General features: G+C 33.4%; 6 protein-coding genes across 10 annotated transcripts; 5 read left to right on the top strand and 1 right to left on the bottom strand.

Annotated features, from left to right (window-relative positions):
- Positions 1 to 27297: 27297 nt before the first annotated feature.
- Positions 27298 to 31697, top strand: LOC140863403 (2-carboxy-1,4-naphthoquinone phytyltransferase, chloroplastic-like). The gene is made up of 10 exons (XM_073266804.1): positions 27298 to 27453; positions 27626 to 27902; positions 28063 to 28166; positions 28254 to 28325; positions 28426 to 28564; positions 28657 to 28763; positions 28857 to 28947; positions 29033 to 29182; positions 30210 to 30275; positions 31337 to 31697. The coding sequence occupies exons 1-10, from the start codon at positions 27362 to 27364 to the stop codon at positions 31463 to 31465; spliced, it is 1227 nt and encodes a 408-aa protein (XP_073122905.1). The 5' UTR covers positions 27298 to 27361; the 3' UTR covers positions 31466 to 31697.
- Positions 31698 to 34466: 2769 nt separating this feature from the next.
- Positions 34467 to 42145, top strand: LOC140864980 (uncharacterized). Of its 3 annotated transcripts, none has more exons than XM_073269442.1 (14): positions 34467 to 34718; positions 36277 to 36353; positions 36667 to 36825; positions 37443 to 37656; positions 37865 to 37951; positions 38050 to 38189; positions 38309 to 38389; positions 39152 to 39216; positions 39501 to 39676; positions 40042 to 40172; positions 40285 to 40372; positions 40436 to 40652; positions 40760 to 40866; positions 41316 to 42145. In XM_073269442.1, the coding sequence occupies exons 1-14, from the start codon at positions 34551 to 34553 to the stop codon at positions 41784 to 41786; spliced, it is 2181 nt and encodes a 726-aa protein (XP_073125543.1). In that variant the 5' UTR covers positions 34467 to 34550; the 3' UTR covers positions 41787 to 42145. The 3 variants fall into 3 exon arrangements, with proteins under 3 accessions (XP_073125543.1, XP_073125544.1, XP_073125545.1); XM_073269443.1 differs by having other exon boundaries at positions 34658 to 34718; positions 36689 to 36745; XM_073269444.1 differs by having other exon boundaries at positions 34658 to 34718; positions 36689 to 36825.
- Positions 42146 to 42981: 836 nt separating this feature from the next.
- On the top strand, positions 42982 to 49551 carry LOC140860045 (long chain base biosynthesis protein 1). Of its 3 annotated transcripts, none has more exons than XM_073262802.1 (13): positions 42982 to 43163; positions 43912 to 44162; positions 44247 to 44341; positions 44934 to 45025; positions 45336 to 45429; positions 45536 to 45608; positions 45722 to 45854; positions 46730 to 46904; positions 47513 to 47653; positions 47724 to 47819; positions 48742 to 48883; positions 49018 to 49145; positions 49225 to 49551. In XM_073262802.1, the coding sequence occupies exons 2-13, from the start codon at positions 44048 to 44050 to the stop codon at positions 49396 to 49398; spliced, it is 1458 nt and encodes a 485-aa protein (XP_073118903.1). In that variant the 5' UTR covers positions 42982 to 43163; positions 43912 to 44047; the 3' UTR covers positions 49399 to 49551. The 3 variants fall into 3 exon arrangements, 2 of the variants coding, with proteins under 2 accessions (XP_073118903.1, XP_073118904.1); XM_073262803.1 differs by having other exon boundaries at positions 43909 to 44162; XR_012143581.1 differs by lacking the exon at positions 48742 to 48883 and having other exon boundaries at positions 49225 to 49365.
- Positions 49552 to 52808: 3257 nt separating this feature from the next.
- Positions 52809 to 57317, top strand: LOC140862523 (bifunctional riboflavin biosynthesis protein RIBA 1, chloroplastic). Its single transcript, XM_073265552.1, has 7 exons — positions 52809 to 53058; positions 53944 to 54328; positions 54441 to 54662; positions 54966 to 55288; positions 55361 to 55490; positions 56191 to 56487; positions 56943 to 57317. The coding sequence occupies exons 1-7, from the start codon at positions 53009 to 53011 to the stop codon at positions 57165 to 57167; spliced, it is 1632 nt and encodes a 543-aa protein (XP_073121653.1). The 5' UTR covers positions 52809 to 53008; the 3' UTR covers positions 57168 to 57317.
- Positions 57318 to 57390: 73 nt separating this feature from the next.
- LOC140862524 (uncharacterized) lies at positions 57391 to 59210 on the bottom strand. Its single transcript, XM_073265553.1, has 5 exons — positions 58995 to 59210; positions 58773 to 58844; positions 58402 to 58484; positions 57745 to 57944; positions 57391 to 57528 (listed from the first exon to the last, which is right to left on the bottom strand). The coding sequence occupies exons 1-5, from the start codon at positions 59204 to 59206 to the stop codon at positions 57430 to 57432; spliced, it is 666 nt and encodes a 221-aa protein (XP_073121654.1). The 5' UTR covers positions 59207 to 59210; the 3' UTR covers positions 57391 to 57429.
- A 1113-nt stretch (positions 59211 to 60323) lies between these two features.
- On the top strand, positions 60324 to 61998 carry LOC140865701 (uncharacterized). Its single transcript, XM_073270420.1, has one exon. The coding sequence runs from the start codon at positions 60650 to 60652 to the stop codon at positions 61796 to 61798; it is 1149 nt and encodes a 382-aa protein (XP_073126521.1). The 5' UTR covers positions 60324 to 60649; the 3' UTR covers positions 61799 to 61998.
- The last annotated feature ends 10091 nt before the right edge of the window (positions 61999 to 72089 follow it).

Below are 72089 nucleotides of genomic sequence, written 5' to 3'. Positions count from 1 at the left end.
TTAGCGGATGAGCACATCGAGATCCGGTTGTACTCGTTCATATCTAAGGAACAATGAAGAATATTCATGGCTTTAGCATTTTGAGATATAAGTTTCATATCCTCCTTGGAAAAGTCGTCCATTCCCTTAGGAATTTTGACACCCTCAACGGCCTCTTTAGTAGGTATGTAGGGACCTTTCACAGTAACCTTCCAAAGGTCATAGTCTACGGATTGGATATATAGGGACATTCGGTTTTTCCAATACCCGTAGTTTATGCCATTGAAAATAGGAGGACGATTTGTTGATTGCCCTTGAGCATAGTCGCTCGCTAGATTTTCCATAGAGCCTTTTTGAAAATATTTTGTAAAAAGGTGGCTCTGATACCACTTGTTAGAACCTAATGGGGGGGGGGGGGGAGATTTAGGTTCTATTGGCAACTTTTAGCAATTTAAAGCGATTATGCAAGTATGCAAGCGGAAGACTTAAAGCAATCAAAAATAAATGCGGTAAATAAATGCGTAAAAGAAATAAAGCGATAAATGAGATAGGATATGTTTATGGAAGTTCGACGATAAATCGTCTACGTCTCCCCTTCTTGGTTAAGATTGATTAACCAAGGATCCACTAGCACTTCAACTCTTGACCTTGATGGCTCCAAGGATAGCCGTACAACTCAACACGATCACCGCGCCGATACAACTCGAACACTTTGCCTTAAGGGCTCCAAGGATAGCCTCAACACAAAACTTGGCTTCACACTCAAGTGCTTACAACGATAGCACAACACACTTGGCTTCACACTCAAGTGTTTACAACAATAGCACAACCAACTCACAAACTATTTTTACAAACACTCTCAAATATATCACACAAACACTTTGATAGTGAGAAATTGCTTGCAAAGGAGAGAAGAGATGAGTTGGGATGTCTCCAAATGAACTTGGATGACCTCTATTTATAGTTGGCAAAGATTTGAATCTGATTTGAGTGCGTGGAGCGTGTGCTAAGAATTCAATGAGAGACAAAAAGTGTTCGGCGCCGCTGCCATCTTTTTCCCAGCACTGAGCGGATTTTGTGAAAAAATCATATCTTCCAATCTAACCGTTGGATTGATCCGAAATTTGAAGTGAAGCTTTAAAACATCCAGAGCTTCATTCTGAATGGTGAAGATTTTATTTGAACGAGTCAAACATTTCCAGTAATTTTCGGAAGTCGCTTCATCATGTTTTCGAACCTGGTCTATGCAACAAATTTGAAAATTCATATCTCTTAATTCATCTGTTGGATTGACCTGAAATTTGGACAGAAGCTTTATAACATCATAATACTGAATCTGATTGGTGGAGACTTGATTTGAATTTCTCAAACATTCCCAGTTATTTTCTGAAGTTGAATCTTCATGGTTTCGTTCCTTGCAGAAGTGGGTATTGTGCAGCATATATGGAAAAATTCATATCTCTCATTCTAGCCGTTGGATTGCTCTCCATTTTGGACAGTACTTGTAACACTTCTTTATCTAGATTATGACCGGTGAAGATCCGATTTGGAGTTATAGAAAATTTCCAGTAATTTTCGGAAATTGCTGCTCCATACTTTGGCTTCTTCTTGTCTTTTTCTTCATATCTCTTAACAATGTTCCATCAATTCAATAAGCAATACAAGACTTTATAAATACATGTATAGCTTCAAAATAACTTCCAATAATTTATTTTTCAATAAATCTAATCTGCAAAATCTCACTTTAAATGGTTAGTAACAATTAACCGAGTTTTGTAATCATCAAAATATAATGTTATGAGACTTGTTAATGCATTAAAAACATTAATCTCATAACACGAGATTTGTATGCGTTTAAGGCATAACAAAGGTCCCTATACACATATGAAAATAGTTGATGGGATTGAAGTTCCTAAGGGAATGAATGACTTTTCCAAAGAGGACATGAGAATAATTTCACAAAATGCTAAGTCAATGAATATTTTGCATTGTTCCTTAGATATGAACGAGTACAATCGGATCTCGATGTACTCCTCCGCAAAAGAGATATGGAACAAATTGGAAATATGCCACGAGAGAACCAACCAAGTCAAAGAAACAAAAATCGATCTACTACAACTCAAATACAAAAAATTTGAAATGGATCCCAAAGAAGATGTGGATACAATGTTCCGGAGGCTTACCCAAATCATCAACGAGTTAGCTCAACTTGGAGAGCAATATCCACCCAAGCAAGTTAGGAGGAGAGCTCTTCCAGCCCTACCCAAGGAGTGAGACACAAAAAAAAATGGTCATCATTGAGTCCAACAAAGGCGACACCGCTTCCTACGATCTTGATCAACTAAATGGGATCTTAAAAACCCATGAGTTAGAATTATCTACAAGAAAGGAAATGAAGAAGGAGGATGAAAAGATCAAGGCAAAGGAGATTGTCTTATCAAGACAAGTCAAAGAAGAAGATGATGATGACATGGCGCTCTTCACAAGGAAATTCAAAAGATTTATGCAAGGAAACAAATTCAAAAAGGAGAATAAGCCGGAGAAAGAAGTTACGTGTTACAACTGTCAACAACAAGGGCACTATGCAAATGAATGTCCTCTCAAGAATAAGGTTGACAAAGGAAAGAAGAAAGCTCTCATAGCTACTTGGAGCGACAACGATGATGATGAGGAGGAAGCCAACATCTGCCTCATGGTATAGGATGATGACATCATCTTCGACGATGATGATTATGAGGTACCTTCTTACGATGAATTACTATCTGCCTATACAAATTTGTTTAATATGACTAAATTAAATCACTTAAAAAATAAAATAAAAATTTTAAAAATAAATTAGATTCTAAGGAGCATAAAAACTTAAAATTAAAAGATGACATAGCTCAATTAGAAAAATCATGATATATATCATATCATATTTCATGCATGTAAATGATATATTTATATGTATTATATGTACAACATATTATGATGTGTTGTGCATCACAATATGTCATAATATACATATGTAAGTTATGATATATGAATTTATGATATGTATGTTATGAATCTTATTATATATGTATTCAAGATATCATTTCAATTATATATCACAATCTAGGTTTTTTGTTCATCCATTATATTACCAAGTTATATATGTTATATTACTAAATAAGTTTGTTGTAATACTTTTATTTGAAATAAGAAATATTTTGTTCATCCATTATATTATCAAATTATATATATATATATATATATGCACAAATCATTTAGTTACTTTTTAAATATACCTATTTTAACTTTTATTTGAAATAAGGAATATTTTGTTCATCCATTATATTATCAAGTAACTTCAAGTGATTGATGTTTTATTATATAATATAGATAGAGAGTATTATGTTTAACAATTAATTGACTAAATATAATAGCCTATAGACTCAAAAATTAGCGACCATTTTGGATGTATAGAGACCATGTCACTTTACAAAAAAATCGTGCATTAAGAAACCATGTCACTTTACAGAAAACCATGGAGACAATGCTAAGAGATCATGTCACTTACAGAAGACCATTAAGAGACCATGCAAAGAGACTATTGCATAACGAACATTGCGGATGTCCGGAGACGTACCATGCAACCTTCGCAAAGACCATTAGAGACCTTCAAGAAGACCATTAGACATTCAACGCCTAAACATCTATTTACAATGCAAGCCACCATATGATTCACATCAATCTTCAATATCAAAACCAGATATCATTACTGTCATAAACTATCATCATTATAAGATCATTCATGTCCTGCAAAAACAACAAAATCAGTGTTAAGAATATTTCAATTTTTTTTTGTCAAAAAAATTATAGGCTAAGAGACCATCATATAACTACGAACAAGCTGAACAGTGATGGATGCACAAAAGCATATGGGAGATCTGGAATTGGAGGGCTGGTTCGAAATGATAAGGGAGACGTGGTAGTGGCTTTTCATGGAAATATCGGAACTGGGACAAACACTAGAGCTGAAGTCTTGGCGATGTTGAAAGGATTACAACTTTGTAGTCTTTATAATTGCTTCCCACTTTGGTTGGAAATGGATTCCTTAGTGGCTCTCAACATTTTTAATAAATACCACACATGCTGGGATCTCATCCATCCACTCACTCAAATACATCAAATTTTGAGTAATTATACAGTTCAGAAAACTCATATATATATTCAAAGAAGGAAACACGGCAGTAGACAAACTTGCAAATATGGGACTTCTGGGTGACGCAACTCTCCTTCCCCGTCAAATTCAAGGAAAACTTAAAGGCATTTGCAGGCTTGATAAATCCCTTATGTTAGAATTTCTTCTAAATTGTTGTAATCTAGAGTTGTAATTTTATTTGTCACTTTCTGCAAACGTATTTACAGGTCTTGGCCTAGTCCACCTCTTTTGTATCTCTTTTATTTTTATTCAATAATAGGGTAGGGACCCGTTAAACAAAAAACAACTACGAGAGACCATTATAAAACTACAGAGACCATTCACGACAAGGCTAGGAGACCATCATATAATTATGAGAGACCGTTATAAAACTCCCGAGACCATCCACGATAACCATGAAATAATCACACTGATCATAGTACGTAACTACGGAACCAGAGACGTGGCCGGAAATTTTTTCGACCCTGGGCTGACTGTCTTTTGACGGGCTGTTCGTCGTCATTGTTCTTCCATTAGAAAAATCAGCTTATTATGAAATAAATATACAATTAAATTTTTAGAAAACTAATTGGTTTTATACATCCAACATGTAACAATAAAGTCCTAAAAAGAACCACGAAAAAGAAAAAAAAATGAAAGATGAAAAAAAAATTATGGAAAACATTTTCTCGAACAATACAAGTGATGAGATAGAACCAATATACAAGCTATAAATCGATGACAACACAAATAAATGCAAAACACAAAAATAATCTCAATAATAGTCTAAAAATTCAACAAAATGTATCACCATAAATAAAATTGACTTATCCAAACAAATAAACTTAAGAATTAATAAATTTTCAGCAATAAATTTTGTCATTAAGGAGATATTTAAATTTGACTATCATAGCTATTAACTGATTTTGAGGTGAGGGATAAATAGAGACATTGATTAATGAGTCATGTTGTTGCGACCCTACCCGTATCCACTACTTAATCAGAGTTTAGAGTATAATTAAGCATGAAATTAAAATTGCGCTGCGAAAAACGTAAATAAATGCTGACCGACAGAATACAACCGATTAAATAAATTCGATATACAACCCAATCAAATAAGCTTAAAATAAAACCTACAGCTAATCATGCTGTCTTCACTGGTCGTTGGTCTCTCCAAGCTACTGGTGCACTACCTGCACATGTACCTGCCCCGTCAAATGGGGTATCCAGACATACAAAAAATACAGGATGTGAGTAACTACGCTCAATACGAATGTACGGATAAACATACAAACATGGTGCATGCAAATGAATATGACTAGGTATCCATATCTGGGATAACTGTATAAAAACTGCTCAGACAGGCGCCTAGAATATGAGTAGTGACACTTGAGGAATCAAACCCCTGGTTGCTTCCCTCATTCCTACCAGACGTGGACCGTGTCTCCCAGATGCCAGTGTCAGCTAACCTGTTGGTCGCGGGGCACTCGACATCAACCGTCGGAACAGGGATGAGCAGCCCTACATGGCTCATCTCAAAAGATGTACAAGCACAATTTGATATGCATATGCCGCATAATAATCCATGCAATCCCATGCAAACAAGGCACATAAATGCAACACATAAGCATGCATACCCGCTGACAATCTCAGTCAGTACTTACGTACCTTACTAAAGACAGTCCTAGCAGTTCCACTCTAGATTCCAGCCTATCATCAGCTCTACAATGCAAATTACTCATGCATCATTATTTAAGCTCTAAAAGTCTTAACTAAGCTATTGAATACTCCTAAATAATTTAAGGAGACCATATCTATACATGCGTCTGTCGTCAGTCCGCTGATGGTGACTGCCTCAAAACTTAAGCATAACTCCATTCACCCCATAGCGCTTAGCCACTTCCGGCTTGCCAATAAGACGCCTAGGAATCTCTAAAACTACATAAGAGGCAAGAAATGAGAGAGAGAAGAGGGAATGGTGCACTCCAAATGAGGCCTCGGCACCTCTACTTATAGACGGAGATCGGAGCATCCGATCCCACGTTTGGATCCTATGATCCAGTTCAGACCGTCCGATCCCTTCGTCCGAAGTCTCCTGGCCAAACACGTGTCTAGCTTCCAGAGGACGCCTGCTGACACCAGTTCGGAGCCTCCGATCCACCCTCAGAGACGTAACCAATGACGTAATATTTCGGTCAGTTGGCTGCTAGAGTTCAGAGCCTCCGAACTCCGATCAGATCGTTCGAACTCCTTCGGAGCTTCCGATCCCCGATCGTAGCTTCCAAACTCTCTCTTAGTACGAATCTTCCGATCCTCTACTTTGGATCGTCCGAACTTAGAAAAATTAATTATGATTAATTCATTAATCACCTTACTTGGATACGGGTTACTACACATGTATTCACATGAATTTTATTTTTAATGGGATAAAAAAATTCAATGTGTTAATTAAATTTAATGGGCTACGTAAATTCAATGGGCTAAAGACCCAAAAAAAAATTTAACTAGGGCTGAAAATAAAATAAAAAAACATCAAACCCAATAAAAAATTTAAAAAAACACATTTTCTAATAACTTTAAAAAAAATTAATCAGGGCTGGAGCCCACCCCAGCCTTTGGAATGGATCCGTACCTGTACGAAACCATTATCTATATACGAACAACCATTACATGCTATGGGAAAATCAATCAAGACTACCATGATACAAGTTTGAGCGACCAACAACACAAACAAAATGACCATAAGAGACCAACGTTATAAACAAGAAAACCATCACAAAATCTGCATGCAAACTTACAAAAATAAAAGTAGGGGAAAAATATGTATACCTAGCTTGTGAGTTGAGAAAATAAATCACCCAAGGTGAATGAAAATCAAAAGAGAAGAAAAGAAGACCATCACAAAATCTGCATACAAACTTACAAAATAAACATTAAAAAAAATATATGTATACCGAGTTTGAGAATAGAGCCCAGAAAAGAAATCACATTGAGTGAATGAAAATGAGAAGATAAGAAGAAATCAACGGGAGTGAAGATATATATCTTTGTTGTTTTGTTTTTTAACAATTTTAGTTTTTTTAGATTTGGCGTTGATGTGACAATATAACACTGATATAGCGTTGAGATGCACAATGTCACATTAGCAGTTCGATAAAAAATGATTAAAATTGACAAATTAAAAAAAAAAAGATACATAACTAATATTTGAAATTTGACAATAGAATCTCAATAATCAAATACGACCACAAATTTCATTTATATATTATATCTATGTCAAATTATTTACTGAGATATTTCTAATAATTTCTTTAATATACAATTTTATTATACATAAATTTGTGTTTATTTTGAAATTTAATGCATGTTTACGCATTCCAATTGTAATTCAAATTTTGATTCTACTTAATATTGTTTATTTGTGAAATTCACAGGATAAATCAAAGATTTTCATGTCAAAGTATCCGTGAGATTGCACATTGTATTTGGTGCAACATTGCTGGATTGGTGATTAATTAGTATAAATTCTTGCATCTGCTGCTGCTAAGCTTGTCCTCTAACTCTTACTCTCCAAATTTTGAGTTTTCTTAATAAACTTTGTGTTTTAATAAATGTTTTTCTATTAATCTAATTGCATACTTAAGACTGCAAGTTAGTAGGTGATCTAGATTGGGTCACTACATAAATTATTTTAATTTGAACAAAATACATCTTGCTCTACTGATATTAATATAATATAATAGTGATGCCTTAGGTGACCGAGAGTCCGAGATGGTGGAGTAACACTTGATCAATAGTTATGAGTTCAATGTCTCATCGGATGAGTCTGTCAAAAATAGATGTGAGAAAAAATATTTAATTTTTGGTATACCGAGGTTATCATTAAAAAAAATACCGAATTTATTAAATTTTTGTTATACCAAAGATTTCAGTACGATATGGTAATCAAATCTAATTTTTCGGTACGATAATAATATGAAATTTGAAAATTTTAGTCTATATCGAAATACCAAAGTATCTAAATAACATATAAAAATTTATAATATTTTTAAACAATAAATTTAAAATTTTAAAAATATATATAAGTTTTTTTCAGTATAAAATAATATATACCGATATCATACCAAAATCTAGATATACTGTCAAGTTTCGATATAATCGATATGCTAATTATATGTACTGAAATTTCAGATACCGAAAATCAGCATACCAAAAGTTTTGGTACGACATCGAAATAAAATTTTCTTATACCATACTTTTCGATACTGTAGTTTGTATGATACGGTATAAAACTCCTACTCAAACATATATAGTTTGTCAAATATGATTTACATGGTTAGTATTATTTTCATACTATAACATTATCCCGATAATTTACCCATTATACAATTAACGAAAAGTGTGCGACGCGAGGTTCTATAGTTCTAAAAAAAAAAATTCTGGTGCATGTAATGTTACTAATGAATATGAATTTTCTAAAAGTGTGCGACAAGAGATTCTTGTTATCAACTTTTCAACAGCATGCATGCAGCAACAGAGAAGATAGCGGGCCGAGAGTTTGACTCTCTATCTTTAAGACAAATTTGCCCGCCTAGGTGCTTACGGGTCGATCAAAATGTCTTCCAAGATAGAACGCTATCTATCAACTCCGATTAGTAGCACTACAAAATCGAAGTTCTTCGAACACTTCAAAATGTTTAAGAAACTCAGACTCAAAACTTAGAAGAATGAGTATGCAAGAGAAGGAAGAGAGAATCAGAAATGAGCGAGTTGAAATGAATGGGGAGAGGTCTATTTATAGACGTTGGAAGGCTGTCTCAGACAGTTGCACCACTTCGTTGTACACATGGCCGAGGAGACGCACCACTTCGGACCGAAGAGACGCACACGTTTAGCCAAAAGGACGCACTGGTTAGGACTCAAAAGTCGCACTGATCCAGGCTGAAGCGTTGCATTGATTCGGAAGCAAAAATAAAATATTTAATTGATTTTTGTCCAAAAAAGTTATATTATGTCAAAGCCCAGCCCACGCCCCGTGCCATGTCGTGTCGTGCCGTGCCGAGCCGGTCGGACGGACAGCGGCGGCGACGCGCGCGTGTGGCTAATGGTTCGAACCTAGTATATCAATGTGAGACAATGAGCATTTATCTCATTCACCACCAATTTTCCAACATTTGTCCAAACAAATTTTCCAACAATCCCCCACATAAATGTGATTTATGCGAATATGTATGCATATTCTAAAATAGAGTTTCTTGCGAAAAATTATTGCATGGAGAGAGGTAGCTTGCGGCTTTGAACCTTCCTTAGTGAAATACTATCGAATTTACTAGGCTGTCTAGTGAACGTGATGTCTTGAACTATTTAATCGTTGATGTAAACCTAGACAACAGTATTCACACAATAATTTTCCTCACACTTTATTTGTTCTCATGGTTTTGTCCTTTTTGCCCTGGACAACATCTTGGATTCTTAAGTGTTTCATTGAAGCGGCCCGTCTTCACACTTAAATAGGTGACCTCCTATGATTTGAGTATCCTGTCATACCCTATTTCTTAAAGAGATATAGGAATCATTAAAAGTTTGTTAAAACTTAACCTCACTACTTGCACAGGTTGCACTTTTATCTTAGGAATGAGAATAGAACGAAGTTCTAAGTGCACGCAAACATTCATAACTTGATTTTCCCATTGAACCAAGATCTTGGGATCTCCAATCTACAAGGTTGGATTTCCGCTATGAATATTCTTTAATTTTGTAGGTTTTAATCTCATTCCTTTTGATAAGCAGTTTACTTGATCTCTCCCTAAACCTTTTGTCAACGGCTCCGCTAAGTTATCTTTTGATTTTACATAATCAACTACGATAGCACCATTTGATATCAACTGTCTAATGGTATTATTTCTTCGACGTATGTGTCTTGACTTACCATTATACATACTAATTTGTGCTCTACCTATAGCCGACTAACTATCGCAATGTATTATTATTGCTGGCACTGGTTTCGTCCAACACGGAATATCTTCTAGGAAATTACGAAGCCATTCCGCTTCTTCTCCCGCTTTGTCTAAAGCTATGAATTCCGATTCCATAGTTGAACGAGCTATACACGTTTGTTTAGAGGATTTTCACGACACAGCTCCTCCACCGATGGTGAACACATATCCACTTATGGACTTCGAGTCTTTTGTGTCGGAAATCCAATTTGCATCACAATATTCTTCAAGTATAGAAGGATATGTCGCATAATGTAATTCATAGTCCATTGAATATCTTAAGTATTTAAATACTCTTTCTAATGCTTTCCAATGGTCATTACTAGGATTACTTGTGAATCTACTCAATTTATTTATCGAGTAAGCAATATCAGGACGAGTATAATTTGTAATATACATTAAACTTCCAATAATCCTTGCATATTGTTGTTGAGATACGGGTTCACCACGATTTTTAGATAAATGTAAATTTAAATCCACGGGTGATCTAACCGGCGTAACATCATATGCATTGAATTTCCTAAGTACTTTCTCGATATAATGAGATTGTGTTAGGGTAATTCCTTCAGACGTTTTTTCAATCTTAATTCCTAAGATAACGTCTGCTTTTCCCATATCTTTCATGTCAAAATGTTTTGTCAACATTTTTTTAGTATTTATGATGACATCATGACTACTTTCCATGATGAGCATGCCATCTACGTATAGACAAACAATTACATATGAGTTAGGTGTGCCTTTTATATAAACACATTTATCACACTCGTTAATCTTGAACCCATTTGACATCATTGTTTTGTCAAATTTCTCGTGACATTGTTTAGGAGCTTGTTTTAGCCTATACAATGATTAAACGAGTCTGCACACCTTCTTTTCTTGACCAGGAGCAATAAAACCTTCAGGTTGTTTCATATATATTTTTTCTTCCAATTCACCATTTAAAAATGTCGTCTTTACATCCATTTGATGAATTTCGAGATTATTTAAACAACAATTGCTATAAGAGCTCGAATAGACGTTATTCTCGTAATAGGTGAATATGTATCGAAGAAATCCAACTCTTCTTTTTGTCTAAATCCTTTAGCCACTAACCTTGCTTTATATTTTTTCACAGATTCATCAGCTTTGTATTTCCTTTTTAGGATCCATTTGCATCCTAAAGGTTTGCTTCCTGGTGGAAGATCCACTAATTCCCAAGTATGATTTTGCATGATGGAATCTATTTCGCAGTTTATGGCCTCTTTCCAAAGAGGAGCGTCTGGACTAGATAGCGCTTCTCTTAAGGTCCTTGGGTCATTTTCTATAGCATAACTAAGAAAATCAGGACCAAAAGTTTTAGCTATCTTAGCTCTCTTACTACGCCTTGGTTCTTCACTTTCACGAGTTTTCTCATTAGTGGATTCATAAACTCTTTTGGAAGAGTTCTTTTCTTTTCCTTTTTTTACAAGGAAAGGCGTTCTCAAAAAATGCAGCATTCCTTGATTCAATAATCGTATTTTCATGTATATCAGGAATTACTTATTTGTGTACTAGGAATCTATATGCACTAATATTGTTTGCATATCCAATGAAGATGCAATCTACAGTCTTAGGTCCAATCGTCACTTGTTTTGGCTTAGGTATTTCTACTTTCGCCAAACACCCCCACACTTTCAAGTATTTGTATGAAGGCTTATGTCATTTCCACAATTCATAAGGAGTTTCATTCTTCTTTTTATGTGGAATTTTGTTAAGAATATGATTTTTCGAAAGTATTGCTTCCCCACACAAGTTTTGGGGTAGTATAGAACTTATTAGCATGACATTCATCATCTCTTTGAGAGTACGGTTTTTCCTTTCCGCAACACCATTAGATTGTGGTGAATAAGGAGCAGTTGTTTGATGAATAATGCCAGATTCATTGCAAAATTCTTCAAACGGAGCAACATATTCACCTCCTCTATCACTACGAATTTTCTTGATTCGTTTTCCAAGTTGATTTTCAACTTCATTTTTATAGGTCTTAAATGCTTCAAGAGTTTTATCTTTACTTCTTAAAAGTATACATAACAGAATCTTGTGCAATCATCAATGAATGTAATAAAGTACTTTTTCCCACCTCTAGTTTGTACAAACTTTAAATCACAAACATCAGTGTGAATTAGTTCTAGAGGTATTGTACTTCTTTCCACTGTGTGAAAAGGTACTTTAGTTAATTTAGCTTCAACACATACTTCACATTTGTAGTTTGAATCAATCTTAGTCTTTGGAATAAGATTTAATTTTCCGAGTTTTCTCAAAGTGTTGAAGTTAACATGTCCTAATCTAGTATGCCATAAATTAGAACATTCAACCAAATAATTCAAAGCATTAACTTTATTACTTTCAAACTCGCAAAGTACAGTCACTACATTCACCTTGAATAGTCCCTTTTCTATATATCCTTTTCCTAGGAACTGTCCATTTTTCATGATTACAACTTTGCCGGCTTCAAACACTATCCTAAATTCGGCCTTGACCAGTCTAGAGCCCGATACAAGATTCTTTCTTATGTCCAGAACATGAAGGACATCGATAAGAGTAAGCTTCTTTTCCGAAGTCATCTTGATCACCACTTTGCCTAAGCCAACAATGTTGGAAGTCGCATTGTTACCCATATAGAGTTGTCTTCCACTTATAGGAGTATACTTGGAGAATAAATCCTTGTCAGTACATACATGTCATGTAGCTCCAGTGTCGATAAACCGCTCTTTAGGTTGATCAACCATGTTAGCCTCGAAGACTACTGCTGATAGATCTGATTCAGACAAGTCAACAAGCATAGATTTATGTTGGACAACATTTGCCCGATATTGATTGTTCTTCTTCGGTAAGCGACAATACTTGGCCTTGTGGTTCGTCTTCCCATAATTCCAACATGTTCCTTTCCACTTTTTGTTCTTCTCTTGTTTCACATCTTTCCCAAACTGTTTCCTTTTCTTCGTAGCGTTCGGCTCTACCAAGTTTGCCTTTGCTTCCATCGGCATCTTACCAGCTTTGATCTTCACTTTGCGATTGTCTTCCTCAATTTGCAGCCTCACGATCAAGTCCTCGAGCCCCATTTCCTTGCGTTTATGCTTCAAATAATTTTTGAATTCTTTCCATAAAGGTGGTAGCTTTTCAATTAGTTCAGCAACTTGAAAAGATTCACTGATCATCATCCCTTCAGTCATTATGTCATGGAGGATGATTTGAAACTCTTGCACTTGGCTAGTAACAGTCTTGGTATCAACCATTTTGAACTCAAGAAATTTTCCGACTACAAATTTCTTTGTGTCAAGATACTCAGTCTTGTACTTTTTCTCCAAGTATTCCCACAGTTCCTTAGCAGTCTTGATTTTAGATTATATGCTATACAGCGTATTGTTCAACCCATTCAGTATGTAGTTCCGGCAGAGGAAGTTGCTGTGATACCATGCATCGAAAGCAGACCTTGCTTGTGTGTCAGCATTTGGTGTCGGAACAGCAACAACTTCCTTCAAGAACCTCGCAAGATGAAGTGTTGTAAGGTAAAACAACATCTTCTGCTGCCATGTCTTGAAGTCAGTACCGGATAACTTCTCAAGTTTCTCGGCATGCGCTTTAGAAGCGGCATGGGCCATGACAACAGCCGGTGTAACAGAGGGTGGCAGCATGACAGGGGTTGGCGGTGGGGTTGGCGTAACTGGGGGCGGTGGAACAGCAGCCATGATAACAAAAAATTTGTCTTAAAATTGTTATCAACTTTTCAATAGCATGCACGCAGCAACAGAGAAGATAGCAGGCCGAGACTTTGACTCTCTATCTTTAAGACAAATTTGCCCGCCTAAGTGCTTACGGGTCGATCAAAATGTCTCCCAAGATAGAACGCTATCTATCAACTTCGATTAGTAGTACTACAAAATCGAAGTTCTTCGAACACTTCAAAGTGTTTAAGAAAATCAGACCCGAAACTTAGAAGAATGAGTATGAAAGAGAAGGAAGAGAGAATCAGAAATGAATGGGGAGAGGTCTATTTATAGACGTTGGAAGGCTGTCTCAGACAGTTGCACCACTTTGGACCGAAGAGACGCACACGTTCAGCCAAAATATTGATTTTTGTCCAAAAAAGTTATATTATGTCAAAGCCCAGCCCACGCCCCGGTCCGAGCTGAGCCGGCCGGACGGCGGCGGCGCGCGTGTGGCTAATGGTTCGAACCTATGGTCACCATATTCTGGCTGCCAATACAGAAGCCAACTAAAATCAATTTCAGAAGGCATGAAAAGTGCATTTCTTGCAAATTCACACAACGGATTCAAGTCAAAGTTTTTTTTATTATTTTTTTGAAAATAATATAATATAATATAATCGCCCACAGAAGTTTAATGTTATAAGTTATAACTTTGACTTCTGAGTTCTGATCACCTCGGCCTTTTTCGACTCACTGCTAGCCAACCAGTTTGATGGCAAACTCAAATTTGAGGATGACTCCTCCCTGAGAATTAGTCACTCCATTACTGTTGGGCAATCGTGTTCTCGTGTCGAACCGGAACAAGCCCGTGGCCAGGTCTAGACATGGATATGATCTCATACGTATACTGTAGTGACCCTGCATGGTATCACCTACTAACTGGCAACTAATAGCATGCATTAAACTTAATACAGCAAAATAGAGTAAAACATGCGGAAACAAAACCATAATTTACATATCAGCTTAGTAACATAATCCAGGCTTAAATCTGTAGTGATACAACCAAATAGAAATCTTAAACAGTAAACATTATACAGCTATATCGAATCCTGCTGTATAGTAAAATCCTCAAGGCTCCTGCTCTCTAGTCCTGCCTTGAACTACCAGCTCCGTCCATCCTGCGACCTGCCCCATGGAATAGGGTGTCCAAGATAACAACTAGGACGTGAGCGCTAACGCCCAGTACATAGACATGAGTAAACATATGTACATAATGCATGCAACATGATGACTGGTACAGGGTCATCTGAAAAATCATGCTCAGAACCGGCGCCATATGAGTGCTGCCACCACACGGATCAACCTCTGAGTGCAACCACACTCGTCTAGTACACCAGAGTAGACAAACATAAATGCCCCCGCCGTCACGGTACTCTCAGTGACAGACTATCGAGTATAGAGCTGAGCGGCTCTATAGTCAGGTATAACAAGGTATAGGCTCAACGTGTATATGCACATGACATATGAATATAGAAAGCGGTAAATCATATATCATGCCATATAATAATGCCAAATAATGCAACATATAAACATGTATACTCGCTGGCAATCTCAGTCAATGTGTACGTACCTCTAGGCTAGTTCAAGTATAATAGGATCCTAGGTTCCAAGCCTATATTCAAAAGTTCACTATATCACTACACAAGTTTTAAAAGTCTTAACTAAGCTAATAAGTACTCCCAAAACTTAAACAGATTCCCAGACCATACCTTCGTCCGTAGTTAGCCCTTTGGAGTCGCTAGTCCCGGATGACTATAACCACAACTTGGTTATTCCAGAACCTCTATTATAACCGATAGGGCCCTCAAGTGTATATCTCACACTATATAACTGAAGAAAGAAACTCAAGAATTCGTATTTAGAAATGAATCTTTGAAGCCCTATTTATAGGCAAAATTCCCGACCAGGATCGGAACTTCCGATCTCGGTGCTTCCGCTGAGCTTCCGAAGTGGCTGGGATCGGAGCTTCCGATCCGGCCCAAAGTCAAAAACCCAAATTCTCTTTCGAAGTCCAATAACACTCCGAAAATGATTAATTACTAACCCATAATCATGTTTAACATATTATTATCTTAAAATGAGTTCTGGGTTACTACATATACCTAGCTAGATAAAATAATGATGATTGAGATATATATCAGCAGGCTCGGATCTGTAGTATAAAATTAATTGAGGACTGCCTCTGGCCCCAAATGTTTTTTTTAAAAAAATTACAGTATAGTAAAATATATATAGTAATTAATCTATAAGTTCATCTCATAATAATAATAGTAATTAACATATAATAAAAACTTGAAGTCCCATCGTGCATTTATCTTTTTATCTCACTCATAAACATTAAAAAAGAATCAACAATCAATTCGAAATTTCTCTATTGTAAGTTTTCGTAAAAAACAAATCATTTGTTGTTCTACGATGATCAAACTCGCTATCACTAGATTTTTGCCTATCGATCTGTTTCAAGATATTTTCCGACACTTGGTTGCAAATTTTGTTGATCCATAAGAAATTGCATGTGTCCAAAGGGGCTTTTCATGTTGAAGTTGCTCAAAAATTATCTCCTATATATCAACTATATTATAGAAAATAATAAATGTCTTAGCTGTGTTACTGATCAAGAAAAGTGTGATTGAGAATGCTATTATGCAAACTTAATCAATATTTTTGCTTCCAAACTCCAAGGAGAGCAATATTCAAGTTATTGTGTACTGGTTGAAAAAATGAATTTCATATTTTGTTTGGATGATCTTGACTTTATTGGTATTTACTTATGACACATTGTTTTACATAATATGGTTTTTCTATCTTTTATTTCTAAAATAATCATATTCATAGGTGAAAAAATATATGAATAATATCAACCTTTAAAAACACAAATATGAAATTCATGTTTTCAACCCGTACACAATATATATATATATATATATATATATATATATATATATATATATATATATATATCAGGTCACGAATAATGATATTGTTAGTCCATTAACATGCCATAAGTTTTGACTATGGATGAGTTTTTGGTATACCGTACCAAAACTACCGGTATGAAAAAAAAAATTCATATCGATATCGAAATTCTGAAATTTTGGTATGGATAAAAAATCTATACTGATACCGTACAGATACTGAAAAAAAATTCGGTATACCGAAAAAATGTCTATATATCGACAAAATTTTGGTAGGGTATCGCGATAATTCGATATTTTGGTACGATATCTCAATCCTAGTTTTGAAATATATTTATCAGTTTTTTAACGTGATCTTTAAAAAAATGTAGCCCACAAAATTTTAATATTTACAAGTTTGACTTGGTGCCCTCGGGCTTTTTTCGGCTCACTAGTAGCCAACCAAGTTAATCGTAAACTCAAAATGATATTCACTTTGAGGGTACTTATCTTACGTCCAACAAAACGATTAAGACCCGACCAGGGGCGACCCTTATAGAGGATGAGCTGGGCGAGTAGCGACCGCCCAGGGCTTCATTTTGAGAGCGGGTCTCAACTATTTTTATAAATTATTATAATATTTTAGTTAATTATAAAAATAAAATAAAATACTCGATTATAAATCCCCATGAAAGCACGTACAACCATAAGTTAGTCGCTTTTTTTGTTCGATCAATTCGTGTAATTTTTATCAAATTTAATTTTCATCTTCAATATTTCTTCGTAGTGTACACCTCATATACAAGTATTTTTCTTATTTCTATTATTCTTTTACATGTTTTGAATTATGTCTAATTTTAAATTAAATTATGAGAATTGAAAATAAAATTATGGCATAAAAATAAGCTTCTCCAAGTTAAAATTATTTAAATCTTATGTGAGTACACAATGAATCAAAAAATATTAAATGATTTAACGATTATTTGTATTGAAAAAAAATATTTGAGTATATTCATATGATGATATAATTAATGATTTTCTTTTATAAAAATTACAAGTATGTTACATTTTATATAATATTTATTTTTAAATAAATATAGTAAGAAATTTTGTAAAACGTTATTTTTTAATACGTATCTTTACAATTATATATTAAGGTTTACTTTGATTATGATATTAAATTATTATATATTTAATTATATATATGTAATTATTTGAGTTTTCAAGTTAATATGATAGAACTCGTATATTTTGTTTGTCTGGAGCATCACTTTTCTCAGAACAGTTCTGGACCCAACTTGTCTTATTCAATTCGTGTTGAAGAGATGGAGTAGATATCCTATGTGTCCAATAATTATGGTTAAGATATATTCATGTCAATTGTAAAATGAGATGGACGTTAATCAATTAACTTGACATAAGTTTTGACATTTATGGTATAATTTCATGCATGCATATATATAGCGGTTAATAAAATATCGATCCTTGTAGTAGTCCAATCTTATTTTACAAGATTAATTTGTATACTCATGTTAGAAGTAATAAAACGTGATTAAAGAATTTTAATATGATCAAACGGACCAAGGAATCGAATCCAAAACGTCCAAAATAGTCTGAAAGAGGTCCAAGGGTTAGGGAGGATTGAAGGCTTCGAACCCTAGATCGAACCATCCGAACCAAGGGAGTTCGGAAGCACGATTTGAGTTTGGAAGGTGGGAGTGATCAGACGATTCGATCGTGAGATCGAACGGTCCGAACCTGTAAGATCCGAAATTATTTAATTTTAATTCGAGAATATTTAATTTGAGAATATTTAGAGTTTAGAATTAAATTTCGTTTCCATGAATGATATTTAATGTATAACTTACCCTAAAATGAGATTAGCACCCGAGGTCCCCACAGAACCCACTAAGGACAGGTGTCTAAATCTCGTGTGGGGGATGACGTCATGGCTGACATCACATGGCTAGATCGGACTATCCGAAGGGTAGGATCGGACCATCCAAAGTGTAACCCGGACAAGTGTCAAAGGAAATTATACAAGTGTTTCGGACACAAGAGATCGGACGATCCGAACTAGGATTGGACCGTCTGAACTGACATGCATGCAAAATGGATATCATGCAAGGATCGGACCGTCCGAACTGGGGATCAGACGATCTGAACTTCGTCTATAAATAGGGGGCAAAAATCCTCATTTTCAAATCGTTCAAAATCCTCTTCTCTCCCATGATTGCTCGATTTTTAGGGCTTTGAGACTCTTTTATAAAGAGTAGGAGTAGGTATTAGTATATTTTTTTATAAAACGGACAGTATCCGTAGTAGTGGCCAAGCAACGGAGCTTTGGCGAGGCGTCCAGAGGTCGTAGCAAGGTTATGCCCAAGTTCTGGGACATTCAACATCAGCGGATGGGCTGACGACGGACGAAGGTTAGCTCTAGCTCCTTATAGTAGATATGGAGTATGCTATAGTTTTATCAAGACTTTTCAAGCATGTTAGATGATTCATGGTTATTATAAATTGTAGTGTGCATGATAGGCTTGGAACCTAGATGAGGGCTTCTAAAAACTGCCTTAGAAAGGTACGAAAGTACAGACTAAGATAGTCAGCTGAATATACATTTTTATGTGTTGCATTATTATTTGTCATGATATGCATGATATATTGTTCGCGATTTGTATGCGGTATTTGCATACCATGTTGAGCATATTATCCTTTCGAGATAGCCAGTTGTTCTAGGGTCGCTCAGTCCTAGGGTTGTTTTATTGTACGATCGGGTACAATGTGACACCCACTGGACCGACGGGAAAACATGCGCGATATACCCAAGACGATGATAGTCCAAAATCAGGTTCAGTATGTGTGGCATCCACTGAATCTTCGGAGCAGCGTGCGTATACTGGAGACGCCTACGTGCTGAGCATGGTTTTCCAGATATGATCTCAGTTTATCCAGAGCATTCATACTTCATGTTGCATGCATCATATAGACTTGTATATTCGATATTTACGTACCGGACGTTAGCGCTCACGTCCATACTTTTATCTCGGACACCACATTCGACGGGGCAGGTTTGCAGGAGGACCAAGAGCGAGATCAGTAGTTGGTCGGTGACCAAGGCTTGGTAGCAGGGGTCACCAGAGATTTCTAGATTAAGATTTTATTCGGTATTTATTCGATTTGGTTGTATTTAAGATTTAATTATCTTGGAATTGTTTATCTTTAATAGCTTCCGCTGTGATTTATCTGATTGTATTTGATTAAGTTTAAATGCATGCTTAAGCTCTTAATTAGTAGGTGATCTCGATGCAGGTTACTAAGATCATACACTAATTAGCCCTAAATATATTGCTCAAATCATGCATCTAATGGTTCATATATCTATATATGGACTGATGGACATCACATATACCAACACTTAATTATACATGTACATCTATAGAGATACACATATATATCTTGATTGTTATATACTATGTGAACGTCTTATAACAATCATGTTGATGTGTCAATACTACACCGAAGTTTATTTTTCATTGTTATTCCTGTATAATTTGTTGTGCAACTTTAATGGATGGTCTTATTAATAATTTTCGTACCTCTCCCCATCTTCTTCCTATTTTTTCTCCAATTTCTCCTTATTTTATAATGCATATAATATTTGTACCTATGTTATATATGTGTGTCCGTGTGTTTAAATTAATAGCAAACGCCTCAACATGTAAGGGGAAAAACCGAACTTCAATTTATTTATTGTTAGAAATTTGAATTGGTTTTTAGAACTGAAAATATTGATGTGCATTTTAACAAAATAGTAAACAATTTATGGTTATAACAAAACCGTATTATCTCGATCGACTATAGTCTATATATAGGAATTAATATTCTATTTCAATAAATGATCGAACAATTGTGAGTCTGTGACAATAATCTCTTCCAATTCAAAAATAATAATAATAATAATAATAATAATAATAATAATAATAATAATAATAATAATAATAATAATAATAATAATAATAATAATAATAATAATAATAATAATAATAATAATAAGTACAAGATACTGAAAGAACAACGCACATGTCCAACCACCAAATTAATGTTTGAAAGTGAAAAGTCTGATTTGTTGAAAGGTACGACAATTCAGCACTTTAATTCCATAATTCCGCACACCACCGCGTTACAGATAACGTTTCGCATGTGCGTATAATATTCAAAGTTAACTATAAATTATGAGCTTCCAAAAAAAACTATATATTATGAGATTACATATAATTTTTGATAAACAGAAATCTAAATGAAATGGACAGATAGATTTGTTGAGTAGAGTGGATTCAAGATATGTAATAGTCGAAAACTAAAGATAAATTAAGACAATGTTTGAGATACTTTCTAGGAATCACTTTTCAGTGTTTGCTTAACAACATTTCAAATTTTTGTTAACGAAAAGCTAATAAGTGTATGCTTCCTAGAAGTTTTTTCAAACACTATCTAAAAAAATGAAAATTTCGGTAATCTTTGAACAAAATAAATATAAATCACATAATCCAATTAATCATAAATTTGTCATTGTCAGTCTCACACTCGATCTCTCGTCTTTAATATTATAAAATATTTTACTTCCAGATGAGTCATAAGTTATCGATATCAATCAAAATATTATGATAAGAATATGTTCACGAGTTTTTTTTCGGTTGTAAGTGTTGGAAAAATTGGGTTATGTATTTATTTAAAATCGATAAAATATTTGTGATGAAATTATTTTTTGATTATTAATTAAAATGAATGATAAATTAATAAAATATTCACAAATAAATATTCAAATTTTAGTGAGTTGAAAGATTGGATAAAAAAATATTATATATTATATTATATTAGAGTTATTTGCATCAACCACCCCTGTGAAATATTGAAAATGCACAATTCTCCCATGTAAAATTTTAATAGGCATCTTCAACCCTAACCTTTTAAAAAATTAGCACACTCGCCCCTTCAGATGAGTGCTTGTTGCGCACGCGCCCCTCATGCGACTGGACAAAGATTTTGATATATTTTTGCACAAAATACCCCTGTGAAATATTAAAAATACATATTTGACTCCTGTGAAAATAATTTTTAAATCTATTCAGCCCATAATACATAATTTTTAATAAAATCTAATTATAAAATATTTAGCAAAAAATTTTCGTTTTATTATTATTTATTTTTTATTTTAAATATATTATCATTAATTAATTATTTTTCGTCGTACTATATTTTTCGGTATACCGAATTTTTTTTGAATTCGGTATCGGTACACGGTATAAATTTTCGCCATACCGAAATTTCGGTATACCGAAAATTCGATATATTCGATATACGGTACGATATCTGTATGGAAAAATTTCATACCGATTTTTTCGGTACGGTATACGATATCCGATTTTCGATACGGTATACCGTACCTACCCACCCTAATCAAGTTGTCTTCAGTTTCAATTCAAATTTATTATTTAACATCGCAAGATTTAAATAATTCATTCCAAATTTGAAGTGACACACACACACATACTAAAACACACACACACACACACACACACATATATATATATATAGGTGTAATTTATAAAATAAAAACAATAAAGATTCTACTACGTGACGTGTTTGAACAAATTTTACTATAATTGCATATGAACCACGTCAGTAATTAAATATGAAGTATTTAGAATAGAAAGAATATTATAATTAATAAACTACCATATTTATAACAGGCGCAGCTAAGTTTTGTTTTCTCAATATATAATCAATATGCTGTCAGTCTTAACTCTTAACTACCTACGTCAAATATTTAAAAACAAAATTAAAAAATTGAAGTTATTTGACAGAAGAATAATTCAACAACCTAGAAAATTTAATCGTTTTTAATGCGAATGATTAAGATAAGATATTTTCAACTTTTTTTATAAAAAAAATATTCTTTGGTAATAAGCGCCAACCACCAGCAAAGTGTTGGCTAGTTAGTACCTTGATATAATTTTGTGTATTTTTATATGATATTATAATATATATATATATATATATAGTTTTTTTCAAATGCTCACCTACCATGTCCACCAATGATGTGACACTGTTCTATTGAATGTGATAAATTGTAGATCCAATAATGTTTTTTCCTCGTTGTATTTTTTTGTAACTATATATATATATATTTTTGAAGCATTTTGTAACTATATATATGTGTGCATATACATATGAGCTATATGGGAAAGTTTTTTTTTAAATGAAAAAAAAAAGATATCAATATCAACGAGATAAATGAGTGGGAATAAACTAAACAGAAAAAACTTTGACTGATCAATTCTACTTATATTTGTAATAAAAAGTAATTTTTTTTTGCATAAAAATTAATATTTTTCATATGTGACCCAAATAAAAGATTCGTCTCATAAAATTGACTCGTGAGACCGTCTCATAAAAGTTTTTATCAAAAACTTTTGTGAGGTAGTTTTATTAGTCGGTTTTAATTTATGATATAGATCCGCTCTTTGATTCGATCCGTAAAAAAATATTTCTTTTTTATATCAAAAATATTGTTTTTCATCATATATAAAGATCGTTCGACTATCCTTCTAATGATAATACATCAACAAGACGGTCTTACATGATACTCATATTTAATTAATTTAATTAAATTAGAGGGGAAAAAATCTTATATCAAACATGATATTTATTAAATTATGTGATAATAGTGTTTGTAATTGGTGCTAATTTCTTTATAACCTTCTACATGAAACATGATCATTCTACTCCAAATTAAATATATTGTATAGTTACCCAAATTTGACTTCTCACCATCAATGACGAGGTCCTCGGTCAGGCATTAGGATCTTGGTCAACCTTCTTCGTTCATATTCAAACAAATATTTTTTAATAAGGGAATTATCTACATACAAAATACCAAAGGTCATTGATGGTACAGAAATGGGAATAATTAATACGTTGTGATGAGTTTGTCTTTGATAGTCTTTTCCCGTGCGTAAACGCCTAAAAACACGAATCAACGGGTCGAATGGGATAATTCAACTCGAAACATATGATATCAATTTGATGAAACATATCTTTATTTATTTGCTCAAATCCATGAAAAAATATAATATTATATATTTTTATGTCAAAAATATTATTTTTTCATTATAAATATAAAGAACATCGACCAATATCTGTGAGACAATCTCATAAAAAAACATACTATTATGACATTTGTGTAAATATCTTTTTGTTGAAAAAATGGTTATAAGGAACAATATTAATTTATTATAGTAAAAAAAATAAAACCTTTGGTTTTTGAATAAGTCAAGTAAAGATAAGAAAAAAAAATGTAAAATGTTGAAGTTTTTAAAGTTCCATTCGTAATATGTTTTATGGAAATCGTCAAATTTGAAAAGAATGGTAGAAAATATTACTTTACTCTCATCAACTGTCGAGTTGATACTTATAAAAGGTTGAGAAATATCAACTAAACAACAATTGATAATTTTTTTAAAAAAAATCGAATTTTAAAAATATTAATGATTTTCATGTTAACAACTTGGTGATAAAAACTAGTCAAAATTCGACCAATGACACATGAAAAGATCAAATAAGAAAGTTATAAGTCACAAAATAAAAACTAAATTTTCAACCAATGGTCCGTCTCTGCTCGACCAGACGTTTGGGTATTATCCCAAATATTGATCAAATGACTATAAGAGGTCATATTATTATTATTATTATTATTATTATTATTATTATTATTATTATTATTATTATTATTATTATTATTATTATTATCTATACCTATTTATTAAGTGAGATTATTATTATTATTATTATTATTATTATTATTATTATTATTATTATTATCTATACCTATTTATTAAGTGAGAGGGCTTTAGAAAAACCAACTTGATCTCTTGATATGATCTTAGTTTGAATTTCAAATTATTTGAAAAAAAATAATGAGAAATAACTAATATAAATATATAATTCATGATCTTTAAACTACTCCACATAAACTTATGAATCAATGACTAATATTTAACCCAAGAAACATTCATTTTTTTCTCCATAAATTTATTAGATTTTTTTCCAAAATTAATTTTAATTAAAAAAATCAAATTTTTCGTCACACACAACGGATATGCAAATACGTTTGTTATTATTATGTTTCCATTTGGTACAATGCACCGGACTATATGAAAAAGTATATGCAGACCTGAGTTGATCACTTGTAAAACTAGTGATGGGCAAAATTGGGCAAATCTGGGACCTGCCCCGCCTTCCCTTGGACTCACCCCGTCTTGTGAACCCGACGGATCCAATTTGAGTTAAACCCGTTGGATTCGTCAAATTTTATTAAATAAAAAATTTATATAATATATTAATATATATATATTTTTGGCGAGGCGGGTCCAGCCAAACCCAGGACCCGCTCTGGATCCGCATGTGGATCAGTTTGGCCAGGTCTAGACCGGCTTTGTCGGGCCGGGCTCAATGCGGGGTCGATTTTAGACTCGACCCATTGACATCCATATGTGAGACGGTCTCACGGATCCTTACTGTGATACGGGTTAAACTTATTCATATTTACAATAAAGAGTTATATTTTTTACATAAAAAATAATACATGGGGGACAGTATTAAGAGATTAATCTCGTAAAATTTACTCGTAAGATCATCTCACAAGAGTTTTTGTGGACCTTCACCATTGGATAAATATTTTAGATAGTCTCTTAGAGTAGGGCCGAAAAAATCATTTCGACGAAGTTACTTCAGTCGAATAACCGAACAAAAAACATATAAAAATTAGAAAAAGGCAAAAAGCAAAAACAAAAAGTTTGATTTACAATTTTATTAAATCACATTAAATGAATCGAGTTTGTATAAACTCAAAAAAAAAAACTTTTATAAAACGATTTTACTAGTCAATTTTATAAGACAATTCATTTATTTGATTCAATTCATAAAAAAATATTACTTTTCAATATTAATATTAATCAAATATATTCATCCGTAAAACCATAGGGATAACTTTTATGTAAAATTTGATAACTTTATGTAAAATTTGATTATAATTTGAAAGAAGTGGATGGATTAGTGGTCCACCAACATTTTACACACCAGCACTGTGCGTAACAAAAATTCTAAAAACAGCGCACGTCTTCCAAATTTGTTGTTCTTGAATATTTCAAAGTTTTGAAACGGACATGCACCCACCGAAAATATTTAAAAATAAAAATTACTCGGGATTTAAATTTAAAAAAAAAAAGGAGCAAAACAAGATATCAAAGTCATATATCCAGGATATTTTAGAAAATGATAGAAGTCATGGGGTCGTATTTTTTACACAATATTCTGTTAAAATATAGTAATATACTCCGACGGACTCTTCAAACTATCTATTCCACAATTTTTTGAATTAAAAACATTATTTTGAACTTTATATATAGACTCACACTAAATATTGAAATTAATTTATATATTTTTCCCTATATTAAGAATCTTTTTTGAGAGTATTGTTTATCTCTTTTTTTATATTTCTGTTTGTACATGTTTTTATAGTCACAGATATTGACTACATCTATATATATATAGAAGTTTAAGGTAAATGGCTAGACTTAGGGAGGAGGGGCCGAGGGGTGACCATTGAATATTGACTAAAGTATGTATGCATATATGTATGTATGAATTGGTTTTGAGTCTATGCCACGCATAAAAAAAACACTTTTAATACAAATTACAACAATAATTTTATTTTGAATTTAGATAATTAATTGAAAATTTATAATTACTACATATTATACTTAACTATATATATTAACTAATTTGATCTGTCAATTTGACGGTTTGTTCGATGCTATCCCTTTCACACACTGCATGAAGGGTGATCTAATATGTCATATTTTTTTGTAGCCAATATATTCACATATACATCTCAAGTGTGCGCAAAAAGTAAATAAAATGAGATTGGGTCTTTGGATTACCCCTTCAAGCACTGCCTGCAGCGTAGCATCGAAACGCACCTGTGACATCAAATTACATATCCATCTTATAAAAAAAAGTATACTTATTTATTTATGTTATTAAAGGGAAAATGAGTCGACATAAAAATTAAACTCTCGTCATTATCTGATAGAATTCATCATTATGTTCAATTTAAAAATTATAAGAATCGCTTATCAACTTCTTTCTCTTTATATTTTTTTTTACTCTTCATGTTCCTACATTTTTTTATTTACATATTTTTTTTTATTTATTATGTTACATATGTATGGACTTATCACATTTGTCTCGATCGATAATGTTATATTAAAACATAGAGAGAATGGTGTTGCTATACACGTAGCATAGAGCGATCCAATTACATATTTTACCCAATGATGGGTTTAATTATTTGCTTTTTTTAGTAAAATTTGACTCACTTTGTGGTTTGCCTATTAGAATCAGTCCAAATAAGACTTTAGATGGGATGTATGGTGTGCGCAAAGTAAGTATATATAGGTATCATACCACATTCATGTGGTGCACAAATCTTCTTCACTTCACTTTCAAAATTGTGCCACCTTCTTCTTTTCAGCAATGGCAGGCACAGCTGTTTTCAAAGCCAACAATGGATTTGGTGTCACCAAGATCAACGAAGGGTACCATCCATTAAGGCACAGAATAGCCAGGCAAGTCCAGTTTACAATTACCACTTAATCAAGCTCTGTTTTTTCCCCCCCACACTATCTTCCAAACAAATTGGATTAAAAAGTTTGTACCATTTGTGCTGTTCTTTAACTTCATAGTATCTACAAGTTTTCAAGTATCAAAAAGGGTTCCTTGTCTTGTCTTTGTATTCAGGAACTTGTCGATGCAACATCCGAAGCAGAGGTCGTTCGGAAGCTGCGAAAAAGCGTACTACACGGGTCTGTTGGCCTCAAAGAAACAAGTAACACATCCTCGTTTCGTCCAAAAATGCAAAGCCGAAGTTGCGGAGGCTGCAGATTCGATACTGCTGAATAACGCCCCGGTTGAAGAAGAAGAAGAAAGGGAGGCCGGAGAAGAGTTGTCGAGATCGACTTTGATATGGAGAGCAGCCAAACTACCTATGTACACTGTTGCTCTGATTCCGGCACTTGTAAGCTTCCCGCAAACATTGTACTTATTTAATTGTATGTTGCCGGCTGAGTATAGTATTGTCCAGGTTTACAGCAATTGTATTATTATAATATATAATTATTGTGACATGAATTCAATATTATCGATTGACCTCTAACAAATTGGTGATATTCGAACAGGTAGGATCCGCAGCTGCGTTCCAGCAATCGGGCCAGTTTTCGTTATGGCGCTTCTTGGTGTCGTTGGCGTCTTTTGTAATCGTGAATGTTTGGGTCAATCTAAGGTTAGATTGATGCTTTGCTGTGTTCCTGATGACCCTTTTCGGATTCTGTGGCTTGATCGGTCTGTGTACTGTTTTTTTTTTCTGCAGCAACGATGTTTATGATTTCGACACCGGAGCAGATAAGGATAAGAAAGAATCAGTAGTCAATCTTTTTGGCAGGTTTGAATCACCAGGTTTCATTTTCTTGATTAGAGCAAATTTTGTTTCTGTGATGATTTTTAACTGATGGTGTGTCTTATGTTACTATCTATATATCCAGTCGCGAACTCATCAACAATATCGCGTGGTCGTTGCTTGTTATCGGTTTCTCCGGCATTTGTTGCGTGGCTGCAGCAGCTGCAAGCGGTCGTTCGGTAATACTATCGGCCTTCGCTGCGTTTTGCTTCTTCCTTTACCAGGTAAAAGCGTAATGTGTTAAGTCTTTTTGATGCCGTCTCATATAAGTTTTTTTTTTTTTGCGTGACTGATAAAATTATGATGTGATGCGCAGTGTCCACCGTTTCGTTTGAGTTACTTTGGTGTGGGAGAGCCCTTACTCATGCTGGCATACGGCCCGCTCTCGACCATCGCCTTCTACTTGCTCCAAAGCCGAACAAGGTACTCTACTTTCCTTTTTTCGGGTTCGTGCCCTTAATTTAACGACTCGAGGACCCGTACCTAACGTAGATTAATCGATCCCCACGATGTCAGTGAGCTGCCGATATCGGGGACGGTTGTTTGGTCATCACTTCTGATAGGTTTTACCACAGCCCTGATCCTTTTCTGCAGTCATTTCCATCAGGTTCGAACTCAACTCGACTCGACTTAGTTTCTATTTCTTTAGTACCATGTATTTTTGTGTGAATTGGCTTGTGCCTGAATTTCAGATCAGCGGGGATAGGGCTGTCGAGAAAATGTCCCCTTTGGTCAGGCTTGGGACGGATAAAGGTTCCAAAGTGGTGAAATTTGGTATCGTTGGGCTCTATTCCCTTGTACTGGCTCTTGGATTCTTCCAAGCTCTTCCTTTGCCTAGCGTGGTATGTGACCATGACTTTTTCAACATCCATCTTTTATGCTATTTTTTCGACATGTGACTCGTACTCATGAAAAAATATTATTTTCATGCTAAAATAACAATTTTCCATCGTAAACATTAATCATAATCATTCGTCTAAGTTAGATGTGTATACTACCCCAATAATGTATCTAATGGTGCACATTTATCGATACACGTGGAGTTTACTGGATGCTCTCTTAAGATAGTAAGATAACATGTGGTTTCATAGAAGACTTATTTACTCATCATAAAAAGATAAGACACTGTTTGGTTTGAGTGATAGGATAAGTAATCCATAGATAAGTAATATAATGTAAATTAAAAATAAATAAGAAAAAATAGTTAATACATTATTTGATTTGATGTATAGATTATTATTTATTTGATTTAATTGATGTAAAATTATTAAATAATAAATAGATAAATAATATGACGAAAATAAGGCAAAATTAATTGGGATAAGTTATACATAGATTAATAATACATCAAACCAAACAATGCCTTAATTGTTTAATAAATAAGTAAAATAAATTTTTTTTATCATAAATATTTATCTTATTTAAATTTATTTTTGTAATATGAAAAGAATTATTAAACTAAGAAATTACGTGTAGAATAAAAAATTTTAAACGATATTTGAGAAAATATATACTTAGGGTATGTATTTCAAAATAAATTTGAAGTAAACTGATGGGAGATGGCATTTGTGTTTGCGGTAGACATTGTACTGTTTTAATCGGAGTTTATTTAATTTTTGCATAAAATAATAATAAGATTTAAAGACGATTTTTTAAGAGCAAGTTAAAAAACGATTTTTTAAGAGCAAGTTAAAAGACGATTTTGTATGAGAGATTGTGAAAAGTTTATATAAGATTCGAAATTAAATCGACTTAAAAATGACTAATTATGCTCCAATAGTATATTGATTTCCATTATATTTAATTAAAATGGACCCCAGATACTATTATTCTTTCTTCTTCGTTTTTTTAATAATTTTTTCCCCCCAGATTCTTGGTTTTATGACCCTGCCGGTGGCCAACTTGGTGGTTGGTTTTGTCGAGAAGAATCACAAGGTCAGTATGTTCGAATCCCACAATGTTTTAATTGAATGTTTAGGTTTGATCTATGGAGTCAACACTTCTTATCCCGCTATATATTAATAAATAACGGGTTAGGTTGTGTTGTTGGCACTCGTTTGGAGGTGGGGTCGAAACGGGCCCATTTGAGCCACGGGCTGGTTCCACCAATTTCTTTTTTTTTTTTGCACTTTCTTAGAATTATATTATTATTAGTATTTTTTTAATAATATATATCGTGGATAGATTCTGAATGATTGATATTATTTCAAATGATTTTATATGATTTATAAGCTTAAAATATTTATATAATTTATGTATAAATGATTAATTTTGAAAATTTATATTATTTATAATGATTTATATAAGCTTAATGAATTTTTACATATGCATATCATTTATAAGTGTTTATGTATGATTTTTTTTTAAAAAAAATATCATATATATTTTTATTTATTTTATTTTTTGGTGAGTTAGCTCGCCTAAATCTCAACCCACGATGAATTGGGTTGGGTTTTGGATTATTTCAACCCATCGTGATGGCGGAGCGATCCGAATTGGCAGGCCTACACGTTATCCGTCTAGACATATGTGAAAATTGTGTGTGTTTGATTTTTTGAGATTTTTATATTATTTATATTGTCAAATTTCAGTCTTATGATATTATCTTTGTTGTTTTATTTTTTGGGCAATTTTAATATTTTTTTTAGACGTGATGTTGATGTGATATTAATATGACGCTGATATAACGTTGAGGTGCAAAATGTCATATCAACAGTTCGATAAAAATGATTAAAATTGAAAAAAAAAATACATGACTAATATTTGAAATTTGATAAGACAGAATCTCGAGAATCAAATACGACCACAAATTCCATTTATATATTATATCAATATCAAATTATTTACTAAGATAATTCTATGATAATTTCTTTATAATATAAAATTTTATTATACATAAATTTGTATTTATTTTGAAATTTAATGCATGTTTGCGCATTCCAATAGTAATTCAAATTTTGATTCTACTTAATATCGTTTATTTGTGAAATTTGCAGGATAAATCAAAGATTTTCATGTCAAAGTATTTGTCTGTGAGATTGCACACTGTATTTGGTGCAGCATTAGCTGTTGGATTGGTGATTACTAGAATTCTTGCACCTGCTGCTGCTAAGCTTGTCCTCTAACTCTTCCTCCCCAAATTTTGAATTAAATTCGAGTATAATATATATTAATTTTGATTTATGAAATTACATGTTAAACATCTTATGGATATCGCAAGATGTTCATGTGAATATCGTTATCGCAAGATGTTCATGTGAATATCGTTATCGTAGAAATATTTAATGTATTTCGCAAGAAAATACTATATCCCATTTATACGTATACGTATATATCAATCTATGTATGTATTAATTACTTTTGGGTCTATTTGATTGGTGTGATTAGATGAATCAAAGATAACAAAATTTGCATTTACCCTGGATGAATAACCAAGGTCATCGGTTCTAAATTGAAATGAATGTTGGCATTGAACTTCAAGAAATATGATTACATATTATTTATTTTAAATTAAGTTATCTTATTTTCTTTCTGCTTTAATTTTTTATTATTATTAATTTCTCAATCCAGCCGATAATTTACAGCTCATCTGACATCAACGATTTAAGTCTGAAACGAGATATTGAGTTCAAGACTTACTTGTTAAAAAAACTTTTCCCACTATGAAATTAACTCACGTGCATTTAGATCTCTTACTTTAATTTTATTTGCTACGAGTCCATGACTCGATCCTATAGTAAGTTAATTAATTGATTATATTTTCATAGTGGTTAAATTTAAAATACTAGTTTTAGATGTTCAAATACATCTGGGAATTTTTGGGACTGAAATAAATTATATACCTGAGATTTGGATTTTTTATGATAAAAACTTGATCGAAATAAATATGCTGAGAAAATTTAAAACGAAAACTTTTATTTTCTATCATTTAGAGAAAATTAGTATCTCTATCATTATTATTATTTTTTATTTTGGTCTTTTATATTATCAAATTTCAATTTTAGTTCGTTATTTTTTTTAAATTTTAGTCATTTTTCGACTTCACACTCATATGAAACTGATGCAATTCTGATGTGACGTTGATATGTACAGTGTCATTATCAATATTTTACTATATTATTATAGTAGAGAGCCTTTAATTAACTAACTTTCAATTAATTGATGAAACTTGAGACGAAAATTACGATTATATCCTAATTTAATTCTATACAAAACCAAAATTATTAGACAAATTAGTCATTTTATATGATCTCCTCTTTTTTTAGCCATTTAATTTTATCTTATTTACCAAAATGACATTCGCTATCTTTGTTTGTATTTTAAACTAAAATTATTAGATAAATTAGCCATTTTATATGATCTCTTTTTTTTTTAACTATTAGATTTTATCTTGTTTACTAAATTGACATTCGCTATCTTTGTTTGTATTTTAAATTTTTAGATTAAATAATTATCACTCTTAAACTTTTGAATATTTAATTAATCATATGAATTCTAAAAGTAACATGAAAATTAATTAACATAAAAAATTTATATGTATATGTACGCATCACGTGCAAGAGATGCTAGTTCTTAATTAAAAATGGTTAATGAGATCCTACACCATGGGTATTATCCAAATCATGTGTCCGGTGATCAATATCTCTGCAGATGAACATCATTAATGGTATATTGTTACCGTTTGGTAACATATATTATTAATCTATGTATAACTTATCTTATCAGATTTCGAGTTCTTCTTGTCATATTATTTATCCATCTATTAATTATATATTATACATCAATAAAATAATTAATTATATATTATAAATCAATCAAATCATTGAATTTAAATTATTATATTACTCCTTATTAATAATATTAATCATATTTTATTTATTGTTAAATGACAAATGATAATTTATCATTTTTATATAAAATTTAATCAGTCAAATGAAATAAATTATAATCAGGGCGGCCCTGAGGTAGGGCGGGCCATGCGGTGCCCAGGGCCCCACCTTCAGACGGGTCCCTAATTATTTTTAAATTAGTATTTATATTAATAATTATATAATTTTAGTTAATAAAAAATTATATATAAAACAAAAAAAATGATTTTTATGGCAAAATTTTTGCTTCGATTGGGTTAAATCACCACAAACTCTCGTATCCCCCCAAATTTTTTTAATTTCATATTATTTTTTTATGTGACCCTGAAAATAATTTATTATAAGCACGAAAATTTATCGCAGACCTTCATTGCTTTATAGGTAGGCATATCGTCAATTTTTTTTACTTATTATACAATTAAACCATGACAATTACTCATATTACAAATTTGAAATTGTGTAATTTTACAAACAAAGATAACATTTTTTTTTTCATTTTCTTCGTTTACTAATTACTAATTCAATGTTGCATTGTTATGTTATTAATTCATATTACGCTAATTTATTATTATCCTATATATATTTATTTTTGTTCGTTTTTAGCTCATTATTTATTACTATTTTATATTGCACATGAGTTTAGTTAAAAAAATAGTTTTATTCTTGTACAATTATTCGTTGTACGTAAAATGACAAAAAAATGTCGAATTTGCTTCAAAAAATACGAGAAGAGTGTATTTTAAATAATTTTTGAATAAGTTATTTTGAGAAACAATATAGAACGTTTGTGATGTATAATTTCGTTAATTACATATTATGGTTTACTTTTATAATAATATTCTATTAGTTTATATATATATATATATATATATTTTATATCACTGTTCAAGTTAATGAAATGACCAATTTTTTTATTCGCCTTTATCTCAGGACCACTCCTTGATCTTAATATATCAATCAAATCAAATATTATATTAACTAGCATTTCTTATTTATTTTTTATTGCATTATATTATTTATCTATATATTATTTATTATCACTCAAACCAAACGATAACTTCTACCATTAAAAATAATCAAAGTTGTCCAGATTAAAAATTGTAAAATTAAAATTGAAATTTAATTACATAGAAAATCAAAATCTAACGACAAAATTATTATTATTAGGGTGAAAATTACAACTTCCAGCCTCCCAGTTACATATAACAATAATAGTAACGTAAAAAGCGTATGAAACTTGGAATCAAGAATTTCCCATCTCCTCCAATCTGCAATCTTGTTATTTTCCCAAAGCATTAATGGGCAAGAAAACAGAGGAGATTTGAAATCGAGAAAACCGATAATGTGGGTTTTTTATTTGCTGTCGTTACCATTAACAATGGGGATGGTGGGGGTAACGCTACGGTACTTTGCGGGCCCAGACGTGGCTAGCTACGTCCGCTTCACCGTCGGATACACCTGGTTTTGCTCCCTTTCAATCATCATTCTCGTGCCGGCTGACATCTGGGCTGTACGTTTTCTTTTCATCTATGGGTGTTGTTATATATGATGTTGCTGTTTCATGACGTGGGTTGATAAGCTATGGATCATTAGTTTGTTTGTCTTTTTGGTTTTGTTATTTTTGCAATTTTCTTTTGTTTCTTTATTTTTTGTTTGATGTTGCGCTTGGGTGATGTGGATATGTTGTAGGATTAAATTTTTCATTTTTTTTCCTGTTGCTTGGTAAGTGTGGCAGCCATTTGATTGGTTAAATATACAAAGATTGATGAGAAATAGAGGTTCTTCATTATTTTCATTAGCAGAAAAATCAAGGATATATTATTGATGTTATGGTAAGTTCATTGTCTAAAAATGCGGCAATTTTATTGGCTAGGGATGATAATTCAGACTCATTATCAAGTGATATTTTGTATATGAAATTCATGCCTTACCCAGTGAAATTTATCCTGTTTGATCGACAGCAGAATAGAATATAGAGTTTTTGATATGTAGGACCACACTGAAATTTTTGATCAATTGGTTATCAACCCCGTGGATGGAACATATGTGTAACATGGTATGAAACTTTCACAGAAAAACACACCATTTCTTGTGACAACGCCCCAACTTTACCGTCATGCTTCTACTGTATAGTTTTATGGGACGAAGCTGATAATCATGTTGAAGAATCATTTATGGAAAAAGTCTTGAAGTCGTCTGAAGTTACCACTAGCTTGCTCATGCTGCCTTTGGCACTTTTCTTGTATGCAATAATTTGTCACAAGTAGGAAGTGAATATAACCAGTGAATGTCAAAATTGGGTCGTTGCAGATATTATAGAGAAGTCTGAAAAGATCAACTGGTAGTTTCAGAGATGTTCTGAGCCATTTCTTCCTTTAACACAGGACAGGCATATTTGATCATGAGCTCTGGGGTATCCATCACATGCCATATAAGCCAAAAAACAAGATTGCGAAGTTTGTGGATGTGTGGATTAATAAAATTGGATAGTAACTTGAGCCAATCTAACAATTTTAAATTTCTTTAACTTCTATTATTTTGTGATTTGACACTCTTGATGCATTCTCAAATCAGTTTGGTTATCCTGTCCATGCATTATGTATGAGTTAGAGTGGCTTAATCAGTTAATTGGTATTTTAAAGTTGCATTGGCCCAGATGTGTCCAATTCAACAAGTGCAATCACTTCTTGCATGAAAAGAATCGATGATGCGGTAAAGATTCCTCAGATCTGCTTATCCATCTAGTTAGATCTTTATTTCTTAGTTAACTTGCCCTTAATTTGATAAAATTTTTGCGATGATTATCATTGCTTGGTGCTGGTTTTCTATAGCTCAATTCTCTTGTGTGCCTTCATTGACTTAGAATATAAATTTGCCTAGTCGAAAGTTTGTTCTTCAATTATTTAACTAATATGCTTCATGGTATCAGCTACTCATTGTGGCTTAAAATTTACAAGCACATCTCTGCTGACTTAAAGATGGTGAATATTCATCTTGGAAGAAATGTTGCATCATTCATAACCGTGGTCTTTCCACTGAATTTTTACGTCTTTTTGTAATTCATGCAGACGATTGTTAATCATGACAAAGGAGGAATTTCGTTCTTTTGGAGCTGGTCATATTGGAGTACATTTTTACTTACTTGGTATGTTACCGATGCTTCCAGTCTCCATCATAACAGTCTACTTCATCCTATCAGCATACAAAGATTGTAGGATGATGATTTCTCTCTGATTAATCTACAGCATGTTAGCACTCTGTCATACCAGTATTTTCTTTTATTGCCATTCTATATTTGTTTCCTACAAACTTATAGTTCTCCAATCGATTGGCTTATTGAATTTACAATTTTAAGCATTTTCTCTTTGAATGAATGGATTTTGTGTTCGTATCACAATCCTTCTTGGATAAAAATGAAAGTATCTCGTAGATTTATATGAAATTATTTCTCTAAGCAGGGTTGTGGTGCCTATACTTCAGGGTTATGAAGATGCTGGGGACTTTACTGTGCGGGAAAGATTAAGGACCAGTGCTCATGTAAACCTAATCTACTATTTATGTGTTGGCTCTATTGCACTTTGTGGAGTTATACTGCTCGTTAATTTGGGAAACAACTGGTTTGTTTCTCTCTCTTACAAAATAATAATGTTCGAATAAGGTTTTGATACTTCCCTTGTTTTGGGCGTTTGCTACTCACTTCTGGATTTTATACATTTAACTCCTGCAAATTGGTATTCTAAACATTTAAAACTCTCAGTTATTTTGTTATGCAACTGCAGCTTTGTAGTATCAGCCAATGACCCTTTGAGTTTGCATTAATCAACGAAAGAGCATAACAAACATGAAAAAAAGAACATTTAGTTAATACTAGCCACTTTTCCAAATTTTCATGATCAGTTATCACAGGGGTATTGTTTATTGATAATTTTTTAAGAGAAGATGCTACTTATCCACTTTATAACGATACAATCTGTGAAGTATGAGTCAGTGGATAAAAATTTTACTTAAAAAACACTACATGGAAATTATTTCTCATGATACCAAATTTTCTGCATGATTGCTGTTTTTAATGGAAAGTGTGCCTATTCATATTGCATGTTTACGTAGCAGGCAATGGAGGCATACATAACACATTTGTTTTCATAGATCTTCACGTGAATGATCAAAAGTTTAGAGTCAGTACATCTTATGTTATTCTGATATTAACCACATACTTTAAGTTTTGAAAATGCAGGAGTGGCAGTATTCTTGGTTTTGCCATGGCATGCTCAAATACATTCGGACTTGTTACTGGTGCCTTTCTATTGGGTTTCGGTTTGAGTGAAATTCCAAAAAGTGTCTGGAAAAACGCAGATTGGACACTACGTCATAAAGTCCTTTCACAGAAAGTGGCTAAAATGGCTGTCAAACTTGATGATGCCCTTGAAGAATTCTCAAATGCAATTGTTGTAAGTGCATAACAACTTTTATTATAGCTAGACTTGAAAAATATACTACAAAGAATGAAACCATCATAGCATTATGAAAATAGATGGACTTTGAATTAAAGGTTGTGAAACAAAAGCTATCATATGTATAAGAAGTTGATTTAAACCTATCATTCATATTTTTATTGATTTTTAATGGTCGTAACACGGCCATGTTTTAACTTGTTAGGTTGCTCAAGTGACGTCAAAACAGATGTCAAAGCGCGATCCTCTTAGACCCTGCATGAATATAATTGATAAAATGTTGGTTCAGATGGTAATGCTTGCATCATTGGTGGTTTATGCTATCAACATGTCATATTCCACGGTTCTGATGGAAATTATCTATTATTATTTTTTAAATATCAAATGCAGCTGAGTGTAGATCCCTCTTTTAAACCACAAGGCGGAAAATTAGGGGGAAATGATATGGAATATGACACTGATGAAAAAACAATGGCAGGTCTTAGACGTCGACTGAAGAAAGCTCGTGAGGAGTACTATCGCTATAAAAGGTAAAGGTAAAATTACAAATATCGTTTCCAATCATTTTTTTTTCCGATCCATCTTACCTTTTGCTTTAGGTGCACAAATTGGTAGCTCAATTTATTTATGTGTTCATTAACAAGTGCAGTGAGTACATGAATGTGGTCACGGAAGCTTTAGAGCTAGAGGACACGATGAAGAACTATGAGCATCGTAGCTCCACTGGGTGGTGTGCTTCCTCTTACTCATCTAACTCAATATTTAGATACACTGATGTCCTAGAAGTATGCCTTATTTCCTACCAGAGTGTCCTAAATTTCACATCTTATAACGGATTGCACTGTGACTACACAGTGACTACTGTTAATCACCTTCGCTTGCCATCCTTGATAATGTTTTGACTTCTTTATTTTGTATGCATTTCGCCTGAGTACGGATGTTTTTTGAGTTAGTATTTGATTTCTGGCATTAATTTTGATTTTTGATGCTATAAGTTTACACTCATATATTTTTAATTAATTTAGAGTGGGTTTCAAAGATTTATGACATGCCTGTAATCTGTACCGCATGTATAAAATATACCAAAAAATATTGATAATACTGTTTCAAATGTATACATTAATATCACAATGTATTTACTAATGTATCAAAATTCAAAACTTGATTGAACAATGTTAAATTTGTATTGTCATTGATCAAACGCCTTTCTAATCAAACATTACTATGGGAACAATTACTTATCTGATTTCTCCGAATTGGATTCACAAAGTTAACATAATATTCTTGTTGCCTCACCATTCATTTTTTTTTACAGCAGAAAGTGAGCCTTATATGACAAACACCTTTTCCCAAAAAAAAAAGTGAATTGCCTACTAATTTATGTTATTGATGACAAAGCATATGCTTTAGTGCTTATTAACTGCAAATTAGGTTTCACTTTACCAGTGAAATCATATGCTTGATCATTGACCTCACTTCAAAAATTTTGCAGGAAATACATTTCAAGCCTTAGACCAGAACGTGAAGGAAAATTAGGAACTTCTCTGGATGTCATTGGTGATCACTATGCTCTTAACCTCTTTTCTTTTGATCATTTTTTTATTTCTTGGACTCCAATTCTCAAGTAATACGAGAAGTAACGTTTTTTATTATACCATACCCTAATATTCTTCAATGTACTAATGTTTTGATGAACTCATTATTTCTGTTCAAACTGTTTTTTTTCCTTGCCAATTCCATAGTGCTATTATTTAAGTTTTAACTACATTTTTAAAATAAATATCTTTGTAACCAAATCATATTAGTATGATCGCTGCTCATAGCAATGTTTCCTTCCGCAGAGTTGATATGGCTATGTATGTTAAGGACACAACTTCAGAAACTTTTGGCCGTTTTATTGGGTTGCATGTCAGTTGCGATTCTCCTTGCAGAAGCCACCATTCTTCCTAGTGGAGTTGATTTATCTATTTTCTCAATCTCGATTAACACTGTTGACAGAAATGAAGTGCTTGTACAGGTAAAGACTTCATGTTTTTGTATAATCTTTAATTTGCATAGAACCTTCTATTTCTACAGCATATAAGAAAATATTTTGATTTTCAATTGTTGAGGGTGAACTTCTTGACATATTAGTAAGTGAGGTGATGTTACATAAGGATGAGTTAACATGAAAGCTATTTAACCACTTCATTCAATTGTCATAAAAACAATTTCGCGTGGTACTTGTTATTTAAATTTGCGGAAAAAGAAAGAAATGATCATACAAGGAAGAGTGGCTATACACATTGTATCATATGTAATCATTGAGTAAATTTTATCGTGTTTTATTATCTACAAATTGCTTTCTCTGTAATTCTTACATTTTCTTTCATCCCTTGACAGGTTGCTGCATTTATCCCCCTAATGTACATGTGTATCTGCACATATTATTCTCTGTTCAAGATTGGAATGCTGACGTTTTACTCCCTGACTCCAAGACAGACAAGTTCCGTTAGTTTGCTTATGATATGCTCGTACGTACATGAACTTACCCTTCATTTCTCTTATAAAAAGAAAAAAAAATTACCCTTCATTTCCTCGTTCTTCATGTGACATGCATTTGATAAATTATCTTTAATTTTCAAGGATGGTTGCTCGTTATGCTCCTCCAATCTCATACAATTTTCTCAACCTCATTCATCTTGAAATGGGTGCCAAGACTATATTTGAGAAGGTAAATGAATATATATATCCCTTTTATAATAATCAAAGTAATAACAAAGTCCTATATCTACAGAGAATGGGAAATATTGATGATGCTGTTCCTTTCTTCGGAAAAGGATTCAATAAAATATATCCGCTAATTATGGTCATATACACCATCCTGATCGCAAGCAATTTCTTTGATCGCATTGTTGATTACCTTGGAAACTGGAAAATATTCAAATTTCATGCTGAAGAATCAGATGATTTAGACGGATATGATCCATCTGGTTTAATTATCTTGCAGAAAGGTGGGTGCAGTATAGGTTCCCCTTTAATTCTTGTGCTTATGTTTCATGAGTTTTTATGAGAAAAATGAACAATTTGAGCTCTTTTATGGTGTCCCTTTTGGTCTCAGAACGTTCTTGGCTTCAAGAAGGACATAAAGTAGGTGAACTTGTTGTTCCTTTAGCAAGAAGTTTCAGCAATGCAACCATAGATCTTGAATCTTGTTACAAAGGCACGGTATGCAAAAGCTCTTTAAAGTCTCGTATCTAGTCAAGTGTATTTGACTTCCCTATAATCTTTGCATCAATTTATGGATTCAAGTTCTTTTTCCCGTCTTAATTAACTGAGATTCCCCACCTTTATTCTACTAAATTAAATTTGATGGTTCATTTACCTGTGGATTATACATGTAAGAAGATTAAAAGAAATAATCAATTATAATAGGATAAAGAGGTGTATTTTATATTTTTTTTTCTAAAAAAGAGGTGCATTTTAGTCGTCAGAGGTAGCAAAAAATTTAAAAAAGAATCACGATATGCATAGAGACATGTGACTTTTAGTAATATATTCCGAATTGCCAAAGCTTTCGTGTCTATTTTTCATATAATATTGTAGGGGGGCAAATGCTTTTTATCCACAGTGATCCTCTGCTCTACGTATCTGAATTTGGATCTTTTCTGGCTAAGGTTTCACACGAAACACAGATGTCGTCACTAACAACAGATAATGGTCAGCATTCTCGCTCAGTATCTTTAAAGCCCGTGTTTCAAAACGAGGCTAAGGAAAATGGCATAAACCAAGAGTATACAGGCATTAGATCACACCCCATTGAACAAGAACCGAACTTGAACTCGACAACTTCAGAAGTTACTGAAAACTGTAATCTGCCACTTCCAGCAAAACCATCTGCTGGAATAGCTTCGACCTGGGAATCATTGAAGACAGGTTTTCGTAGCCTAAAGTCCAATATTGAGGCGAAAAGATTCATACCTCTACGACAAGTTCAAGACTCTCATGACTCAGTTTCATCATCTGAATCTCTTGATGAAATATTTGAGAGACTGAAACTTCCTACTGTAGATCACGCTAATTATGGCAGTGACGACGATCGTGATGATTTTACAATAGGCGTGAAGAGGGCTGGACGAAGGAGATGACGTGATACTATCTTCACAAAAAATTGATCAAGGTTCAGGTAGGTGTTACAAATAGATAGATAGTTTTGTCTGACTTTCTGGAAGAGGAACTGGCTTTCATATGAGGTATCACTCTCTTGAAAAGGTGCTTTTCATAGCAAAATAGAGATACGAGTGTACTTTGCGGCGCACTCATAGACGAACCTTATAAACAGAAGGATACAAGTCATCAGTAAATGAAATTGTAAAGTTGAGAATTTAGTGTTTGCATTTTTTTTTTTGAAAAAAAATTCAACAACCAAATGTCCGAATACATATACACACACGTACAAACTCTTGTTAGACATTTTCACGAATCAATTTGTAAGACGGATTTCCTATTATCCTGACTCAAGAAAAATATTATTTTTTATTTCAAAAATATCATTTTTTAAAATGTAAATATGAGATGGATTGACTCGTTTTACATGAGACCTGCTCATATACTGAAGATATAATTATATTTTTGAAAAACACATTAAACTCATTGGTTATATAATATCATTTTCAACTTGCCGTTGAATATATTATAAATTACAGTAAATATGTGGTCAAGTTGGTTTTTTAAAATGTAAATAAAAAAACAAATAATATGAAATGTACAAAAATATCAAGAAAAACAAAAAACAAAATAAAAAATTGTTATAAAACAGGGACCAAGACCCCGGCTCCTTAATTTTTTTGTTTCAACTTTCCATGCTATCATTTTTTTTAAAAAAAAAATTTCAAAAGAATAAAAACATGATCATTTTTAATAAAAAAAAATTTCAAAAGGATTTTTAATTATTATTATTACTATTAATAAAATATATGAAACTTTAGTTTTAAAAATACCATCAATAATTTATACACAGAAAAATAAATTAATTACTTTATGATTATTAATAAGGAACACACTAAGAATAATTTTGCTGATAATATAAAATAAATAACATGAAATAGATTATTGATGTTACTATTAGAGAGTTACAGCTTGTTCATCATTAGATAATTCATCCGCTTTCTAACTATTTCATCATCGTTCTTTTCATAAGTGGTACAACTTCCTTGGTTATTTTTTTTGTCATGTAATAATTATAGAAATGCCATATTTATACTTTTTTTAATCATTTATTAGTAGATATTTATTTACAAAAATTCACTTTATATATAATTTTTTTTATAATTGCACCTTTTTTGTTTGTTTTTCGGAAAATTCTCTCTCTATTGTTCGAAGAAGAAATCCCAAAGCCAACGCTCTTGCCCTAATCGAAGAAAATCGATCACCTGTCTTCGTTGCTCTCTCGCTCGCTTAATTCGCGTATCTTCAGAGCTCGCTCACTACAGAAATCCTCTTCAACGCACCTCCGTACGCTCAAGGTAACCATGAGGATTTGCATTCGCTACTTTGTTTTCATTTCGATAGAAAAAATTTAGGTGTTTCCATTGAATAGGCAGATTGAACCCAAGAATCAGAAATTTCATGTCATGAGTTGGTCGAAATCTAAGAGGCTAATTTTGGGTGAAATTGCAAGTTTTTATTGCATTTTATGCTCAAATTCTTTTTTAGTCTAATTACCGTAGCATTAAAATGCAAGAGCTAGTGAACTAGGTAGGTGTAATTCTTTCCTTGATTCAGGTTGAAAGCCGAGACACTCTCAATTTCCTAGATTATTAGTTCCTTTTCCCAATTGTGATGGATATGTCTGTGTTCTTTATTAAATGTGTAGATCGTGTGTAATTGTTGGGATCCGACGTACACATGAAGGGCTTACAATTATAGGGTCGACGACCCATTGGTTTAGTAAGTGGGAATGATTGGAAATCTATCCAATCAAGAGAGATACGTTTTTTCTTTTTTGAAAGATGATTTTGTTTTTTTTTAGGCCACAAATGCATTTCCTGGGCAATTTTTATTGAAAGATTTGATCTTTTTACTTCCCCTGTGGGTGGTGAGTCTGCCCTTCACTGCAGACTGTGTCAAAGTCTGGGGGCTTAAACATGAGATATCAACTCGAATCTTTCATATGCAGATTCTAATGCTATTTGTCTGAATGGTAGATGCAATCATGAATGTCTTTGTTATTTCTGGAGAGTGACTATTAATGAATGTTTTTTGATTTAGTAGTAGTTGGTTCCAGCTCATGAACGAGCATACATTCAAAACTGTGGCAAAAGTTTTCAGTGATATGAATTAAAGAGTACTAGCTTATTCTGGTTCTGATAAGTGGTGTAAGCCTTTGTGTGAATTCCAACTGGAGTCAATGGAAACAATGTTGGCGGCATTTGAGAGTACGGTGAAGTCATTTTCAGATTGGGTGACATTGGTTCTTGATGCACCTTCTACTCGAGCTGTCATCTTTGGAGTTCCAATTGGAGGTTCGCTATGTTTTTTGAAAGTGTGTTGTGTTTTGTTTCTCTACTATATTATGTGAATTTTGTCACGTCTTTATGTTTCTGTAGGCCATCTTTTTGTGGAGGGTCTTCTCTTGGTTGTAATACTTTTTCTTCTATCCCAGAAAAGTTATAAGCCACCTAAAAGACCATTGACGAAGAAGGTCTGTGTTTCATATTCTGAATTATTATCCTCTTTACTTTTCCTTCTCTCAAACTGATGCTTTTGTAATGTATTACTGCCAATTGACATGAAATGAGCTACTTTTCATCAATTCCTTTTGTTCTGTTTTTTTTATTCCTTTTCTCATTCATGTCATTGTTTTGCTGCAAATGGATGCTGTGGAATAGAAAAAACGTGGTATACAAGAACCAATTAAGCATACATAAATATCGTGCTGACAGGCCAGTATTAAGCATTCATAAAAAATATTTAACAAACTGCTCGAATAATATCACATCATTTATGAAAAAAAATATGCTGACAGGCCAGTATGTTTCCATGGTCCTTGTTCTATTATTTGCTCTTGATGCCAATGTCTTGATAAGCCAATTTTGAAGAAGGCCTTTATAGCTTTTACATCTGTAAGGCCGTGCTGGTTAAGCAAACGTCTTCTTTCTTGCTTGCTTCTAAAATCGCAGCTGGCATGAGACATGCCTTTTTACTTGTATTTTCCTAGATTCTCCATTTTAACATCTTGTGTTTTGTCATCTTAGCTGACACTGTGATGTATATCGTTGGGCAATGGTTTTTAGGAAATAGATGAGTTATGTGATGAATGGGTCCCAGAATCCCTCATTCCTTCTATTACTAGAGAGATGAAGTATGAACCCCCGGTGTTGGAAAGGTGAGATTTTACATATTGTATTGTTTCTCATGTTCATTTTCTGGAAGAGGCAATTTTCTGATATTGTTACTAGAAAAAAAGGAAGAGAGCTGATTAGAATAGATGCGTGATTTCTTTATATGACATGAATTTTCACTGCATGTATTACTATAATGCTTGACATTAAATTATTTAATAATAGAAGTGATGATGTGTCTCTTGATTGTTGGCTTAATTTCTATTAGTCTTGCTTCATCAAATAAAGAATTACATTTTGAAGTCTTTATACTCCTTTAGATTTCATATTATTATCTCATTATTTACGTTCCAGTGCTGCTGGACCACATACTGTAATCAATGGTAAAGAAGTTGTGAATTTCACATCAGCGAATTACCTTGGCTTTTTAGGGCATGAAAAGCTACAAGTAAGACACAGTTTCCTCTCGTCACAAAAAAGTAAATATTATTTTCTGTTTTTCTTTTACTTTGTTGCTTTACATTGTTTTCAATGATAGTGTTGTTTCGAAGCAGGAATCATGTACCAAATCGCTGGAAAAATACGGTGTTGGCTCTTGTGGTCCTCGTGGATTTTATGGGACAATTGGTAGAATCTGACATTCTCATATACTGAAGTTCTTGCCGTATTACTTTATCATGTGTCTTTCCTTAATTTTGCTGACCATAACACCATGCAGTTGATATTCTTAATTGATGCAGATGTTCACCTTGATTGTGAGGCAAGAATAGCAAAGTTTCTTGGAACCACAGACTCTATACTTTATTCCTATGGGCTTTCCACAATGTTTAGTACGATTCCAGCATTTTGTAAGAAGGGTGATATTGTCATCGTGTGAGTTTTTCCGAAATACTTGTGGTTCATTTTATTGTACAATGCCATATAATATCTTTCTGGAAATTCCTGAAAATTTTCAAGTTATGGTTTATTTAAATGTAAAAAATTTGAAAGTAATCTGATATCATTTGGCACCAGTCGGAGAGTGTTAAGCTGATCGTGGACAAACTCTGATCTAGTTTTCATTTTGGAATTATTTTTCTGGGCTTTTATTGTCGGATGTCAATGGTGAGGACCTACCTCATGGATACAATCACGAAACCTTATTCATTTTTTTGCATTATGTATGCCACCTTTCTTTTTAATTCACTTTTGGCGTTCTATTCTTACTTTGCATGCCTCTTTCTAACGAACAACAACGTAAGCATGATAACTTCCATGTTGATTTTATTCATGCTGCAAAATGTCTGCAACTATCTGTCAGGGGTCCCCACCTCATAGCTACAATCACGAAACCTTCTTCATTTTTTGGCAGTATGTACGCCACCTTTCTTTTTAATTTCACTTTTGGCATTCTATTCTTAGTTTGCATGCCTCTTTCTAATGAACAACGTAAGCATGTTAACTTCCATGTTGATTTTTTTATGCTCTTCAAAATTGTCCTCAACTTTTTAAATTTTTTCATCAAAATGTGGGACATCGCCTTCATCATTCTCTCAAATGTATTACATATTCCTTTTTTCTTGTGACTGACAGATTATATCTTTATTTTACTGCTGTGACATATGAACATATGAGCTGATTATATCGGAGATCTAAATTTGTATATAAATACTAAGTATTGGGTTTCTGTAGCGATTCTTGTGAGTCATAACATATTGTTCTTTTCTATGGTTTCTTATTTTGTTGGGTGTGGTGGGTATATCTTGCAGTGATGAGGGAGTCCACTGGGGGATACAAAATGGCCTTCACCTCTCTAGAAGTACCATAATTTTTTTCAAACACAATGATACAAAGTCCTTACAGAGTATTTTGGAGAAGGTTACCCATGACAACAAACGAGCTGAGAAGCTTAGGCGCTATATCGTTGTAGAAGCATTATATCAGGTATCTCCTCTGACAGAAATAGTTGAGCATTTTGTTATTTCATTTTCTGTGATTTCATTTTTTATTATTTTTTCTCAGATGATGTGAGCATGTATCCTCCAAGTTTTCTCTTCTGATAACCAAGTCCTTGATCTACACCTTGAACAGTAGCTTCTTTTTATGCTTATAGGAAATCATCCTTCGAAACTAAATGGTTGAGAGCAAAACCTTTGCCTTTTTAGTTAATATATGATATGATGGGAGTTCAAACATAGCCTGTGTCAATTTTTCTGAGCACAGTTTCATATGATCAACGACTTGCGAAAATGCGAGAATGGAGGAGTTCCTTGGGCCAGTGCACCCAAAGCTATATGAACAATCTAGAGGCTGTAATCTTACTATTACCTGCATTGAATGCATCAGAATTTATTTGAGGATCTACCGATGGTCTCTTCACTAATTATTGTGCCTTGGATTCTCACTTCCTACTTGGAAAATTGGGAACTGTTTCAACCAATATGTTAAGTTCTATGTTAGTTTTCCATATGGAGTCTTGTACTTCAATTCTTATTTGAAATGAAGTTGAATTCTGAAAGGTTTATTCCTGACCAATGACGTGCCACTTTCAGAATTCTGGTCAAATTGCTCCATTGGATGAAATCATCAAGCTGAAGGAGAAATATAGATTCCGTATAATCCTAGATGAAAGCAATTCTATTGGTGTTCTTGGAAGTTCTGGTAGAGGCCTAACCGAACATTGTAGAGTTCCGGTAAGTATCCTGCCATTCATCTACAAGTTAAATATATCTATTTTGTTTTATCTTGATATTTTTTGGGTAGGTTGAGAAGGTAGATATTGTTACGGCTGCGATGGGGCATGCATTGGCCACTGAAGGAGGATTTTGTACCGGGAGTGCCCGAGTTATCGATCATCAGGTAGGCTTTTGTTTTTTTTTAATTCATTGCGTGGGATACATACATGATTGCTGCTAACTTTAATCCCTTATTATTAGATAAATGGTCCGACGCTCTTGAATAATCTGTAGTTGCTGTGTCAAACTAGTAGAATGCGGTGCTTTAGAGTACCATATGTTTTTGTAGAGGATTGAGTGCTCATCGATGCTTGCTGACACAAATTGATGTGAGTCGGGGCAATATAGATCATTTTTCCACTGGTTCCCGGCACTGCTCAGGATTGAGAAACAAAAACTGTTGCTACCCATCTCATTGCATAACCACTCTTCTAAGAGAGTAGAAGTGATTAAATTTATATTATAAATTATAAAAAAAATTAAGAAAAATCAAAAGTTGGTAGTGTTTAGAAACAAATGAGAAAATCTAAAAATCAAAGTTGAGTAGTGATTGATAAATAAGTGATTTGAGTGATTTTAACATTGATTTTTTTATTAGAATCACTTTTGGAGAATCATAATCACCCTAGGACTAGCTTTTGGATTTCAATTAAGTTAAGCATAAGCTAACACATAATTTGGGTTTAAGAAACACACAAAAGTGATCTTTTTAAGCCAAAATCTAACAATCAATTTTTTTAGTGATTGCAAACAATCCCTGAATAGCTTAAGCTCATTGGAAGTTGCTTAACAATATTTTTGTACTTTGATAAACTCTCATGTATATGCCGGAGATCGGATATTATGTGCCTGGAATTAATATCAAGATGTGTTGTGCATGTTGATCAGACATTAACGAAGGTCTGATGATAAACAAACAAGACCAACTTTATGACCGCGGTTCTAATGCAAAGTGTGAACCCGCTTTTTTCAGAAATTCCGTTTCATGAGTGAGATAAAAATAGTGTTATGCTTCTCTAATATCACTGCAATACTCCTATTGGCAGCGTCTCAGTAGTTCTGGTTATGTATTTTCTGCCTCCTTGCCTCCTTACCTGGCAAGTGCTGCGATTACCGCCATCGATATCTTGGAAGAAAGTCCAAATCTTCTCACGAAATTAAAGGAAAATGTAGCTATTCTACATAAAGGTTCCTACTTTTTTTGTGGATCATTTGTCCATTCTCCCATTATTTTTATCAACTCGGTTGCATCTGACTGATATTGAACTCGGTGCAAACACATTGCTGCTTTCCCTTTATAACAACATCCTGTAAAATTCCAGGTGTGTCAGAGATACAAGGACTTGAAATAACAAGCGATCCACGATCACCCATAGTTTTTCTTAAGCTCAAAAAGTCTGCAGGATCCCTGAAGGCGGATCTACAAGTGCTTCAAGATATTTGCGATCATGTAAGTAGTGTTAACTTCTCACTTGGACGAATAACATATGGTTCTGAAAAACATGATTGGCTATTTAATGTGTTTACAGTTATTGAAGGACTACTCCATTTTCGTGGCAACTTCGAAACGATCCACAGTTGACAAATGCAAATTACCTGCTGGAATTAGGTTCTATGTGTCTGCTGCTCATACGGAATCCGATCTAAAAAATGCATGCCAATCATTGAAGAAAGTTGCTGATTTTGTACTCGCACATGAATGATTTCATCCTCCAGATTATGTTCCATTACTTGAGGGCCTCCTTTTTCTTTTCTTTTCTTTTTTTTTTCTTGATTAATTTTTAGTGCAAGAAACAATAGACCAAGTTGTAGCTCATCAACTAGCATGGAAATTAATGCACCTCTTGTTTGTCACATACTACTTGTAGGAGAAGTAATTAGTTTGGGTGTAGCTATTTATTTTGTAGGGTAGAGTTTCCATGTCTGCTACCCCTATCCACCTAACATCTGCTCCATTCCAAACCCCTCCTCTTGCCCACCGCCACCGCGATCTTTCGGCGACCCGGATGTCGTTGGCGGAGAAAGGGCGCGGTGGCGGCAAGAGGGACCGTGGACGTGGAAGAGGAAGGGTTTAATTGATTTTTATCTTTAAAGTGTATTACTTCATTATGTGATTTGGGTTGTGGAGCAACGTTGAATTCCAATGAGTCAAATGCAGGCAGCGTGCACATCTAATCTCAGCGACAGCCACTAACACGAGGTGGGGCAACATTTTACTTAAATGATTTTAAATATAGTTAAATTCTAATGTGATATTTGAAATTTAATTTCATTGAATTCTTTCATCCCTCGAAGGATAAATTTATTTGTTAGAAAATTGCAATTTGAGCTTGGTAGTTAGAAAATTATTAGAAAATCAAAATTTACATTGGTTGAGTAGATAATATATTGACTGAATCCGTTTGAATGAGGGTAAATTTGTACAAGAATAAAGAAATTAATATACAGACACTAGAGAGTAGAGTGTGTATACCGAGACGATAGAAAATGAAATATAATCTTTCTATTCGACTTGTTAAATAGCAATCTGTTAAAATAACTCGAATTCAAATCTATCCAAATATATATAACTATCGTTAGATTGACATTGAAGAATTATTAATATCTAGTATGGAATATATTGTTAAATAGCAATCTGTTAAAATAACTCGAATTCAAATCTATCCAAATATATATAACTATCGTTAGATTGACATTGAAGAATTATTAATATCTAGTATGGAATATATATATATTCCATACTAGATATTAATAATTCTTCAATGTCTATATATATATATATATATATATATATATATATATATATATTTTGTCGATTTACTGTTTACACAAAATAATTGTATTAGAATATAAATATAATTGTCCATATATTAAAAAAAGAACATAAATATAATTGTTTTTTTTTTTTTCTGTTTAATGCGATTGAGTTGAATTCAAGAAGAAGTTGCATTTGCGTTCTTCTTCTTCTTCCAATGGGTTCAAAGAATGTTGAACTTGTTCAATGTATGACTGAATAAAAGTCATTTGTAAATTCAATTCAATAATAATAATAATAATAAAACTTCACGCGCATTTGGGTTGAAATTTCCATGCATTTTCCTTCTTATTATTAATATGAATTATTGGAATTTATCCTTTTTTTCATTTTATAATTGTAATTAAAAAAAAGTTTTATGAAATATTTTTTCTTTAGAAAATTTAAGTTTGAGTTGAAATATATATAGTTTGCATGGATATTCGGAAATACCCACGTACAACGTACAAGCAAGAAGTCATATTTTATAATTTTTAAGGATTAAAAAAAAAAAGGATTTAAAAATAAAAATTCTAGAATTATGGTTAAAAAATTATAATAATGGAAAGTCAAAGTAAACAAAAGGTGGAACTTGGAAGTTGGAAAAATCAACGCAATTTATATATATATATATATATATATATATATATATATATATATATATTTCTTTTATGGTGCCCAACACTATATATATATATAGTGGTTGCACACAGTTTTTCTGCACCCTAGGGTGCAGTGGATCAAAATTATATATATATATATATAGAGGAATTTTCAGCTGCCCAACCATGTTTCTTCGCTTGGTCCGCGACTACTAAAACCCGGTATTGGGTTTTAGTGATGCAAAAAAAAAAACCCCACTAAAACACACTACCGGGTTTTAGTGGTCGCGGATCAAGCAGAAAAACATGGTTGAGCAGCTGAGCATTCTTCTATATATATATATATATATATATATATATATATATATAGTTTTGCTACGATGTCCACCAACCGTGTCAATCTCTGTATCCACCATGTATAAAACACTCAACTATTGCACATGGTGGGCACATAAGTTGGCACGGTTGGTGGACAGCATAACAAAACTCTATGACATAGTTTGGTACACATGATAAGAGAGTGATTAATAAATTATTCTCCTTCATCTCATGGTTGGTACATTTTTAAAAAGCCCATGATAAGTCAATGGACCCTTGATAAATTCTTTGACAAGGGGACTATGTATCCCTTCGATTTGGTGTGATAAATTTAATACAACTAAAAAAATGCTACAAAAAGACATGATTACCCTCCACATATAAAAAATGTAAACTCTAAACACGCCTTATTCTACTCCACATTACGGTAGGGTTAATTTTGTCATTAAAATCGAATATATAAATTTAATCACTCTTATTAAAATCATATGAAACATTCACTATAGTATCCTATCATTTTATCTATCCTTAATTTATCCTTATATTATATATCTTATACTTGTTCTATCCTATGTACCAAACTATGCCAATATATATATATATATATATATATATATATATATATATATATATACACTACTATTTATCATGCAGAAACCACACGTTCATCCAATTTTTTTAAAACAATGTTTAGTAAGGAGATTGTTATGATTGGTTCTCGAATTTGAGATCTCGTATCATACGAAAAACTTTGATGTCTGATGGACTAAACATCAACAAAAAAAATCTACTAAATGAGTAATCAATCAATAATTAAAAATCAATTTATTCAAACTTTACAAACGGAATCACAAAATCCATAGTTACTAAAATAACTGTCTTTCACAAAACTTGTCATCACTAAAACAAATATTTGTTTTTGAATTGATGGAAATGATTGTCGTAGTTGGATCTCGAACTCGAGATTTTGTCCTATATTGGAAGCCTTAATGTAAGATGAACTACACATTATCGATCTAAAACAAATATTATATATCATATAAACACGCAAAGTGTGTACCGAGATAATGCTAATATAACATAAATTCATAATGAAATATTATGGACCGCGTGCAACATAATATATATACGTAAATCTTTTATTATTATTATTTTTTATGGTGGTTGAGTTTTTTTTTTGTGTTTAAGTTTTGTATAAATTCACAAAAGAGGAAGGCAAAATGCACCAAAAAGTAGTTTTTTTAATAAGCTCAATTATTATAAAATAATAGAGATAGTAGATATAAAATTTTTCACTTTTATTTTATGGGACCTATTTTGTCATGTGTATAACTTGCATCTTTATCTGCTGTAGCCTGTATGGAGCATGACAGGATGAGATAAAAGTATTCAACAAAATGGTGCCATTTGCATACGATTGATTTACGGAAACATAAAATTTTGGTTTAAAAGAAAAATCATTCATTTGCCCACCAAACACGCATTGGGTGGCGAGTGGCGACGCCCATTTTCGAATTTATAAATCCGATTCTTCATTCTCGTCTGCTGAAGGGTAATAAACCCGAGCGCTACAGGGTTCTTTGGAATTCAAGAAAAAGAATGGCTTCCATTGGTTTTTCTTATTCATCGACCGCAATTTCTCGCTCTCGGTTAGCTCGTTTTTCTGTGTTTTTTGGTGTCCTTTTTGTATGATTTATGTTTGATGATTGTTTGTATCTTTAAGGACAAAAATTTGGATTTTGAATTGAGTTCTTTCTGCCCGTTTTCTTCAGTTGAAATATGTTGTTCCGGTTTGTTCTTCTTTTTTTGGGGGAAAAATTTAATCTTTTTATCAAATTATTAATAAGTTATGCAAAAATCTTGTCGCGGGGATGTTTTTGAAGACGGGTTATGTTAGAATGTGGTACAGTAGAATTATTCTTCCTGTTTGGATCTTAAAGCGAAGCTAGGGACTGATCGTGCTCGTGCTCTTTGTCTATTTTTGTTGAGATGTGAGCTCTGTTAACTGGGAGACTGAAATTTCCCCAAGAACTTTTGGTTTCATCTCTGTCTGTCAAATGTTTGTCAGCCGTAGATGTCGAAAAATGTTCCGAATATAATATATGTTATTCAGATATACTAGACATGAAGATGATCTCTTTTTGTGAAATTGAAAAAATTGGTGTCACACGCACTTAAGAGTCGTCAGATGAACAGAAAACTACGTTATGCATGGAAATGGAGAGTAGTCCTTGCCCCTACTAGAATATGCTCGACTGATCATGGTCTTCTTGAACATGTGCGGTGATGGAAAGGTGGTGTTTTGAGCCTCAACATCACCAATGAATAAACAACTTGTGTTTTGTTTGCAAGTATTTGAGTTTCCTTCTGTGTGGCAGCCTAGTCCAAAGGCTCTCCTTCAGGGGGTCCAGTATCTGGAATCTGCAACTGGTGTGTGTGTGTGTGTGACACGAAACAACTTTTTTCATTAATTAAGCTCTGCTCTCTTGCCAGTCTAATGACTCAAATTGGTACCTAATCTCTTTTTATTGCAGAGTCTTGAAAACTTTCGGACTGTTCAATGGTCTCCACCGTGAAAATATCCGATCTGTGAATGGTTTAGAGTCCTTAAACCAGTGGAGTGGAAAAGTAGGTGTCAGCATCAAGGCTAGTGGGAAAATTAAATCCATTTTGTTTTCTGAAGAAGATGGTGAGGATTCTCATTCCACTGGCTTTAATGATGCAAAAAATGATGTCAAGATTAATGGATCGGCTGGCATTGAGGCGCAATCTGATTCTGTAGTATTAGGAGCACTTGGCGCCGATATGGTACCGACCAATAGTGGCTTTCCTGTTGATAATGGTGAATTTGATTTGGACCTGCCAACGCCAGGTTTCTCATCTATTACTGAGGCCATTGAAGATATTCGTGAAGGAAAGGTTGGTAATCAGATTGATGCCTCTTGATTTGGGACTGCAGAAATTGGTCATAGATTCATCTTTCTTTCTTTTTTTTTTTTTTTCCCTTTTTTTCCCCCTACCAAAATTGCAGATGGTTGTAGTTGTTGATGATGAGGATAGAGAAAACGAGGGAGATCTGATAATGGCTGCTTCAAAAGTAACCCCCGAGGCTATGGCTTTTTTTGTGAGGCATGGTACTGGAATAGTATGTGTGAGCATGAAAGAGCAGGACTTGGAGAGGCTGCAGCTCCCTTTGATGGTTATGGATAAAGAAAATGAGGAGAAACTTACTACTGCATTCACTGTTTCAGTGGTAATTTGCTTCTCTTTGCACGTAAATAATCAAACATAAACTTCTTTTTGCATTGTATTGTTTGATTCCTGTTGACTTTCTTAGCAAACAAATCTTATGGTTATGTTTCACATTAGTATTGAGAAATATGATTGAGCAAAACTGTCGTTTGTAGAAACTATCTTCTATGGCTATTCTATCCATGCATGTTCAAATACAAGTTTTTGAATATATAAACGTGACCAAATAATGCTTTGGGAAGCTTTTATTTGTCCGACATATCAGACATAAATCTCTGAAGCAATCAAGTATGGATTTTTTTAGGATGCAAAACATGGTACAGCTACGGGTGTCTCGGCACGTGATAGGGCGACAACAATTAAGGCTCTTTCATCAAAAGATTCAAAGCCCGGGGATTTCAACCGCCCGGGACACATATTTCCACTGAAGTACCGAGAGGGAGGTGTTCTAAAACGAGCTGGGCACACGGAAGCTGCTGTTGATCTTTCCATGCTAGCCGGTTTAGACTCTGCTGGAGTTTTATGTGAGATTGTTGATGACGATGGTTCCATGGCAAGGTTACCAAAGCTTCGGCAATTTGCAGAACAAGAAAACTTGAAGCTTATATCTATTGCTGACTTAATAAGGTAGCTGGTTCATTTGAGTTTCTTTCTTCGCTAAACTTACATATTCTGAAAAGGTATGGCGGTGCTTTTTAGATATAGGAGAAAGAGGGACAGATTGGTGGAACCTGCATCTGCTGCTGGAATACCAACTACTTGGGGTCCGTTCACAGCTTATTGCTACAGATCAATTTTGGATGGGATGGAACATATCGCAATGGTTAAGGTGCGTAACTAATTATATAAGAAATTTGGAGTTAGGACATATTTCAAGATTCTCGATCATTGATGGTGCCTTGTTTGACATACTGTAAAACTATTTGCTAGGTTTTGCTTACTAGAGCTTCCCTATGTGCACACTTATGTGTGTCCTTTTTTGCTTATGCATAAAGCAAACCCTATTCAACACGATACCCACGTGTAAAGAACACCTTTTTTTTATTTGTTTGACACTACAAGGATTTATTTGAAATCATTTATGTTGTGTGAAATTCGAGCTCATGGAACAATGTCGTTTTATAATTTAACACGGCCTTTGTGTATGCCGTGGGTCAAAGTGTATGTTGAAATTCACATCCAAGGTGTAATCGTCTATGTTTATTGCGTATTGAGCACTAAAATCCCAAAATAACTACCCAAGATCTAATTAAATTGAGACTGAAGGGATTGCAAACAGGGGTTTTGGATTTGTGATTGTGATATGATGATGATGGCTCTGACACTAAGACAAACCACCTTTTCAAAATATTGAGTTCATCGAAGGTGGCTTAAAAATAATCATATTCTTCAACTGGGTTTTCCCCCAATTGTTATTTATTTTTGTTTCGAAAATCACTCTGTAATGCAGCAAACAAAATGTCAGCATACGGCTTTGGGTTCCAGCTTTATTCATTTAAGAATATCAATTGACATTTCTGGTGCAACAGGGTGATATTGGCGATGGACAAGATATTCTTGTGAGAGTGCACTCGGAATGTTTGACTGGGGACATATTTGGATCAGCCAGATGTGACTGCGGAAACCAGCTGGGGCTTGCAATGCAGCAGATTGAAGCTGCTGGCAGGGGCGTCTTAGTTTACCTCCGTGGTCATGAGGGGAGGGGAATTGGTCTTGGCCACAAACTTCGTGCTTACAACTTGCAAGATGCGGGAAGTGATACTGTTGAAGCTAATGAAGAGTTGGGCTTGCCTGTCGATTCAAGAGAGTATGGAATTGGTGCACAGGTATTACCTTATCTAACTTCATGCACAACATTAATTTTTTTTAACGTTCCTAACCTCTGTACGGCATAATTCGCCTCGCACATGCTTAGTTCTTGGGCGAATAAATTTAGTGACCAATAAAATGTTGAAAGTCGAATGAGTGGAAATGAGCGGATCAATCCACCACTCTTGTATCTTCACTGTTTAACTCTCATATGTTGAGTAGTTGAAACTGGCTTACTGGTTTAAGTACTTTTTTCCCTGCTGTTACCTGGTTTTCACATTGTCTATCTAGTTGGAATGCACAGTCTTATGTCTATCAGGATTATGTTTGCTGAAGCCTGGTCTGATTCAAACCCAAAACCTAGACCTAGGAGCCTAACCATTTGCTTGGTTCTTTCAGACATGGAATTATATTTGTCATGCAAAATGGTTCCATTCATCACAAGAAAATCTTCTTGTGTAATCTTATGCAGATACTTAGGGATCTCGGTGTTAGAACAATGAACTTGATGACAAACAATCCTACAAAGTACTCTGGGCTCAAAGGCTACGGTTTAGCAGTTTCAGGCAGGGTTCCGCTCGATACCACCATCACCAAGGAGAACAAGCGATACATGGAGACAAAACGGGACAAAATGGGCCACGTTTATGGGCTCGATACAAATGGCTATCCAGCTCTCATCACCAAGAAAAATTGACCAAGTGCAGGGATTCCGGTTGCACCCGAGTCACCTTAAGCTCCCACATCTCTGCATCATTCCATCTTGTAGTGATGTCAAAATAGCAATTTGGTTTGCAATAATATTTACTTTTTGCGTAACAGAATAAGAGCATGTCACAATTCTTAAGAGAGCATTCATTATTCTTTTTATACTTCGTTAGTCGGATCATCTAGTGAAAAAATATGAACCCCATGGGACGGCAATATACGTTGTTCTACTGAGGATCTTTGTGGGTATTTTAGATGGATTTTTTGGTCTCGTCGGCTGATTGTACGTTACCAACAGCTGCCTGGACCATAGCATCCATGTCTTCCAAATCTTGCTTTACTTCACCAGCCTGCCATTGAAGAAACTATTTTTTTTAAGAAAGAAATATTTTGATTTGTCGAACTCTGCTATATAAGGAGACATCGTTTGGTGCAAATGATAATGCATGAACTAATAACATTCGTGCTACTTATAATTTTATTAAAATAGCTAATGCAATTTATTATGTAATAGTAACTGAAAATAAAGGTAACACCTGTTAAAATTTATTTTGGAAAAATTATACCTTGTGTATTAAATTCTGAACGAGTATAGAATCCTGGGCGGCAACAAAACACAAATGTTCCATGACTTCAGCTGCTTCTTTAAATTTGCCATTAGGCAGATCTTCCGCCACCTCCTTCAACGCCTTATCGGCGGCGGTTGCCACCGATTCCACCACTTCTGCTACCGTATCGACTTCTTCCGCCGCCACTTCTACTTTCCCTGGTATACAAATTGAACCTCCAAGATCAAGTAGTATCGCCCAGGATTTTAGATCCATCATTTTAATTGGTTGAATACGTCTCTTGTGAGACTGTGAGACGACATAACAAATCTAAATCCATGAGACGATCGTCTGATGGGTATTTATAATAATTCATATTTTTTTTATATGAAAAACAATATTTGTTTCATAAGATAAGTTGGGTCAGCTCTATAATCCATATAAAAAAAAATTGACTCAAACAGTCTCATGAGAACTTTTGTGTTGATGTAAATCAACCATTTCATTACAATGAAAGTTGGAATCGCACAAGATTTAGGTAATCTAACAAATATATTATATATTATGAAATTTTAGGTCCTTCGGTAATCACAATTTTATTTATTTATTTCTTTTCATTTTGTGATTCTTACTGATTCCTAAATTGAAATAAAGATGTGATTAGTGCATGTTTACCTTCCAGTCTTCGGACATCGTTCCAGGTTTTACCCAACAGAGGCAAAACCAATGATAGTAAAGATCCCAAGATCCATTTCATCCTGAACAGAAGTTAGTAAAATGTACTTTACATTAATTTATTAAAAAAATAAAATATCAGGGATGTATTTTAAATTTATGGATTTCAAAAACTCAGACAATCGATGTGATTTGTAGTCTCTCGTCCAAATTCATTTCAATCACAATCGTTGATCCATGTGGATATATTTAAAAATTGCTTTAAAAATTATATATATATTCTATGGACAAATAAATACTCTAAACTTACCAATGCAATCGAAGTTAATAAGCCAAATAACATTTGAAATGCAAAGTCTAATAATATTTACCAATTTGAGAAGCCATTCTCGTGATGAGCTGAAAATGATGCTTGTACCCGTTCAGCACTTGTATACTTTCCACTTCCATATGAATACAAAATTGTCATTTTATTACTAATTATATTTTCTAAAAATTTCTTCATTCATAAAAATATAAAAAAAAATTTAATAAAACAAAGTAGCAAATAAATATTCGTAATAATATATAATTGGTATTATAGAGATGGATACATGGCCAATTTGGTTCCGAGGTGCGCCGTAGAGTAGTCAGTGGTCAAGAACCTCAGCCCTTGATCCACAGAAACACCCCGACATGGTGGCAGATCGGGGCGTTGGGCTTGGCGGCTCAGCCACAGTCCACTGGACACAACCCTCGTCCGGTAAAGAAGTGTGACCCAAGTATGGAATTTGTACGATGATGATGAATTTCTTGCTGCTGCCATGTTATAGATCGATTGACAGAGATTGGCCCAATTAATGAAATATTTATTGGTCTGAATTAATTTATAGCTAACAAAAACTTAATTCATCAGCTTGAGAAAGATTGAAGTCAGTTCTATCTTGTGTGTTACTTGCACAAAATGTTCACATTGCTATAACTAAAAGAGTTCACAAAAGATGCTAACACGCCAAGTCAGTATATGGTTTGGATTTGAGTTCGTTTACATGATAACACATGGTACGGGTACCTACTACCTATAGACCAATTAACAAAAAATGGTGTCATGGTCTTCAAATTTTTCCTTTGATTTTATTTTTATTTTATCATTTCACATTGCAATTTAGTCTCTATCACTTTCATATAAATGTAATCAATTCAAATTACAATATGACCATATTCATTACTTTTTATAAATTTGATATTATACTTATTTAAATATAAATTAAATTAATTATTAAAAATTGTGCAAACACACAACACATACCTTAATACACTATTACATAAAAAGTGTAGTGGGGAATGAACGTTTAGAACACATGAATCTTGAATTGGTAGAGAGTTTGGTGCACTTGATGAATGTAAGATGAAACACAATTTTTTATTCATCTTATATTTATCTCATTTTTTGGTCATCTAGATTTCATTAATTGGCTCGTGACGAGTATATGTGTGTTGCAAAAGACATTCATCTCCAGCTACACGACGAGCGCATAATAGGTATGACATGAATGAAATTTTACAATTATATTCTTTGACAATTAAGGTTAATTTGAATTTTGCAAAGACGTTTCACCTCTCGTTTGTAGGATAAGCTCATGTATTACTTATATTTGTTTGTTTGTTTGTTTTTTTCTCAATATTTGATTCAAATTTTATAAAGGATTATTATCATGGATCATTATTTTATCAAACTATATTGATTTAATTTATCATTTTTATGTTATACATCATTTATCATCTCATTCACAAGTCAATCGTTGTTTAGGATATTATAAAATAATAAACACAATAATCATGCAAGTTAAAAAAAAACGAACATTGTATTATTTCTTTATATCTAAACAAGATCATTAAGCAAAACTCGAGCCGTGTGTTCCTTGCAAGTTTAAACTCCAAACAAAAAAAAAAAAACTTATGTTAATTGATGTAACATTGTTACACCAATAATGCTCAACTTCATCAAACCGTAGGAGTTTGTTTCTTTATTATTGTGTGTAATATAAAATTTCGTGGAAGTTCTCTTCTTTTTATTGAGTATTTCGTGGAAGTTACCTCGAACACAAGGATTTGGTCAATCCGGGCCTGGCCGGGCCATGCAAATCATCCCAGGCCCGCCGTTGAGACCAACGACTGCACATATCAAGTCAACAAGAAATGTTTGCAATTGCAAACCCAATGATTCTTCCTCTTCCTTTTCCTTCACAATTCTCCTAACTTGTTTTTCATGGCTTTTCACCATAGAAAACTGCTGAATGAATCGGATTCCGATTCAAGCTGCCAAATAAATTTTTGTGATCCCAAAATAAACCTCAAAGGATTATGTCCACCCAACTGTATCCATGTATGCCCTGATTGTTGCACAATTCCAATCATGGACTCCCCATTTTGGCCGCCGCCGCCGGCGGACGAAGACCAGCTGCACAAACCTTCAACTCTTTCTAATCTTCTCACCGTATCCTTAGCCATTTTGGCCACGTCTTTCTTCTTATTTGCTTGTTACATAATCTACAAGATCTTCTTGACTTGGTACAACTCTAGGAGGCCGTCTCCATCAGCCAGGTTCCACGACGAAGAGTCGGGCCCTGAAGAGTTTCTTGATGTGGATCACGGGCCGGCCGTCGACCATCCGATCTGGTACATAAGGACCGTTGGTCTCGATCCATCTGTGATCAGTTCCATCGCCATAGTTAAGTATGAGAAAGGTGGAGGTCTTATAGAAGGAACAGATTGCTCTGTTTGCTTGAGTGAGTTTCAAGAAAATGAGAGCCTTCGGCTGCTGCCTAAATGCAATCATGCTTTCCATATTCCTTGCATCGATACTTGGCTCCGAGCACACACGAATTGCCCCATGTGTCGGGCCCGAATAGTGAGCAACGCAGCGTCGTCATCAGAGAATGCGATTGTTCCGGATTCTGCAGGCAGGGTGGAGGGAAGTGCTAATGATCATGCTGGAGCTTCTGGTGCAGAGAATGAGGCCGATTCGGGCTTGAGAGTTCGGATTGAGGAGGAAGACGAACCCCGGGCTCCATTCGGACTAAAGATGAATGAAGTTTACGGATTGGAGAATGGGATTCAACCTGCGAGAAGATCGGTTTCAATGGATTCTTTATCGGCATCAGTTCTCAGAAAAGCCATCGCCAATGCTTCTTTAGCTCAATCTGACGAGACTTCGGGCCTCGAATCCGTCGAAACGAAAGAAACAAATGGTGGGATTGTTGAGAAAAGTGGTGGGATCGATCGAAACTTGTTGAGATTAGTTGGAAGCTCATCATCATCGAGGCATTCTTCTATGAAAAGATCGGTTTCATGCAGTGCCAGAGTGTTGCTTTCGCGATGCAGCGGCAAGGGCTGGAATCCGGAGATTCCTCCGTGAGTGTTGGAGCTCGAAATCTACCAAAATCAGAGAGTTTTTCACCCCCATCAAACTTTTGATCATGTCTCAGTTAATGAATTTAATAAAAACTAGATGTATATATGTAAAGGAAATGGGATGCATGATCTAAACATTGGCATCCCATAGAATGTCTTTCTTGTAAGTAGAATTTTGGTGTTATGGATAAAGGTTTGATCTAATGATCATAGTTTTTTTGGTCACTTGTATATATCTTTATAACAACTCATGTAGCCAAAATAATACGTTACGTAGAGATCTTTAGGCAACGTCGAAAGGGACGTAACTCGTAAGAGTGTGTGGTCCTCATATACAGGCATCACTTGTGCGAAACATAAGAAAAATAATTGATTATTACTTGTGTCACAAATGGAGTATCACTGACGTTCAAGTCTGTGATACCCAGAAACCAATGCAAATAAGGAAACTTGTTTCTAGATTTCAAATCTCACGGTTTGAAATCACGTTTCAAGAACCACCTTTACGCCGCCTTCCAACGCCACTTTGTTCGTGATTTCAAGTGAGGCTTCCGCCATCGGAAAAAGATAATCTGATTTTAGTGAGTATCAAACCGCATCGTATACATATGTTAGAAACCACTTGCTTAAAATTTCGACCAGATGCTGTTTAATCTTGTCCTCCTAAAATTTCAAGTTTGAATGAAGGGAGACGATAGCCTTATACACATAGTGTTGCATATAAATTAAATTTGGAGCCACATAAAACTACCAATTTTAGATGTTGGCGCTAGATATAATGAATTGAAAGAAGTACTTTCAATAATTTGGCCGGATGAATTGTTGAAAATTTTAAGATGAATAAAAAATATTTTTTGTTTACCCCTGGATTGTTGGGCCTGACCGGCGGTATTATAATGGGCTGTATCTAACGTCACCTGAGAAGCTAACTGGGCCAAAATCACTTTACTTTGTTGCGCATAGTCATAGATATACTATTCAGAGGCCCAAGTCATAATGAGTGTATATTTTAAAAAAAATTTGGTACACAAACTCTTGATAAATAGACGAATTGGTGTATGAATTATTGTAAATCACTAATCGGTACATGATTCAGATAAAATATTAATTTACCTTAACCTAATGATTTTAAGTCCAATTACTTTTATTAAATTCTTAGGTAGACAGTTTTATTTTCAAGATTATTTCATTGATTAATTTTTTTTTAAAAACATATTATCTTTTAGTGTAAAAATTATATTATGATATATTATTTGTATTAAATTATAACTATTAATATATATATATATAGAGTTTCTTTCAAATGCCCACCTACCATGCCCACCATCATGCCCACCAATGATGTGACACTATTCTATTGGATGTGACCTTAGGTGACAAATTTTTTTTTTTTTTTTTGTCTTAACTGTATTTTAAACATCTATATACAAAACTACATATAAATTTAAATAGAAAATTATCCCCCGTAAACTAGCTCATTAAAATTTAAATGAGATGTTTGTCTAAACTTATTAAAAATAGCTTATTATAAGTTTTAAAACTTACAAATTATTTTAGCAACTCATAAGCGGTTAGGTTTATTTTAAAACTAAGTTAAAGTGTTTGAATAAATAATTTTTTTAAAAAAAGGATAAACTTATTTTAAACAATTTAAATATGCTGATGTGTTTGATATTAAGATTTTTTTATTGTCAAAATTGCCAAAAATAAGATAATACTATGAATCATTAATACAATATATATATATATATATATGAAAATTGTTTTAAAATTTTACCATATATGTTAAACCTATTTTGAAACAATAAGTCAATAATACTAGGGACATGGTGGGATATTTAAATTTTTTAGGTTAAAATTTTGTCAAAAATGAGTTGAGGACATGATGGAATTTATGAAAATATGTAATGATATTTTGAAGAATAAAATGTTAAAATAAGATCTTTTTAGAAAATATTTAGTCACCCCCAAAATTTTAAAAAACGTACAGATTATAAACCATGAAACAACTCAATTTGTCAGGTAATTAGTCTATCTGGAAAATTTTTTTGCCAAACAAAATTGTAGAGCTTTTAAAATCCAAAACAACTTATATAAGGTTAGCCAAGTACACTATATATTTTTTCAAATAATAATTTACTACGTATTGAAATGTTTAGTAGAGGACTACTTTTTTAAACAATAAATAAATTAAAGTAGACGCTACGTCCTTTTAAAAATTGCCCCCATTTTACTAAAAATGACAAAATAATAAAAATAATATAATATATTTATGTTTTGTGGTAGATCGTAGCAAAATCTCCCCGAAAAGAACATATGAAACCTTAATTGTGCCATAAAGAATTTTTTATTAGCACATTGAGAATATCATTTTCGTGTTTTCATGTACTATATGTGCATCTGGCTAAAATTTATCCACGGGTTTTAGCGAAATTGAGGGTTATACACGTACTATTCAAATGAAATTAAGGGAAAGAATGATGTAAACGAGCCGAGCCGAGCTTTTGAATGTTCAAGCTCGATTCATTTACAAACGAGCCGAGTCCGAGCTTATTTAACGAATATATTCATGGTTCACGAGCTTATTCGAGCTTTTATCGAGCCTAAACGAGCTTAATATATTTAAATTATAAATTTAAATATTCATTAAATTAATTAAAAACTAAATTATATATTTGAAAAAAATATAATAATATTATTAAAATTTGTAATTTTATTCTAATAAATTAATTTTTATAGATTTTTCAATATTTTTCATAAGTAAAGTGTAAATTTATAAATTAAATATCAATACTATTATTTTTTCGTCTAAGAGATGACTTACGAGCTTGTTAACGAGCCTGTTAACGAGCATGTTCACGAGCTAACGAGCCGAATATTGTAAAGCTCGAGCTTGGTTCGTTTTCCTTAACGAGCTTCATTAAATGAGCTCGAACGAGCTTTTAACGAGTCGAGACCCGAACAGTTCGCGAACTGTTCGTCTCATTTACATCCCTAGAAAAGATGAAGAAATTTTATCAAGAGAATGTAAGAAAAACAGAAAGTCAGATGTCACAAGCGTCATGTAGGGGTGGATTATATTTTTGATGGTGGATATATATATATATATAATTTATAACAAAATTAAAATATAATAACGAAATATGAAAAATATATTTTTTTAAAGAAACTTGAAATTTTCTGAAAATAGTTAACAATAATTTCTTTCAACAAACTACGAAATATATCTTTTTTGTTAGGTGGCAAATGATGGTGATTGGTTGAAGTTGGGATGATGACAGATGGAAGTAGGGAAAGCAATTAAATGCATCGGCATTTAATTGACGCGTAGATATCCAAAAATCGAGAGAAAAGACATATAAGAAACAAAGAGAGTTTCTTGGTATTTTTCTTGAGTGTTCTCTTGTGTGAGTTAGAGAAATTATTTTCTCGGTAATACTCGGGGTTTCGGATCGTGTGAGAGATATAGTGTTTTGTATACACTTGTAATATTTCTCCGGTTATAAATATTTGCAGCAACTCCATGAACGTAGCCTATGTTGGGTGAACCACGTAAAATCTTTGGTGTCCTTATTGATTTTTTTATTCTGCAATTATTATCGTCATATTCGCTCCGGCATAATCCATAACAACTGGTATCAAAGCTGTTACGGTGTCCGGGAGCCTTGGTGAAAAATTTCTTAAAATTCGGAGTATGCTCTGTGGTTGCAGCTTTGTCTGATCTTCCACATCAGAAATTTTTTTTGAAATTTTATTAAGGCAGTAGAAGCGATGGCCGGAAATGACGGATCGGGACCGGGAATCAATAAGTTCGACGGTACAGATTTTACGTTCTGGCGGTTACAGATTAAAGATTATCTGTATAGCAAGAAGCTACATCAACCTCTATCCGGGGTGAAGTCAGAAAAAATGGAGGATGATGAATGGGAGCTTCTTGGCCGACAAGTGTTAGGGGTAATACGATTGACCCTAACAAAGAACGTGGCGCACAACGTGGCGGAGGCAAAAACCACGGAATAGATGATGTCCATTTTGCCGGACATGTACGAGAAGCCATCAGCAAATAATAAAGTGTTCCTCATAAAAAAGTTATTCAACTTGAAGATGGAGGAAGGTGCTTCGGTGGCAGTACACATCAATGAATTCAACACGATTGTTTCCCAGCTAACATCGGTTGAAATCAAATTTGATGATGAGATTCGTGCATTTATTCTTTTGGCGTCTTTACCAAATGTTTGGGAGCCGATGCGGGCAGCGGTTAGCAATTCTGCTGAAAAAGGAAAGTTACAATTCAATGATGTCAGAGATCGAATCCTTGGTGAGAAGTTCGCAGGAAGGATTCAGGAGAAGCAACATCATCGAGATCTACCCTAAATCTCGAAAACAGAAGTAGGGGAAGGAGTAGCGAAAAAGGTTCTAACCGATGGCGTGGAAGATCCAAATCAAGGAGTGAAAAAGAAAAAAATACATTCGAAAAGAAATTAAAGTGCTGGAGCTGTGGTGAAACTGGTCACATGAAAAAGGACTGCAGATCACCCGAGAATAATGCAAATGTTGTTATTGAGGATGTACATGATGCCTTAGTACTATCCATGGAAAGCCCGGTTGATTCGTGGGTTATGAATTCGGGAGCTTCATTTCATACCACCGGTGATCGTGAGGTATTCAGTAATTACATTGCTGGTAATTACGGAAAAATTTTCCTAGCAGATGGAAAATCGTTGGAAATAGCTGTATGGGTAATATAAATTTGAAAATGTCAAACGGATCTATCTGGAATCTCAACAAAGTGAGACATGTACCAAAGTTGACCCGAAATCTGATTTCACTGGGACAACTCGATGACGAAGGCCATAAAGTAACCTTTGGTGATGGTTCCTGGAAAGTGAGCAATGGAGCGATGATTGTTGCTCGAGGACAGAAAACTGAAACCCTTTATATGACTTCCAGTTGCAGAGAAATGTTAGCAGCTGTGGATGCTAGAGCTAACTCAAGTTTATGGCACTGTAGACTTGGACATATGAGTGAGAAAGGAATGAAGATGCTGATATCAAAAGGGAAGCTACTGGAGTTAAAAATTGTCGAACACAAACTGTGTGAAAGTTGTGTTCTTGGAAAGCAGAAAAGAGTGAGCTTTTCGAAAGGCAGTAGAGAACCGAAAGCAGCAAAGTTGGAGTTGGTTCATACTGACGTGTGGGGGCCATCTCCTGTGACATCCCTTGGAGGCTCACGATATTATGTCACATTTATCGATGATTTGAGCAGGAAGGTCTGGGTTTATTTTTTGAAAAATAAATCTGATGTTTACGAAACCTTTAAAAGATGGAAAGCCATGGTGGAAAATGAGACCAACTTAAAGGTGTAGTGCTTACGGTCTGATAACGGAGGAGAATATGAAGATGTTGAGTTCAAGAAGTATTGTGCACTGAACGGGATCAAGATGGAGAAAACCATTCCCGGTACTCCTCAACAGAATGGTGTAGCTGAGAGAATGAACATGACCCTGAATGAGCGAGCCAGGAGCATGAGATTGAACGTTGGAATGCCGAAATTATTCTGGGCTGATGCAGTTAACACTGCAGCGTATCTGAAGTCTGGAGCGGAAAAGAAGTAAACCTTTCTTTCTTGAAAGTGTTTGGATGTTTATCATATGTTCACATTGATTCAGCTAGCAGAACAAAACTTGATCCAAAATCAAAGAAGTGTTTCTTTATTGGTTATGGAGATAATGAGTTTGGTTATCGGTTCTGGGATGACCAAAATCGAAAGATCGTTCGGAGCAGAGATGTAATCTTCAATGAGTATGTGATGTATAAGGACAGGTCAAGCGTTGGAGCTGGTGATGAATGTCCTGAAGTCAAGAAGACGGATGAAATACCATTGATGGATATTCCCGTGAATGAGTCGAAAACCAGTAACCTGAAAGATAAGGAAACTGTTGCACAAGATGATGAACCAAAAACTCCGAAAATTGAACTCAGGAGATCTTCTAGAACAATCAGACCACCTCAGAAATACTCGCCAACACTTCATTATATTTTGCTGACAGATAAAGGTGAACCGGAGACCTTTGAAGAAGCGATGCAAAATGATGATTCAATCAAGTGGGAGTTAACCATGAAAGACGACATGGACTGCAAATATAAGAGAGAAGGCATGAGCTGCTGTATTGACTGTGTGAAGCCATGATTGAAATCAAGTCTTCAAGTGGAAGATTTGTTAGGTGGCAAATGATGGTGATTGGTTGAAGTTGGGATGATGGCAGGTGGAAGTAGGGGAAACAATTAAATGCATCGGCATTTAATTGACGTGTAGAGGACGCGTCAGTTTAGATATCCAAAAATCGAGAGAAAAGAGAGATAAGAAACAAAGAGAGTTTCTTGGTATTTTTCTTGAGTGTTCTCTTGTGTGAGTTAGAGAAATTATTTTCTCGGTAATACTCGGGGTTTGAGATCGTGTGAGAGATATAGTGTTTTGTATACACTTGTAATATTTTTCCGGTTATAAATATTTGCAGCAGCTCCGTGGACGTAGCCTATATTGGGTGAACCACGTAAAATCTTTGGTGTCCTTATTGATTGTTTTATTCCGCAATTATTATCGTCATGTTCGCTCCGGCATAATCCATAACATTTTTCAATATCGGTAATTAATTTGTCATTCAAATACTCATATTTCACTCGATTAATTGATGAAAACTTTGGTTTGAATATCGACAACGAGAAACAGAAATTAATTATAATAAGAAGAAAGAAAAAAGAAAATTATTTTTACTCTTCAAACGTGTATAGTTGGTTAATACTTAATAGTGGAGAGGTGTGTATGATATTTTATTCTTTTAATAATAATTATGTATATACTTTTAAAAGGCTATGGATATTTTCCATGTAAATGAGCCAAATGCATCGTGGTGAGAAACTTCAACTTTATTGTTTTGTTATTGTTTTCTAAAAAAAAAGAATATAAGTCGATCTCGAGAATTAAAGAGGAAAAAAAAACAATATGTCAAATTGGCATTGATGATAATTATGTAGGTATATATTCAAAGCGAAAACAAATACTTCATGTGATATGATATTAAAGGACGTGTAATATATTATATATATATGATAAAGAACATTAACAGAAGTATGTATATATATATATATAAATTATAACTTAAATTATTATGAATCAATTACGAGATGAAACAAAAATATGAAATCAATCAATGCTTTATATTTTTGCACCAAACCAACCAAACAATGTAACATTTGGACATAAATTCGTGAAAATTTTACATAGATAAAAGAATTTTATTTATAATTTCCCTGAAAATTCAAATATAACCCTTTAATTATCATGCCCTTCCAAGTTTCACCCCTGGATTTTCGGCACTCTCCGGCAGTATAATGATGGGCTGGGCCTGGACGTCCACCGTCATACCAGAAACGTATTATGTAATGCTAGTACACGGAGAGTTACACGTTGAGTTACATATTGCACTTGAAATTACATAACTATTCTTGATTTATTTTGAAAAGATATTTTTCAAATAAAGTGGAGGGATAATTTTGTAATTTCATGTATAATGTGCAACTCAACGTGTAACTCAATGTATACTTGTAGCATTTTCCTATATTTTTTATCTGAAATTTCTAGATAACTTCAGCATGCATATATAGAATAAAAAATTTATATTTTGGCCGATAGTGTCGTTTCACCGAATCTTGATATACCTCTAATTTTTGCAATTTTCACTTGAAAATGATGGAGCTAGGGTCCCTAATTAATTAAATATAGGACGGGTACCAAGCCAGCATCAAATTAAATGCATGGGGTGGTTGTTTTGATCAAAACTGGTGTCGTTCCCTGTCGACAACCAATGGCGGACCCAGGATTTTTAGTTTATTCGGGCTAAAATTCCAAGCTTTCGCATCTTTTAATATTTTCAATTGAACTAGCCGGACTACCACCAAATTAAACCAAAATTATTCAAAATTTTTATATACAAAATTTTAAAAAAAAATCGGGCCAAACCGGGCTAAAGCCCGGGTGGAGCTGGCCTTGGGTCCGCCCTTGTCGACAACACTTCTCAAACATAGATAATTTTAGGAAAAATTGCTTTTTTGATCATGTATGTTTGTTACTTTGCGATTTCAGTCATTTATATTTTAATATTTCAGTTTTAGTCCGCTATTTTTATTTTTTTGGCAATTTTAGTCCTTTTTCGGACGTGGCGCTAAAGTGACACCAATTCAGTACTGATGTGGAGCTGACTTGTACAGTGTCACGTAAGCATTTTCGAATAAAAATGACCGAAATTACCAAAACTCAAAACATGCAGGACTAAAACTGAAATATGAAAATATAGAGGACCAAAATCGCAAAGTGACAAATATAGAGAACTAAATTTGCAGTTTTCCCGACAAGTTTATATATATAGTGTGTTGGGGTCTACTATTACAATAGAATCTCGAATCCGAGACTTTATCTTAAATTTAAAACTTTAATGTCATTGGTTTTAAACGAGTTTCGGGTTTTAATTCAAGTTTTAATGAAACCATTTAAATAGAATTAAAAAAATTAGTTTGTGTTTTTATATGTTTTTCAACATGAATATGCAATTTGTCAAATTGGCATGATTATACGGAGTTAGATTTTCTACAAAATGTGTTCTTTATACAATAATCAATATTATTATATTCACCAGAAGCTTCCATTTTTTAAAATCATGTTACGGTCCTTAATCCTTTGCCGGGAAACCCAACAAAATGTGTAAATATTTGCACTTCAGGGAAACAAATTTTTGACCTAAAATTCCTCACCTTCACATTATTCAAACTAGACATCCATAATTTCTGTGGTTAAAATTTATCGACGAATATCGAATTCTAAAATTTATATATGATATTCGAAATTTAATGTTTCTATATAACGATATTTATAATGGTGTATAAAGAATTGTGTTGGACTTCTATAAAAATTTGAAGACATTATACGAGCTTATTGTGCAGTCGAATTTGAGTATAATATGTTAGCATGTATATATGCATGTGTTTGATATGTATTTGATATATTGTACTATCTTCGTTCCATATCAATAGACAAATGTGTGTTTTCATATAGATTAAAAAACTGTTTGAGAAAATAATTTTAGAAATAAAATTTTTATTTTACTTTTATTTAACAAAGATTTTAATAGAATAAAATAATTGTACAAGTGGTTAATGATATTAATTTAATAGGAGTAAATTGGTAAAATAATAGGAGAAATAATTGGTTAGTTTGGTTATAGAAGCATTTTGCTTTAAAAAGTATTTTTTTAAGTTGACTTTTAAAGGTACTTTTTTAAGTAGAAACTATAATAATTTTGAGTTTGAATAATAGATGGAAAACACTTGTTTTTAGTTGAGTTATAAAAAAAATATTTAAAAAGTTATAAATATGAATTTTAAAAAAGCATATATTTTGGCTTAAACAAGTGCTTTTAAAAGCACTGCAGATCTACCCTGACTAATACATTTGGAACAATAAAAGTACTTTTTTTTAATTTAAAAAAAAGACTTTTTCTCTTCTAGCTTCTTGATCCAACGCACTCAAAATTAAATATGAAAACTAGATTGTATGTTTGAGACGGATAAAAAAAACAATATTAAATATTTTCGTCATATTATTTATCTATTTATTAATTAATAATTTTACATCAATTAAATCAAATAAATTATAATCTATCCATCAAATCAAATAATTTATTAATTATTTTTTTATTTATTTTTAATTTACATTTTATTACTTATCCATAGATACTTATCATATCACTCAAACCAAACGGTGCCTTATAGGATTAGCTCATAAACTTCTAATAAAATTATAAACAGCGTAATTAATTAAACAGAAACACTAATTTCTCTTACAATAATAACTAATCAAAAATTTGTGTAATCGGATGATTTGATTAATGCTGTTTTAGTGTTTTCCCTTTAAATACTAATATTGGTATCATCTCAAAACGGAGAACTTCGATCCTATCGTGAGGGTAATACCTTATTGTTGGTGTGTGGCCAATAGTTGGTCACACATGCAAAATCATGTGAGTTCTACGATAGAGTTTAATCTAGTATATGTATATTATTTTTCAATGATAGATCTAATATCTCATGATTTATCACGTCAATAATATATCATTCATTACGTCTATGTAATATATCATTAATTACGTCTATGTATAAAAATACAAACCATTAAATTTATGATTTGAGTATTATTTGCGTTACAAAGAGAGCAATACCCCTATGTACCTTCGAATTTCCCCT

Source organism: Henckelia pumila, chromosome 4 (assembly GCF_033568475.1).
Source record: "Henckelia pumila isolate YLH828 chromosome 4, ASM3356847v2, whole genome shotgun sequence".
In the NCBI taxonomy this organism is placed as follows: Eukaryota; Viridiplantae; Streptophyta; class Magnoliopsida; order Lamiales; family Gesneriaceae; genus Henckelia; species Henckelia pumila.
The sequence above is the reverse complement of the archived record's forward strand: the minus strand, read 5'-3'. Positions and strand labels throughout refer to the sequence as shown.

Coding starts and splice junctions, on each gene's coding strand:
- LOC140863403 (XM_073266804.1), top strand. CDS start 27,362: ATGGCAGGCACAGCTGTTTTCAAAGCCAACAATGGATTTGGTGTCACC. Junction 27,454..27,625: donor TTAAGGCACAGAATAGCCAG/GCAAGTCCAGTT, acceptor CTTTGTATTCAG/GAACTTGTCGATGCAACATC. Junction 30,276..31,336: donor TTGTCGAGAAGAATCACAAG/GTCAGTATGTTC, acceptor TGAAATTTGCAG/GATAAATCAAAGATTTTCAT.
- LOC140864980 (XM_073269442.1), top strand. CDS start 34,551: ATGTGGGTTTTTTATTTGCTGTCGTTACCATTAACAATGGGGATGGTG. Junction 34,719..36,276: donor TGCCGGCTGACATCTGGGCT/GTACGTTTTCTT, acceptor TAATTCATGCAG/ACGATTGTTAATCATGACAA. Junction 36,354..36,666: donor AGTACATTTTTACTTACTTG/GTATGTTACCGA, acceptor TTCTCTAAGCAG/GGTTGTGGTGCCTATACTTC.
- LOC140860045 (XM_073262802.1), top strand. CDS start 44,048: ATGGAAACAATGTTGGCGGCATTTGAGAGTACGGTGAAGTCATTTTCA. Junction 44,342..44,933: donor AAAGACCATTGACGAAGAAG/GTCTGTGTTTCA, acceptor AATGGTTTTTAG/GAAATAGATGAGTTATGTGA. Junction 45,430..45,535: donor TAGGGCATGAAAAGCTACAA/GTAAGACACAGT, acceptor GTTTCGAAGCAG/GAATCATGTACCAAATCGCT.
- LOC140862523 (XM_073265552.1), top strand. CDS start 53,009: ATGGCTTCCATTGGTTTTTCTTATTCATCGACCGCAATTTCTCGCTCT. Junction 54,329..54,440: donor AAGATATTCGTGAAGGAAAG/GTTGGTAATCAG, acceptor CCAAAATTGCAG/ATGGTTGTAGTTGTTGATGA. Junction 54,663..54,965: donor CTGCATTCACTGTTTCAGTG/GTAATTTGCTTC, acceptor GGATTTTTTTAG/GATGCAAAACATGGTACAGC.
- LOC140862524 (XM_073265553.1), bottom strand. CDS start 59,206: ATGGCAGCAGCAAGAAATTCATCATCATCGTACAAATTCCATACTTGG. Junction 58,845..58,994: donor CTCGGAACCAAATTGGCCAT/GTATCCATCTCT, acceptor TTCATATGGAAG/TGGAAAGTATACAAGTGCTG. Junction 57,529..57,744: donor TTCAGAATTTAATACACAAG/GTATAATTTTTC, acceptor CTTCAATGGCAG/GCTGGTGAAGTAAAGCAAGA.
- LOC140865701 (XM_073270420.1), top strand. CDS start 60,650: ATGGCTTTTCACCATAGAAAACTGCTGAATGAATCGGATTCCGATTCA.